Raw genomic sequence first — 72089 nt, 5'->3', positions numbered from 1 at the left:
AATTCTGACTGACAGGTACATTTACATTTGGAAAAAAAAATCAGTATACTCACCTAATAAATATGGTTTTGTTATTTGAAAATAAATTAGTGTCTTTTTATTTATTTTCTACAAACTTTTGATTAATATATGTACTATGCCTTTAGTACCTACTTTAACCATTGAATAGCACTGGTGGGTGGTTGGTTGGGAGAATGCATGTTTATTATTATTATTTGTTTTTTTTAAATATCAATTTTATGACAGTTTGTTTTTTTAATGTATAATTCTTAAAATGTAAGTTTTATGTTTATATTTAAAAAAGTGTATTTACAACTGCTAAAATGTCTAATAATAAAAATATTTAAGCCAAAATAAGTCTTTATTAAAGTTGTAAATATTGTACTTTTTGTGCTCGGATGCTCTTGAAATGCCTTTAAAAAGCATGCCAATAATGAACTTTCACTCTGTCGTGGTTATAATTTGGTGGTTTTGATCAATAACAATCCCAACTCAATATTGCATATCCTGCGATGTGACTATTGCGGACAAACACATTGCGATATCAATGCTAAAACGATATATTGTGCAGCCCTGTTTCTCACACATTTTCTGATGCAGTAAGCTTGCTTGGTAATTTACCTGGTACAGTATACATTTGCATTTGATTTCTATTTAACAGCCACAGTAAAGTCTAAAGACTTTTAATAGAAGCAAGCTAAAATGGCTTGTTTTGCAGTTCAGTTTAATATAAGATAGGCTTTAGAGTAGATGATAGATTATGCTGTTTTCAAATGTGGCATTCACCTTCTCGGGCAACTTACCAGACATTCTTGAATTGCATTGCCAGATTCACCTTATTTGTTTCAGATAAAATGATCTGCATTTATTCATGGATGTAACCACAAGAAATCAACATTAACATTATACCAGACGTGACGTAAACAGTCTATTGGATTTTTCTGACAGGGTGCCCTATGTAACATTTTTAGTTTGTTTAGTTTTGTTTTGTGGAATCTTGTGCAGTAGTTATTATAAGTGACTACCATAGGAAATATATATTTTTTGAAGTGCATGACCAATAAGCATAAATGGCAATATGAATGTTAGTAAGCAGATGCTTGTTTGTTGAAAAAATTACAATTAATACCAATTTTGGCTCACTTGAGCAGGCATGTTCCTGTGTAGCTGATGTTTTCAGGGAAATTTCTCAAATCTCTTTGTTTGCCTGAAAGATCTTTGTTTGAACCTGGCACTTCCCCCTTACAGCCTCAACACCCAAACCAAAATAGAATTGAGACACTTTCACATGTTTATGTGATGTGGGGTAGGGGGAAGTGAAAGGGTGGAAGTGGCAGATATGGGGTTGGGCCATAACCCTTGTGTTGTCCTAGTATTCTGGAAAACCTTTGGGTCTTGAAGGACCTTGACTAAACCTCTAACATAAAGCATCTAATTTTAATTTTAATCCTCAAATCTATTTTGTGTGAAGAAACAATCTCATCTTCATCACAAAGTCTGTGAATGTTTAGGTTTTACCTCATAAGTATGCAGTATTTCATCAGTGTTTAATCAGTGGGCAACTCTATAGTTCTTGACTACAGTACAAGGGTATATTTTCTGATGCTAAAAGTACCTGCATGTTTAAAATGTTTTAACAGAATAGTATTCATAAAAGTTACTTTAAAAAGCAGATTTTAGGGTGTGTGTATTGTAGTGTGCATGTGTGTGACTGTAGGTTTTGTGGTGTCAATATGGTTTTATAGCTGGCGGGTCAAAATTGAACTGAATTAAAACTAGAAAAAATATATAATTTTTTATATATAAAAATATGGTCATTTTAGGAAGTTTCCACATTTTAAAAAAATATATATATATATTCAGCAAACAGTGCTCATTTTGACCTGTACTGTAAGTCAATAGGAGGGTCACAGGGTATATTTGCTGTATTGGTATTTTAAAGGACGGCTTTGTGTTACATCCTTAAGCCAATATCCAATGTTATCTCACAGCAATTTGTAACTTTTTGATTTAGGGGCTACTTTGTATGAATTTATACAATCTCATTTGTACAATTTAGTATGATTTGCTCAATCCCCAATGACGTTTGGGTTTAAGAATGGGGTTGGGTTTCACGCCTCTTTTTAAAAACGTACATTTTCATATGACTAAACTTGTATGAATTAGCCACTAAATTGATAAAATGTAAAATACTTACATTACCTTTTGAGATTAGGCTGCAATTTCCTTTTCATCATTTAACTTTCATGAGAGTGCTTATAAGTGACCAGAACCGGCCAAGTCAAAAATGGGGCCCAAACTCTTGTGGTTTTACACTTAGTCCAAACCTCTACTACATAATGCCATTTCTACTCTCAGGTAAAATTCTGTTTAGAGCAGAGGTGGCCAAACTAAAGTTGGCCCATGCTAACATTTGGTTTGACCTGCCATCCCACCTGAAAAGAAAGGGAGAATGACAGGGAGTGGGATGGGGCAAATGCCTGTGAGAGAGTTCACCATTTTGAACTTAACATAACCTTTTGTTCCTTTGTTTAATTGAGGAGCTACAAAAAAAGCAAACAAGAATTAAATGTTTCATTTGAACGTTGTAGATGAATCAGACTTTTAAAATGTAAATACTTTCACTTGACATATAGGGGACAATGCACAAGAGCAAATTAAGCCAAAGGCAGGAGCTGCTCAACTAGTGTATTCAGCATTGAACTCCATTGTGTTATAAATGGGATTGTTTATGTTTTTATTATAATAAGTTCATTATAAAAAGTAAAAAATTATACGGCATCATTAATTAATATGGTTTAAAGCAGGGGTCACCAATCTATGTCCTGGAGGGCCAGTGTCTCTGCAGGGTTTAGCTCCAACTTGCCTCAACACACCTGCTTGGATGTTTCAAGTATACATAGTAAGACCTTGATTAGCTTGTTCAGGTGTGTTTGATTAGGGTTGGAGCTAAAATCTGCTGGACACCGGCCCTCCAGGAACAAGTTTGGTGACCACTGGTTTAAAGCAATGTTTTGTAGCTATTTTTTTAATCTTAGCAAATAATTTAGGAAATTGCCTGTGGCAAATTTAATGTAATACAAGTTGGTATAATCAACTTCAGCTCACATACCTCAATCAAGTTTGGTTTTTTCCCTTTATAAAAAAACGTTTGGGCACCCCTGGTTTAGAGCTTGCCTCATTGCAGACTTGGCAGAAGTTCGAGGGTCCACATTGGCCCCAAAGGGAGAACTTGTAAGCGCGTTTCTGAGAGCCAAATGATGAAATGAACAGCCTACGGCAGGTGGGGGCGAGGAGGGAATGGTGCTGTCTCTGGCATGGTTAAATCCCACCAGCTCCAAAACACTTGTCTTAAAGTCTGAAAGACACTGATTAGCTGGTTCAACTGTGCCTGATTTGTCCCTAGCCCAAGGCAGCCATTGTAAGTTTGGAATTGGGCTACCATTTTGCAGAAATGTCATCAGAGGGATGCTTTTTCAAAGCTGAGGACATCTTCATAAATAGGTTTTAAATTATTTTACCTTATTAAAAAACATTTTGAATAAGTTCAGTTTAGTTATTATAAATAGCGTTCTATAAAAATGGTATGGTATGCCCTCATTTAGAATGCTGTGTGTTTGTGTGTGTGTGCGCAAAAGCGAGAGCGAGATCAAGAGGGTGAGAATATTTGAGCATTTGCATTTCTGTCTGTGACAAGAACATAGGATTACACACGACAGCACAGCTGCTCTCCGGGTTTTCCAAGCTCAATTAAATTGAGACGGATCCCCATTAAATTGGATTTTGCGCGGTCATTAGCATACAATCACTCATTTGCTTAATGAACAGACTACACATTCAAGCGTCTTAATGATGCAAAGGTCGCACATATATTTCAATTCAATATGATACCAGTGCATTTTCATGCTTTATCTTATATCATGTAACCCTCCTGTGACTACAGTACCTGACATTGCCATTCATCACACGCTACATAACAAAACCACTAGTGAGTTTAAAGGTGAGCCATGTCTCTTCTGCTCTACAAATGGCACCACAGGGACTTGTAAAATTAATGAATGTTTTCGAACAGGTTTCCCTAATACAGCCCAGATTTTCATCAGGTAGTACAATCTAACATTGCTTACTCCAGTCATCAAATTGAGCCAAATGGTTCAGTCTATGTGGCTTCTAATGACAAAGAAGATCAGAAACAATGTTATTCATACACATTTTACAATGTATTTGATCTATAATAATCACCAATAGCAGATAACAGAACAGAAGTCTTTTAGAAGTTAGAGTCAGGTAAAAAGTAACTATTATGCCACTTTTTACAAAATATAAGTATCTTGTGTCCCCAGAATGTGACTGTAAAGTATTAGCACAACATATACTGCAGATCATTCTTTATACTCTGTTGAAAATGCTATTTTTGGGTTAGAGTAAAAATTCCATCTGTTTTTGTTTTTTGAATGCCCCTTTAAATACAGTTGAACTGTTATTTCCACCCCGTGCTCAAAGTAGATAGTGTTTGGGCATGCTGGATTGGATTTGGAAGAATTTCTAATGTTAGATGTCTGGATAGGCACTGCAAAATGACAGACAGTGACTGCAGCAGAGAGTCAGAAATAGTTTCTGAAAGTTTTTTTTTGATAACTGTATAGTTGTTTTTCAGCCTTTTGTAACAATGAATGAGCCACGCACAAGTTTAACATGAAGTTAAACACTATTTTAAGCAAGTAAGTAATGTGTATTGTATATAGAGCATTTGGGTGTAAACCCAAAGAGCTTCACAATCATGAGTGGGTTCTCGTCATTCCACCACCAGTGTCCAGAATCTACTTGGATTATGCGACGGCAGCCACAGGACAACAGCGCCAATGCGCTCACCACACACAAGATATAGATAAAGTGGAGAGATAGTAATAGAGCCAATTTGGTGGATGGGGATGATTGGGAGGCCATGATGGGTAAGGGCCGGTGGAGGGAATTTGGCCAGGACACTTATTATGGGAAGTGCCATGGGATTTTTAATGACCACAGGGAGTCAAGACCTCAGTTGTACGTATCATCTGAAAGATTAAAAACAAAAAATCTAGTACATATGCCTGTGGCAAGATGCCCACCAAACAAGAAAATATATGAAAATATATGGAGATGGATTTTAGCTACTGTATAAAATAAACACGATTTACCATCCACAAACCAGGATTCCCAGGGTAGGATGGAAGTGTTCTTATTGGGTACTTACAGTATACAGCTGTGGTGAATGTATTTTATACTACTTTTATCATATTTCCTTTAAAAATAAAAATAAAAAGTTTCGCATTTTATTTTCTACTAATTTTGGCATATTGAAATTACAATAAACACACAACAACACTTTTCTGTAAGACAATGTTACCTTTATCCACATTTGCTGTGAAAATGGCACATTTATTTACACACATTTTTTTTTCAAAATGCTATAAAAATACAAAGTTTGTAAACTCACTTATTCTTGCGGTGAATCTGGGTGACAGATACTTGCAGTAGATCCATCCTATAATCTGTTTCTTTGCAAATTCTGCCTGACTGAGGACATATGCCTCTGTCAGCCAGTAGGAGTGGGCAGAGACAATTGCACTGTGACATCACATTGCGGATGGTCTCAAGATCACCTGTTTTTGGATCCTGATTTACTTTTATTAAAATAAAAAATATGTAGAGGGATTTTTTTAATCATTCTAGCATGGCTATGTACACACAATTTCAACACACACTTCTGACCAAATCCCTTCTGAAATTTTGCATAATAGGTGCCCTTTAAGTCTTTCTCACTATAGTCAGTGTAAAGTCCCAGATAGTTCAATGTCTTGAAAATAAATGTTCATCATCTATTGACCAAAAATCAATTCACCATTGCCTTCAGTATTTAAATAATTATTCACAAAGTGGTTGTTATATAGAAATGTATCTTTGTAGCAATAATTTGTAAAAGATGGCTGTTCATAAATTAAAATTTTAGTTTGAGCATCCATTTGTGCTTTAAAAACCATGACAATAATGTAAAGAAAGCACTTGTACTAAAAATGAAAGAAAGTATCACAATGAAGTTTTATCATTAACTGTTTGTAACTTTTTGATTTAATTAGTCAGCATTTCAAAACTAAATGTTGTCAAAATCCTTGGAATCAATCTAAATATGTTACAATCAAATACTAGAAAAAAAGAGAGATTTAATCAGTTAAAAGATATGAATATGGTATAAATATATCTAGCTGTAAGAAAAGACACAAAATTGACGCTGCTCCATACTTCACACTATAGATAAATTAATTTATTAGATGCATTTAAAACACACTGGATTTATTGATGATATTACATAAATCTTTATTTGTTTCATGTATGTTTAACTAACTAATATCAATCACATAAAGTTTATTAGTTACATTATTTTAAAAGTATGTAATCCAAATGGATGGAGATTTTATATGCAACTGGAATAAATACATCTTATTTGTTATGCCTAAATATATATATATATATATATATATATATATATATATATATATATATATATATATATATATATATATATATATATATATATATATTTTTTTTTTTTTTAATTTATTTTATTATTTTTTTTCTTGAGTGCGTTTACTTATTTTCTTCCCCCAAAAATGGGTTCTTGGGATGAAGCTTCCTGGTAGTGCCTTTATTTATTTATTTTTTGGTCACATTTGGTCAAGGGCAGGGTATGTGATGACAGGCAATTACTGCCGCTTTTTCATCTAATAGGAGGGCAAGGGCAGCAGGCGATGTGGCTGGAGGCAGGTTTGCTTAGAAAAGAGGAAAGGAGGAAAAAGACAGACAGCGCAGAGAGACCCCTTAAAACCCTGTCCTGCTGTGACTGAATGCTTTGCTCTCGTATCAATCAGTCAAGCATGGCACCATGTTGTGTCCCTATAATGACTTTTTGGCAGTAACCATGGTGGATGCACAACAGTGACAGTGAAGTTCTCACAGGCCCAAAAGAAGAGTTATAAACAGTTAAGACTACTCATTAATCTTTATTTGTCACCTGCTGGAAGGCTATGGGCATAGCTTTGTTGGTTTTTTGTGCGTTTGTATTTCTGGAATGCCAATGTGTCATGTAAACAGTTCGTACACTAAATGCCATAAAATGAATTTTTCACTTTTTTTACTGAGGTGTTTTTAAGAAATATATACATGGTTTAAAATTTGGATGGTTTTTTAATTCATTCATTTTCTTGTCGGCATAGTCCCTTTATTAAACCGGGGTCGCCACAGCGGAATAAACTTATGCAGCACATTTTTATGTAGCGGATGGCCTTCCAGCCGCAACCCATTTCTGGGAAAGGGATGTTTTTTTATTTAATTAAATGATTAAATTAAACAGTTAAATTGAAATAATTATACTGTATACATAGTGTAGTAAGTACATTATTCCAAGTAAAATGTCTACTTTTGTGTAAATAAGATGTCTAAACATAGATTAATATTGGGAAAGGTCTGCTAGCCAGGAATTCATAAATGCCCAGAACATAATAATGATATGTTGTTGCACTGCCTATGAAGCTATCTCTGCCATTAGATTTTTTTCTGTACTGTTCTCATTAAACTATATCAAAGAAGAAGTCATCAAACTGAATTGTGTTATTTTTCTAATATGGCTAAAGACCAGTGGTTTGAATGATTTTATCAGAGTATAGATTAGGGCAGTGGTCCCCAACCTCCGGGCTGTGGACCGGTCTCGGTGCTTGGATCAGTTGGTAACAGGCCGCAGAAGAAATCATAAATTATTTTCGTTTTATTTATTGTTTTAGCCTTAACAATCTTTTATTTTGAAAAAAAAAAAATATTTTGAAATATTACCGTGTTCTCTAAATTACATCTCGGTCACTTTAGGGCCAAAATTTAACCAACAAGTTAGCAAAATGAGTAAGACATCTTTGGAAAGTTTCTTTGCAAAGGAGAAAATGCACAGTGAAGGACCCACAAACTGCTAAGGAATGGATTCGCAATCCTTTTGTCAATAAATCAGGTGAATCCACCATGTCTGTTCAAGAAGAAGATCAACTGCTGGAGATTGCAAATGATGGAGGCCATTGAAATGTCCCATATTTTTCACACTCAAGTTAGTTATTTCTAATGGAGGTGTGTGGCTTGTGCATATAGGGAACGAAGAGCAAAATTAGTGCAACACGCTTGTGACTACCAGGTGTCCTCAGTCTCTTCTTCAAAAGAGCACAACGCGAGTCATGTGACAAGAACTGACTGATCAGCTTTATATTTTGTATGGAATACACATTTCGATAGACTCAGCGATGACAAACAGCTGTGTTTTTTGATTTTCTCCATAAGTAAAACTTTTATCAGAGTTGCAGCAATGTTTTGTCAGCTTGTCATCCTCTGAGAAAATGGTTATAGTTTGCCTAGCAATCTACATATACGCACCCCTTGGGCTGCGGTACAATTGTCAAGCGTTTCATAAAAATGTTGGAAACCACTGGTGTAGGGGAATCGCCAGTTATAACCCAAAAATGACCAGTCTCTCAGATGAATAAGAGCGGGAGTCAGAGATTCAAATAAATAAAGTTTACTGAAGATAGTTTGCAGTTTCTTCAGCAGAAGCCAGCTACAGCACTCTCTTAGAGCTCGTAGGGCATTCTGCTTACAATCTCAAAACAACAACAATTATATTCTCACATAATGTCGTTGCCTGCGTCATACATATTAATGTTTTAACCTGATACACAGATAGACATTCATGTGCATGTGCGTAATTCCAAACAATATCTTCCAGTGATTACTTATCATTATACACTGCCTTGCGTGTAGTCGTGCATTTATACTTCTGTGTACTGTTTATGTTGCTCTGCAATAACACTTCTAGTGTATAAAGCTAGTTGGCAGTAGGTTTAAATGTTCCGCTCCTCGAGTTTCTTTACAGATGTTTTATTTTTCTTTTAAACGCTACCTTACTGTATAAGTAGCTAAAACTCACTCATTCAGACAGGAATCGGTGGACAACTTTAATAATAAGGTAAACACAAATCAAAAGTTTTCATCTGGAGCTCCTTTACGGGCCTCGACACTTGTAAACAGTCGCTCCATCGGGCTCACGGCTCTCAACACTGCCCACACTCGTCACAGCTACCCAAGCTTACCAATCACAGAGCTTGCGTGCGTTGTTGTGACGTGTAGTTACATCATTTGAGAGGTGCGCCTCAGCGTTGGCATCAACCATTGCAAGGGCTATGTAACTGCTCATAGGCTGCGCCGGACCATACAAGTGCACTTGACACAGAAGTGTAAATCAGCCTTTAGCCATCACATATAAAAGCCAGACAGCCACTAGGGTATTCAGAGCTGACCCCAGGCCTGTAATACTGATCCACAAATTATGGAATTTAATAGATTTAACAGATAAAATGGCAAATATCTCAGGAAAGAGTTTCCAGTTCTTCAAGAACTCAGGTCCACTCAAGACCTCTCCATGACCTCTGACCTGGCTTGGTAGATCTTGTGGAAACAAATCATTTGGTATACAGAAAAAGCAATGACACACATATTATTCCAGTTTTTACTCTGAAGAGAGATGACACTGAGCTAATCATAATCTAGGCCATTAAGCATTCAACTTTTATTAATAATCATAAAGACATGAGAAATTATACGTGTCACTCCATCCTGAAACAGAAAACCCACGCTTTCAGTCAAGATTCAAATGACATTACGTAAACATAAGATATTACAAACATATAAAATACATTATGAAATATTACATGAACATGATGATGTTTATTATTAATATTACTTTTTTTTACTCCAGCAATTAAATAGTTTTGGTGTAATGACCCTAATTTCTGGCAAGCATTAAAAAAATAAAAATTGGCACGTGTAAGTTTTGTTAAAATCATCCAATAAGATGATGACTTTAAAAGGTTTTCAGGTTGTGCCTTTTGCATCTGTGATTGTGACGTCAGAACACAAATCTAACAGTCTAATAATCTAACAGTTACTTATTTACTGTAGCCAAACGAATGTCTAAAGAGGACCATCAATACAAAGTGTTCTGCATACTGTAGTTACTATAGGTTGAGTAGATAACAAAGATTTAACTGAAGTGAATCCTGGATTTCAGCACTTTCTTTCAAACTGAAGTGCACAGCTGTATATATAAAAACGGCAATTTCAGAAGCATGTACCCACATTACCTTCATTTTCAGATATTATCTTTCCAATTATCTTTTATTCTGCATGAAGGACTAGTCAGAGCTAAATGCTTTTTGACCAACAGTGTTGATGGCTGTGCTGAGCAGGTGGGTCATTTGAGCCACTAAAAGCTTCTTGAGTCCCTGTTGAAAGACGAAGAAAACTGCCATTGCCACAACGGACATGCTGAGGACAGAGAACAAGCAGTCCCTGAACTGTATATTTAGAGTCTTGCGTAACATGCTTTTAACAAAAAAACACACTGGATACATTTTTAATGCCGATAGGCAAGGGAGAAAAAAAATGAACAGAGTTAAGTATTTAATCTTCACTGCTGCTGCCGGATGTTGTTTTGTTTGTCAGAAACATGCACAATTACTATGGCTTTGGATGGACTTTATGGTGAAGTAAAGGGAAATTTAAAGGTGATGTATCAGATGAAAGGCAGATTTGACCTGTTTTAGTTCTTTAATTATGTGTACTCACTGTAGCAGCACCTTAGATATTTAATAATAAAAATTCCTTACATTTTTTTTGTGCTTTTCTGGACACTCAAAACACTTTATATGCATAAAAAGCATCCACCTGAATGACCCAACGGCAACCATATTGCTCCAGACCACTCACCACACACCAGCTGATTGTTGGAGAGGGGACAGAACGATGAAGTCAGAGACAGAGGCCAGTGGGCAAATTTGGCCAGGATGTCAGGGTTAAATCCCTTGTTCTTTTTCAAAGGACATCCTGGGAGTCAGGACCTCAGTTTAACTTCTCATCTGAAAGACAGTGCTCACTATATAGAGTCCCCTTCAGTAAACTGGGGCATTAGGACGCACACAGACGGCAGGTTGAGCACCCCCTGCTGGTCTCTCTAACACCACTTCTGGCAGTAACCTAGCTTTCCCATGTGGTCTCTCATCCAGGTACTAACCGTCTGCAGCTTTGCTTAACTTCAGTGAGTGACCATGTGAGAGTTGCAGAGAGCTAGAATGTCTGTGTTAGTAAAAAACAAACATTATATTTGTGTACAGTTTTGTTGTTGGATGAACCAATGAACATTGGGGACCCAGTATACTTTAAAAGGAATTGAAGAACAATCTGAAATTATGTAATTTTAAATTAAATCTGGACATTTAATAAATTGTCGAAACAGCTCACCAAAGCAAACTTTTGGAGAAGTTCATTTTGGCTCTGAAACATCTTTGATCTGCCATTGGTCTGTGGTGATTATGCCATCAGTGTTTGGAACTTCTTTGACAGGAGATTTCTCATAGTACACCATCACTAAGCCATTTTGAACTCTTTTTGTTTGCCCTCAAACAAACAAAGGAAATAAACTTCTTACATGGGTCTTAAGATTCTTTATAGACTCAAGACATCCAAACTACTGAGGACATTGTACTTAAATTTAGTTTATGAAGAAAATAAGTCAAAGAATGTTGTTAAATGTTATGTAGTTGCACAAATTATATTTTACAATGGACTACATTACCAACTATAGGGCGATTTCAGTGCTGCTTCAGATAAATTTGTAAATATCATCACTTCAACGTCATATAGATCTGTCACTGTATTTTGTGAATGTTTCCAAATTTTGGTTCTGAACGTGCTTGTTAATATTCTTTGTGGCTAATATGGCCACAAATAATAAGTTACTATTTTCTTGGGCTGTATTTACAGAGGCCAGAGTTGTATTTACAGAGACCATATTGTCAATTTAATTCAAGAAAACATACACTGACAGAGTAATTTATAAATGCTGTAGTCAAATTACATATTTTATTTATTTTTTATTATTATTCTTGATTTTTTTCAATATAAGATACTTATACTAATAGTGTAATGTTTATTTGAAGAGTTTGGTTGCAAAACGCAATAAACGCAATTTTTTGACATTTGGATTTTATTATTGTAAATCACTGTTCGGATGCACCTTAATCTATGTGTAAATTGCTGCCATTAATAACATTTAAGAATGTACATTTTAGGCCTAGTACAAAATGTATTTTTTCACAAAACGCGATATCCGCCAGACCAGTTTCCTTACAAAGTGCCATATAACAGTTATAAAACGTTAAGGATGCTGTGCAAGCTCAGGATCCCCTGGGAAGAGAGTCATAGCTGGTGAAGTGCTCCGAGTTTGCTCAGTAATGAGAGAAATGTTGGTCTGTGTCATGCTGACAAACTATTAGATGAAGATGTAGCCTTTAACTTCACAAAAATGTATGAAAAGCTACAAAAGTGGGCCAAGATTAAATTATCCTGCGTCTGTCAGTCTCCGCTGATGTCAAGAAGAAGGCCAGGGGTTACAGTGAAACACTGCCTTTTTTCCAGCGCTCCTCCCCATCACTAAATACCTGTCTGCAAGGCTACATTTCTAAGTGTCCTTTGTTAGTTTTCTTTAAAAAAATTTCTGTGCATACCGAATGAGAGGATGATCACTTGCGCCAAAAGTTGTTGTAATGCACGCGACTGTTTAAAACGCGTGCACGCACCCTTTTTCTTGTGTGAAATTGTGACTGGAGCAGCAAAAGATTCAAAGTAGGTCGGCACACTGCCACTTTAGCTCTCAAAAAATTTTATTAGTCAAAATCACAAAAACACTACGTTTCGACCGACATGGTCTTCATCAGGTGATGAAGACCATGTCGGTCGAAACGTAGTGTTTTTGTGATTTTGACTAATAAAATTTTTTGAGAGCTAAAGTGGCAGTGTGCCGACCTACTTTGAATCTTTTGCTGCTTATGTTTGTTTTTTGATCGTGCACCTGCCTTCAAGTTTTTTCTGGATGTGCGCACATTTCTGTTTTTTGCAAAATTGTGACTGGAAACATAACTATAGCCACAGTGGCTGGTCAGGCCCTGATGATGTTGATTATTATTATCATTATAACTGTGTAATAATTCATTAAATATGACGGGGCCAGGCGATCTTGTGTCAATAACAGACACAGGATCTTGTGTCAATAAGGTGCAAAAGAGGCAAGAACTGTGACACCGCGGCTTCGCCCGCTCTGATCATACAGGTTTGGTTTTTAGCAGCAGGGTGGAAGGAGCCTCCACTCTTTCTGTAACAAGCCACAAGTCGTTTATCTAACTAACTTAATTTTACTTATTAAACAAAACATTGATTCACTAGCTTTTCTTAATGGTATTACAGTAGTAGAATATAGCCTAAGGTGGATATATAGCGTTTTGAAAAAAAAAAAAAAAAAAAGTATGTTATGTCATGCACTATCTGGCCAAATCTAACTCAGAATCTTGTTGTTATTAATCAGTTTTTGTAAATAAAACTGATGTTTGACAATGTTAAGATAAATGTTTGACAATGTTAAGATAAATATGTTGCATATTTATCTGCAAGATGTTTGACAATGTTAAGATAAATATGTTGCATTTTGGCATGGTTTTTGACTTATTTATGAACTATTTATGCACATAAAGCTAAATAAAAAATATCCTTGATTTGAAAATATTGTGTTCCTGGCATTCACTGAGCTCAAGTAATTGTTTAATGTTTAAAAGTTCTGAATGAACTTGACTGCTGATGTCTTAAGTAATAATGTCAAATAACAAACATTTTTCAAAATGGATATATCTCGTTTTGCAACGAAACTCTTCATTTGCACATTAGAACAAAGCAGTAGCATTCTAGTAGATGAAATTAAATCAACTTTACTCCACAACAACTTTAAATGTATCTGCCAACTATTCAGAATCATTCTGGTGAATCTAGAAGTTGTAACCACTTCCTTTCTACATAATATGTCACAAATAAAAAAAAGATCATCACCTTAGAATTTAAAGGTTCTATCTGACAACTTTTTGAAAGTTGTTTACATTTTAATACTTTTTTTTTTATAAACAAATGTTACACACATACTGTTTGCTATGGAATGGAAAAACTTTAAAGCTCATTATCTCAAAATCATTTAGAACGCAGATAGAACCTTATAATTCCAAAGTGACGAGATGTTGAATTTTGATTACTTTCCAATGTAACCTGAAAACAACAAAGTATTAACATCTAATAATGTTACAGCTTGACGTTGTGTGTCTATTACCAATTTGACGTCTATCAGAGGTTGGATTTTGGTTGCCGTACCCGACAAATAAACGTCAGTATTTGACGTCAATATGATGTTGGTTTCGGGGAAAAGGAAATTAGATAAATATTTATTAGAAAATAATGTTTAGACTAATAACAGATTAAGCAACTTTTTCTTTTGTATGATACCATATATTAACCAAACATACTTCTTTCTTTCTGTGTTGCATACGTCTTGGAAGGAACTGCCGACAAGAGATAAATAGCAGAATAATATTACATATAGTGCGGGGGGCCTTGCTCCAGACTTCTGTCTAACAAGTCACAAGGAGCTGGATGCTTGTAGAAGTTATGAAATATACTGAAGATGCACCTTACTTTTCAGTTCTGGTATGCAGAAAAGGGTTGCAGAAAGAGGAAGTATGTGTGGGTGCAACAGCCAAAGGGCTGCAGAAAGACTGATGAGTGATGAATTATTCAAGACTCCACCTGTTAATATCAGTTGTGTATATATGCTGAAGTCAGGGAAATATAAGTTAGTTGCGAACCTCCTGAATGTAGTTCTTGTATTGCATTGGGGTAACGTAACCCAGCGCTCTGTCCTCGAATTTATTTGTATCAAATAAATTATTAATATTTTTGACATGAAAGAAAAACCCTCTCCTGACCTTTTTTATTGAACTTGCATGGAATTGGCTAGAAATTCCACATGGTTAAACTAATGACTTACATTGGATTTTGGCTACTTTCCAACACAACCTAAAATCAACAAAATACCAATGTAATTTCACATCGCTATTGGACGTCAGCACAACATTGTCCCTATACGCTTGTGACCTAAATCTAACCTTATAATAACATCTAATGGCGTTGTGTATCTGCTGGGTATATACAGAAACAATAAACTGTATTGTCAAACAGACTAGTGTATCACACGAATATCTTGATGCAAGGAAAAATAATAAGTGAGTCATATTAAAAACTAATACAGGGGGTCTTTAAATCTTCCATGTTTATTTTTTTATGATTATATATTTTTATTTTGTTTTGTCCAAAGTTAACAATACAGAACAAGATCAACTAAGAACAGAACAGATCAAAACTAAGCTACAAACAAACTAACTAAGTAAAACATGCACCGTATATAAAATAAATAAGTAAAATAAATAAATAAAAACGGAGGAGATACAGTATAAACCGGTGGGAAAAAAACTATTTTGTCAAATTAAATCATGTGGTACTGTTTTAATATAATTCAAAAATGGATTCAAAATCTTTTTTTAAATATTTCACATATTTTCCTCTCAAAGTATATGTGATCTTCTCCAGTGGTATACAGTTGCAAACTTCTGAAATCCACAGTCCAATTGGTACATCAATGTCTGTTTTCCATTTTAAAGCAATGCATTTTTTTAGCTAATGTCAGCAACATTTCACTAAGTTTAATATCATAATTATACTGGAGGTTAGAATTTGTATAATTGCCCAATAAACATATCTCTGGATCTAATGGAAAATCAATTCCATGAATCTGTGATATGATATTGCATACTTGTACCCACAACTTTAGGTACTTTAGGGCACAGCCATGTAGAATGCAAAAATGTACCTTCTTCTAAACCACATCTAAAGCAAAGAGGAGAAATACTGTTTTAAAGCTTGTGTAATGTGGATGGAGTATAATAAAGCTGGTGTAAGAAATTAAACTGGATTAGTCTAAATCTGGAATTCAAAGTTGAGGTAACCCCATCTCTACATAGCTGCCCCCACAGGTTATTTTCTAGTGTTATCCCCAAATCCTGTTCCCATCTAGTTTTAGCCTTATCTGGGTAAGCAATCCCTTAATTGCAAATAACTTTAGACTTCCTTATTGATCATGTTATATTTATTTTTTTAATTGTTCAAATGACATTATATCTTACATGTTAAGGGGACTTGCACAAAATGCCGCAGACCTATTTTTGTTAACACACATGGGGAAGAATATGACATATGTGTAAATAAAAGATCTGACTGAAACTTCACAGACACAGTCCCTTTACCCAGCAAACACAGAATATTTTCCAAATCTTCCCATATGGCTTCCATTTGGTTATTGTTATTTTATTCATTTATTTACCAAACAAGAACACTCTGTGAGCAATAGTTGTTTACAATTTGCAAAGTAAAATGGATTTTTGGTTTAAAGTGCTGCATGGCAATTCAGTCTATCCTCAAGGAAAATAGAAAATATTGAGAAGGAACAGAAGGTAACTCAATGAGAAAGTAAAGCCTTGAGTGTGTGAGATGAAAACCTCCGGATGCTTCTATCAAATTCCACATGGTCCATTTTCATCCTTAATGATATTGACTTTGTAAACAAAGCAAAGCGTTTTGATGTAATCAGATGGCATCCTATAATTGTGAGCCAAACCGATGTTGACTTCAAAATCAGATGTCTCTGACTGTAAAGCAAGGAGCTTAAGAGTGTCCTTGTTTGAGTGTGTAACAGAAAGATATTTATGCAAAACTGACTGCGGATTTGCTTGAGCTTATCAGTGAGATACTGTTAAATGTCCCGGGAGATGAGGACCATGCAGGGAAAATTAAATGATGCTTTTAGAGGCAGTTTTAGAGCTGATGCATATGATTAGCCTTGGCTGTCACCCTGGCTACAGACACAGGCAACAAAATCAATGTGTTTTTCACTTGTAGCTATGTTGTCTAATAACAAAAGATTCATTAAAATGATTAACTTTACTTAAGTATGCAGATGCATTTGAGAACTCAAGCACTTGGTGTCTGAATAAGGTAACCTTCACCCATAAATATAAGGTTGTGTGTTAATCAAATACTATTAAAGTCAAGCAACACGCATACAAATGATACCATAAACATTATTCTTCAAATTAGGAAAAGATAGGTTTGCAAATGGAATAAAAGATATTAGGGTATTCAGAAAGCAAAAATAAAAACAAATAATCAGAAACCATTGCTACTTCACAAGTCATTTTTAGAGCTAGTATTTGAAGATTCTCTAGCGTAATGTCTAAAGTGATGACAAGACAGGTGATTTTGCTCACATTTTAAGATTATAAGGCTGAACGGCATGAAATGCCATCAGTCTACAGACATTTCCCAGTATTTATCTGTTGCAATAGGGATATCACTATAGTTAAGCCTTATGACAATAATTAACCCTTAAAATAATTCATTAACCAAAGCAGCGCAAACACTGTCAGATTTATTGTTGTGTTTGCAATAAGGATAAATGCTAAACATAAATATAAATATTTTAAAAATATTTGAAATAGGTACTATTCTTATAAATATACTGCATAGTTGCAATCTAAACAACTACATTCTCGCATAAAAAAGTCTCAAAAGTACATTGTGTTGTCCAACAGCTTCTATAGTTGTCAAACTGTAGTGAGTTTATTGATCTGCTGTCACTCGATATGGGCGGAGTAATACACAAGAGTGAAGAGGCATGTACGAATTAGTGGTGAGACGTTATTGGCGTTAATGTGCTGCGTTATAGCGAGACTCTTATTGCGTGATAAATAAAATTGTTTTGGGAGCTGGGTCTATTCTACGCAAGCTATGATGACTTTCACCATGGTATTTTAGAGCGGATGTATACCTGACCGGTGAGCCATCTGACAAAAAAGTGTCCATCTGAAACAAATCAGCAGGATGCCTGACTTTAACTGCAGTCTGGCAGTTTCACTCTAACTAAATAAGGAGTAAGGACTGGTGAGAGTGTTATAGAATTTATTAACACACGCCAAATGAAAGGAAAAAAAAAAACTTCCACATTTCGCGATGTGTGTGTGTGTTTGAGTGTGTGCGGTCCTTTACTGACAGCCGCCTGTGTGGATCTTGTCGGAAAATATGATGAAAAGTCCTACATATTGGTAATAGTTTGATTGCAGTGTTTACTTCAGTAATGCCACTAATATATGCATACTCCACATGTCTTCATTCCATTTCTGTTTAGTTCAGTTATGACTTTAGCCGCATTAAGGTAATCAAAAATTGCTGTTTAGACTCTAAATTAGAGTATTGTTTTAATCATATTAAAATCATATTAAAGTATTGTTTAACATTCTCAATGTTCTCTGTGTGTGTAGGTGTGTGTGTAGGCTACGTAAGTCTCTGTATCAGGCAAATTCTGAATTCATAATTTATTCTTTTTAACTCGGATCATATTTGAAAAATGTGTTTATATTTGAGACTTTAGAATTCTTAGTTTATATTTCAGAACTCTGTTTCTACTTTAGAATTGCGATTTAGTTTTTTGAACAATATAAGTTGTATTTTAGAATTTTTTAGTATGCAAATGCTTCTGACTGACTTTTTCAAAGCGCCTGATGTCTAAATAAATCATCTTTCACCTATGAGCAGAGGCTGATTTATCCAATAAGCGAGTTAAGTGGTCGATTAGAGCACCAGGAAAACTGGGGGCCCCCAATAGATCCAATAAATATCTAGAAGTAAAAAATATACCTATTATTATATCTATGATATATATATATATATATATATATATATATATATATATATATATATATATATAATATCCGGGAGTTTTCTGGGAGACAGAACAAAATGGGAGATGGGTCTGAAATACGGGAATGTTGGCAGGTATGCTAATCATGTAAAATGTAGAGATTGCATTCATTTAAAATGTTGAAAACAAGATTGAGTAATATGAAGAAAAAAAAAACAGCAATAAAAAAATAAAAGCAGAAAGAGTGCATTTCAGGACTTGGGCTCTATATGGCTGGAATTGCTTAGGGCCCCAAAATCACTAAATCTGCCCCTGCCTAGAAGTAACTTTTTTTTTTATCTCAACACTGTCATGTTGCAAGCATATTGTTAATAAAGAACTAATATTAAAGTCAGACATCAACCTGGGTTGTTAAGTTTGACTTGTTATTTGTTAGTTTTATAGTTACTAATAGGCTGTGTCTGTGTAAACAACATTTTTTTTTCATTGTTTTGAAAACAAAGTCCTTTTAAAAAAAGGAGTATTTTGGTATTTTAGAGTACTTAGATGAATTCCATTTTTTTTTATTCAGCTTTGATAAATTTTTTAAAAACGAATCTTGTGTTTTAGACTTCTCGTTTTATATTTTATAATTTTTCATATAATTCAAATATGATATTTCAGAACTTTCAGTTAAAATGTAAATGTTTTATTTCAGAATTATGGTATAATATTTTAGAATTCAAATTTTTTTGGAACTCTACTTGTTTCCAGAATTCATTTTTTTTTTTATATTTTATGATTTAGAGCTACATTGAAATACCATTTGGGAAATTGATTCTGCATTTTTTTTTTTTTTTAATGCACAGCTATTCTTTCTTGAATTGATTCTGAGTTTAGTTTTTACCAGCAGATGGAGCTCTATGCTTTACAAACTTCCATTCTCTGCTTGCTTCCAATTCCTTACAAGTACCACTTAAACTAAGCCCGCGCTATATTGGTAAAATAAAAATAGTGTTTCATTTTTATCTTGAGAAGAAATTAATAGTTTTTTCCCCTTAAAACAAGCTAAATTATTTGCCAATGTGGTGAGTAAAATAATCTTGCTTTCACTTTGAAATGTAGATATTTGGACTAGAAACGAGACAAAAATGTTAAGTAAGAAAAACTTTCTTGTTGCATAAACCAAATTCTGTATAAATAATTAAATAAAATAAATCTTTGTTACACCTCAAAACATCATAATTGTTCTGTGCTCAAATTATTTAAATTCTCTTAAAATCTTCAGTCACAGGCCTCACAAGCACATGCAAACCCAACAAATCACATGAGTTCTGTGGCTCCTGATCAACTATATTTCAGACTCAACAACTATCTTTCGATGTGACTATTGTAGATGCGCACATTGCAAGGTTAATGCTGAAACGATAAATTGGGCAGCTCTAACTTGAACATAAACAGTCATTAATACATTTAAGAAAGAATTAAGCAAAATACAAGTTCATAGTAAGCTGCGTTTACATAAATCTCATGACATAAAAGCCAAATTACAGGACTCAGCTGAGTCAAAGCCCCTTTAAGACAAGTCATTTCACTCGGCGGCCATCTTTGAAATGCCTCTCAGGCAGTATGCTCAGGCATTCTGTCTGAAAAGGGAAACATCAAATTCTATAATATCGTTTACCAAGCTTACGATAAAATTTCATATTTGGAATCACCAGTAAAATTAAATAACAACTGTGTCTTTAGTTTTGTTTCTAAACATAGAATCACATAAAATCTGCAGAGACTCATGTCTGATCTAAGCTCCTCCCCCAGAGAATCATCAGTTATTTATGGCTGGCTCCTTTACTAGAAGGCGGGGCTTCATTTTGTCATATTGACCATTACACTTTTCCCCATTCAAAATATGAGTGACATGTCTTGTGTTTTCTATAATATTTGGCTGAACGCATAAGCACTATTCCTCGTGAGCATAGTGGCTATAATGGCTATAAACTTGCATAGATTAGAGCGCCATCTGCTGTTAAAAACCAAGCTCAGAGTCTATTCAAGAGACAATCGCCATGCATTTTGAACATCTCAGAATTGAAAGCTCAAGCAATTTTTAACCACAGCTCTATTTACATTAGCATACCTCGACAATCACAATAGAACAAATGTGCAAATTATTATTACTATTCATATGTAGCAATATTAATATTTTATGTGTGTGTAAACCCACCACTTGCAAACCACTGCAGGAAACCACAGTACCCAAGGCCAAATGTCTACAGACACATTTTGATGATTAGCCTGCAGGTAGTTTTTGGCCATGATGAGAATCCAGCTGGTATGAATGTACATTCTGTGAATAACACAGTGTGAATGCTCGTGGTCTCTGGCTGTGGAAGCTTCAATCAAGGCTGTCTGGGGTCATGCTGTGGATATACTTGCAGAGGTTGGGTTAAGTGATTGTGTTGCAGGCAGAGCCGTGCTGAACTTATTAGCTCTCTGCTTGCTTTCCCTCACTTTGACTACAATCTGCAGCGATTTGTCAGTCACGACAGGATCTAATCTGTAGGGATGGAATGGTCCCAGAAGACTGGTGGGACAATGATTGACTATGTGTATAAATCAGTCTTAAAATGAATAGGGGAAAGGCTACAATGACCAAGGTATCATGAATGCTGTTTGTTAATAATAAGTAATCGGCAGGGTTATTTGTAGTCACACTCTATTTGTGTTACTACTTATGTTTCGTCGTCTTGCTGTTTGTTGACATGGATTCTATGATGTTCCTCTTTTGGTTTTCATAGTTACTCATTTGTTAATTGATCACCTGTTCCTTAGTTTTGCCCTCTGTGAATTTACAGCCCCAGTTTCGATAGGGTAATTGTCTATTACTCTGTTTTTATTCAGATAAAGCAGCATTCTGTAGTTCTTCTTTGGGTTTGAGTTTTGTTTGATTTACTAACTCTTCTCTGCCATCGATGAGAGATCTGCCCTCATTAATTTGGACAACGTTATATATATGTATGTGTATGTGTGTATGTGTATGTGTGTGTGTGTGTGTGTGTGTGTGTGTGTGTGTGCGCACCTCTGGACATTAAAGGGCATCTATAATGAAAATCATCTTTTGTAAGCTGCTTGAACAGAACTGTGTGCAGGTATAGTGTGTTTACAGTCATTTTAGAGTGATATAAAGACAAGTTTCTTTTTAAATTTTCCTGATGTTAAAATAGGACCCAAGGCCCACCATGTTGTGATGTATAGAGTGCTGTTTTCTCCACCCACTGAATTGGCACCATGTTTCTTTAATTATATAATATACACATGTCCACACAACATTTTTTTTGCAAATAAACTTTTATTTATATATATATATATATATATATATATATATATATATATATATATATATATATATATATATATATATATTTACAACTTTTTACAAGTTTTATCAGTTTTCTAAGTTCAGAACATATTTAAACGTGTATTAGCATGTTTATGATAAAGACAGTAAAATTGCTATGCAATTCTTAACCGCTATAACCACTACAGGCAAATGGTGTCAGTAAATGCTAATACGTGTGTGTGTGTGTGTGTGTGTGTGTGTGTGTGTGTGTGTGTGTGTGTGTGTGTGAGACTTATCATTTCAGAATGGCTTGAATAAACTCCACCACATGAATGAGCTGTATTTTAGCTTCACCCGCGGCTGTCTCTATCACTAACTGCTGTTTATCTGGTGTAACCAGATACTTTGGGAACACTTGGGAACATTGGGCAGGGAAAAGCAGCTCATTTGCATTTGGAAAAGCAGCTCATTTGCATTTAAAGCCACAGGCTACAAAAACAGTAGTCACACTATAGTATTGTACTCAGACACCAAAATGTACATAGAGACTATAATTATTTTATATTTTGAGCTAAAACTTTACAGACACTTTCTCGAGACACAAAAGGCTTATCTTACATTTTGTAAAGGGAGTAAAATAGGTGATCTTTAAAAAAGAAATGCATAAACAATAGATAGACAGACAGACAGACAGAAAGCAAGAAAGAAAGAACGAAAGAACTCACCTCAATTCTTGGGGTCACCCAACACTTTTCTAAGGTCTATGCTATAGAAATATTTGCAGCATATTTCTATATTTGCCTGTGTTGTACTGTAAGAATTGTTACTTTTATTCCAAGGAACCAAAAAGAAGAAATATAAACCTTTTATGGAGGCATCAGTATTACAATTAAACATGTGTTTCTTTAACCATGTTAACAACCCACTGAGATCAAGATCTCATTTACAAGGGTGAACTGGAGGTCTGCAGCACACAATATAATAAAATAAATAAATAAATAAAGATACAGTTTGGTTATTAAGTCATACCACAATACAATATGTTAAAAACACATACATTGAGAAATGGACTGTTGTTGTTTGGTATAAAGGATAGAGTGAAATCATTTAATCTGGATGAGCTCAGACATTTTCAGTTCAGACTGAAAAGTATTCCAGGATGAGGGGGTGACATAACTAAAAGCTTACTTCCCTATTTCAGTTTAATCCGAAAAATGATAAATTTCACTTGAATGTAGGGCATAGTAACTTTTTGACCTATGAAGAAGGGAACATATAGGTACTGTATAAAGGCGCCAGACCAAGAAGAGCCTTGTAGATTGGAGTCATCCAGTGTTGTGGCTTCTTACATTCAGAAAAGGCCACTTAGCATTGTCATACAGTTCACAATGATGAGTTACTCTATGACAGCCTGCAACAAATCTCAGAGCGCTATGATTTACAGAATTTAAAAGCTGAAGAAATTTGGTCGAGAACATCACCATAGTCAAGCAATGCTAAAAATGTGGCAGACACTAGGGGCTCTATTTTAACGATCCAGGTGCAAAGGCCAAAGCGAAGGGCGCAGACGCATTAAGAGCATGTCAGAATCCACTTTTGCTATTTTAAAGACGGAAAAATCCTCTTTGCGCCGCAGCGCATGGTCTAACAGGGTTGAGCTTATTCTCTTAATGAGTTATAGGTGTGTTTTGAGAATAAATCAATCAGAGTCTCATCTCCCATTACCTTTAAGAGTCAGTTGTGTCCCTCCATGGCAATAAAAATAATGCATTTTATTTAAAGGCGCCCAGACTCTTAACCTGAAGGGAGGAGGTAATGACAGAATCCTCTGTGGGAATGAAAATGCTATGTGATTTATTTAAAGTGGATCGTGTACCTATGAGTAGAAGTTCAGTTTTGTTGTAATTTAATTTCAGGAAGTTTGAGGTGAACCAGGATTTGATGTCTGCAAAGCAATTAGTAAGGGATGAAGGTGGGAGTTTGTGGTTGGGTTTGGTTGATAGGTGGAGCTGGGTGTCATCTGCGTAGCAATGAAATTGCATTTGGTGTTTGCGGAAATTATAACCAAGTGGAAGAAGATAGATGATAAATAGCAGGGGACCCAAAACTGAACCCTGGGGCACACCGGTTGTAACGGGGACTGATGACGAGGTGAAAGACTTTAATTGAATGAACTGAGTGTGACCTGAGAGGTATGAATAAAAAACCTGCTGAGAGGTGTGTTACCAATGCCAATTGAAGCGAGCCTGTCCAGAAGAATGTTATGTGACATTGTGTCGAAAGCCGCACTTACATCAAGCAGAAGAAGAATGGATAGTGAACCAGAGTCAGCTGCTAGGAGGAGGTCATTAGTGATTTTGAGGAAAGCTGTTTCAGTGCTATGGAGTGGGTGAAAATCATACTGGAATTGTTCGTATAAGTTATTACAGGAAAGATGCGTGTGAAGTTAAGCAGAGAGTTTTTTCAAGAATTTTGGAGATGTATGGTAGGCTGGAAATAGGACGAAAGTTATTTAGGGATAATTGGGATCTAAACCTGTTTTTTTTTTTTTTTAACTGGAGTAACAATACCAGTGGTGAGAGAGGCGTGAATAATGTCAGAGAGGAGACAGGGAAGGGAGTATGGCCTTTACAAGAGTAATAGGTAGGGGGTCTAACATGCAGGTAAATGGTTTGGATTTAAGAATAAGACTATATTTCAGTTACTGAGGGTAGAACAAGTTCTGAGAATGAATCTGAAGGGGTGAATATGACTTGGACAGATGAATTCAAAACAGAAGTGGACAGAATTTGCTGATAAATGTGTTCAATTTTTAAAGAGAAAAAATGAAGCTAAGTTGTTACAGAAATCCCCAGTATAAAGGTTTGGAGGAAGTGAGATGGAGGGTTTTGTTATGTTAGTAAAGAGAGAAAATAGAGCTTTAGAATTTCCTTCATTGGAACTGAATAAACTGGAATAGTATGTGGGTTTAGCCGCTCAAGTACAGTCTTTATAGTGATGAACGTGATTTGCATACATGTCCTTGTGTACAGTGAGATTGGTTTTCCTGTAGAGTCTTTTAAGCTGACGTCCTTTTGATTGTAATTGTCTAAGAGCAGGAGTGAACCAAGGTGCAAACAGAGTAAATGAAACAGTCCTGGTTTTTAGTCGAGCATGATTATTTAGGAGGTTATAAAGGTTATTGTTGTAGTGAGAGAGCAGTTCATCTGGTGTATAGAGAGAGTCAGTACTGGGAAGGCTGTTGATATCAGAAGATAAAGTGTCCAAGTTGATGTCCTTAATTTTTCGGAATGATATTGTGCGTGAAAGGATTACATTTGGAAAGTGGGAGATTAACACTGACTGAAAGTAGCATATGATCAGAGAAAGGGAAGGAGTCAGCTTTACAGTTATCAGGTATAACACCAGAACAGCAGATCAAGTCCAGAATATGACCTTTATCATGTGTGGAAAAGTCTACGTATTGTTGAAGTCCAAAACTATCTAAACAGGAAGTGAAATCTTTGGTGAGAGAGTGTTGTTGTTATTGTCCATATGAATATTAAAATCTCCAAGAAGTATCATGTTGAGCGAGAGTGTAGAAAGATGAGTCATGAATGCTGCGACATCAGCAATAAATTCGCTCTTTGTCTTTGGTGGGTGGTACAAAACAGCAATGATTGTGGGTATCGGTCCAGAAAGCTGACATACAGTTACCTCAAATGATTGACAGGTAGGAACACTTACTGATGCGATCCTCTATTTCTCATGGTGAATTATCGCGAGACCGCCTCCTCTGCCACAGATACGCGGTCGAGAAATATAAACAAACCCCGGTGGAGTAGCATCATTTAGGGAACTAAAGTCATTTGGCTGCTGCCAAGTTTCAGTTAGGCATAAAAAGTCAAACTTACGGTTAGAGAGGAGGTCCTGCACAAGACACCCCTTACTCGAAAGCGAGTGGATGTTAAAAAGACCTAAGTTTACATTAGTGCTGGGTTTGACAGCAGTTTTAGCCGACCTGCTCAGGCGGTTCAACACACTGTGATCAGCACGGCAGCGGATATTCCTCTTTGGACATCGAGAAATTGACCAAAATGACTTTATGGAGTTGGTTTTGTCATATTGAAAGTTTCGACGAGAGCCATGGTGGATGTTTTTCCTTCAAGACAAGTGCAGGATGTCCTGGTGCTGAAGCAGATAAGATGAAGGTGGATTGTGTAAATATTGCCGGAATTCAGAAGTTCGGCTGCAGTATACTGGAGCTGCACTGTCGATGGATGATAGACACACAGGACAGTCCAGGCAAGGACAAACCACACACTGTTAATCCACATAGTTGTCATTCGAGATTGTCATCGCAGGTCTACCCTACAGCTAATTTTGCAGATTTCGCTCAGGTGAAATCTTGAGATATGTAATCTTAAAAGAATATACTTTAAGAAATTGACTTAAGACCAGGCACGTGCACACATAGGGCTCAACCTGTGCAGTGCACATGCCCTTTTTAGTCTTGGATAGAAAGTGCCCTTCCAAAATGATTAAAAGTGCCCCCGCGACGCGGCACACCCTCGGTCCCGCCCTTCAGTAGGCGCGCGACAACACTGCTCTTGAGTACGCGCGCGACAACACTGCTCTTGAGTATGTGCGTGACAACACAGCTGATCAGAACGCTCGCGACAACACCGCTCTTCAGTACGCGCGCAACAACAACCCCCCCACCCCTTCTCACCCCCCGCTCTTCAAAAAATTTATCCTGCACATGCCCTTTGGACGGTCTCTGCACGGGCCTGCTTAAGACAGTTAAAATATATAAAACAACATAAAATAACCGGAGAGCAGTGGCAGCATAGACTCGCCACTGTTCACTCTACCGGAAGCCCGAGTGATTTCAGATTTTAAGATTAATAAAACTGATAGAAACCAGTATATTTATTCTCATGGCGGACTTTGTAAGTGGAGAAACTGAACGCTTTACAATATTAACGAAGTGTGTTCAAAAACTGAGTTATATCAAAATACACATGCTGTGCCCCATATGGCCTAAAACCTGACAGGTGGGCAAATCTAAGCTTGTTTTTAATAAAACAAATATAAATATGCATATAATAAATAATACTGCTAATAATAACATTATACAAAAGCAAATGGTCATGAATAAACTAAAAAAGCCCCCCGAAATGAAGGCATGAAGGCAGTGATTTTTATTTTTACATTGGCTAGAAAATAATAATTTTCGTAACATTTTAATCCCTTAATTAGTTTTCATTTATAAAGATATTTGCGTATTTCAGTGAATCCTGTTTGTATTAAGCAATGTTTAAGCGAGGTGCACAATTAACATGCTCTGCACTAGACCTTCACTAAGCTAGTCTATTGAACAGTGTATTTTACTTCCTGAAAATACCAATGCACCAGCTGTGCACCTTAACACACCTAAAACTAAATTTTGCTAAGAGTGCTTTGAAGGAAAGCTTGTGTTCAAATAAAAAAGCCTAAATACTTATAGTTGGACACTAAATTTATTTGTTCACCTTGGGCAGTGGTTATTAATGGTAGCTACTGCAAAGGGTGGATCGATTTGTAAAAATCTTTCATTTAGATTTATCTACATTTAAAACCAATTTTAGATCCTGGCGACGAAGGATTGTGACCTGAACAATTGAAGGAGAGCCTGCAATAAATCACTGTATCATCGGCATACTAATTATAAAAATTGAAATCTAAGGTAATATCTTTCATTCATAGCATTCCGTTAAAAAAAATAAAATAATAAATCCATTGAACAAATATGCAATTTAAAGAGAAAGTTCAAAATTGAAATATGGTTATTACTGAATCATTTTTAATGAGTTAATCAGTTAACTTAATCAGTAAACATCCCAAACGTATTAAATTCATATATTGTTATGTATATGAAAAAAAAAAAAACTATATTGCATTCACTTCTTTACAGTACTTCTCTTAAACTGTGTATGATTGTATTGGTGAATTACCTGAATGGATGCCGGAGCCATCATTCATCATTCAACCCAAAGCACAGTGACAAGGAAATAACCTTGCACTGGCTAGCTTGAACTACTGTTAAGATCAGAGGTTTATAAGATCGCTGAAAATGAGCCTTCGCGGCTTTGAATAAAATTTTGCAGTAAAACTGTGTCAAAGCACAGTAGCATCTAAGCTTAAATAAAGATATGAATTTTAATCCTTATAGTTGTATGCTTTTTTTGTTTTCCTTCAGCTATAGCAGAATCTTCAAGATTAAACAAGTCTCAGTGTTTTCATGTTTGCAATTACATCCACTGAGGTAAATGTGCAATCTAAACCCAGACACCTGCGTCTGCAAGCTTTCCATCTGCTCTCCAGTCTTCATCACAACAAGACCAAACTGCTGATGGCAACTTTGACAGCGGGCGATGAGGCGTTTTTTTGTGAAAGTAACAGGATTGCTGCTGTTTCAAACACATCAAGCAAAACTGAGATGAAATAATGATGATAAATTAACAAACACTGGTCTTGGGGCTCACGCTGGCGTAATGCACTTTTGGCTGTTTTTCAGGCCTGTGCTATCAGGCTCTTGGACACATGTGGAGCTGTAAATGCAGCAGGCAGATGCCAGGATCAAAGTAGTTGTCACGTCAGTGTTCACTGTCCTACTGAGAGTCATCAGTCCAGTGCTTTAGGCACTTTTGAAGCGGTTTAGAGCAGCCATTTTCAAAACTTTTGATGCCCCCATGCTAAAAATGCAAAAGGCATCTACATAGCTACCTCAAATTATACTGTGAACATAATTTGTATAAATGTATAAAAAAAAAAAAAAAACGAAATCTGTAAATTACTGCTGTAGTTTATGATTTATGGTAAAATACAGTAGACAACATATGAAGTGGATCATCACCTTTCATTAAAATTGTATTGAACATCAACCATTCTAGTCCTAAGGCAATTTTGAATAACATTTTTGATTCGCTTCAAATGTTGACTACTGTATAATTTAATATCTAGTAAAATATGATGTACTGAGATCATGACAAAGACCAAAGAAGTTAGTTATTAGATTATAGGTATTAAAATGTATACCAAAAATTGGTTAAATGTTCTGTTTAAACATTAATGTATTTCATTCAACAGAAATTTGAAAAAGAAATATTAAAAAATTCACAGAGGGCTAATAGTTTGTGCCATCTTGTATTTTATACTTATTTTGAACAATTTATTGTCTAAGAGTTTTTTTTAATTATTATTATTATACAAGACAAGTATTAGCCACAATGAGAGTACATAATACAGCGCTCAGCATATATGAGTACACCCCTCACAAATCTCTCTTTTAAATTCATATTTTTAATAGGAAACTGTACAATATTATATTTATGCATATACATTCGATTAGTCAGTACTGAAGCCAAATATGGAGCTTATCTAACAAAATAACTTACAATAACAGTCAAAAAACTAGTACACCCAAATGTACATGTTATAGAAAAATATTAAATACAAATTTAAAAAAAGAGAAAAAAGCAAAGAACTGAAAAATTTTGTTAAAATTTTGTAGGTTGTAATTAGGGACCGAGCACCGAAACGGTGCGTAGGCCCTATTGGAATTGCTCTGTTTATTAGGGACCGAGCACCGAAACGGTGCGTAGGCCCTATTGGAATTGCTCCGTTTATTATTATTATTATTATTATTATTCTTCTCTCCAATGAATCGCGATTTAGAGGGGCTAAACATGCCCGAAAACTCACGCAACTTTGCACACACCTCAGAAGTGGCGAAAATTTACGTTTATTATGGGCTTCAGAAGTGGGCGTGGCAAATTGACTCGACAGCGCCACCTAGAAAAATTAAACGGACGAGCCCCCGATCCACGAATCACGCACATGCACGAAAATTGGCACACACCTCAAACACGCCAAAACATACGAAAAAGTCTCTTGGAGCCATATCTCAAACCCAACAGGAAGTCGGATATTTTTAACTTCCTGCGGCGAAAAAGTGGCATTTTTGCCATTTCCAGGCGTTGTATTTTGACGAACTCCTCTTAGGGATTTTATCCGATCGACACCAAAATTGGGTTTTGTCATCTAAAGGCCTTGGCGATGTTAAATTGCGAAGCTTTTGATTTTTCGTCGATGGGCGTGTCCGTGGCGGCCTCGCAAACTTTGACGATTCGCCACAAAACAGGAAGTCGTTTTAACTGAGGCATGCATTATCCGATCTGCTTCAAATTTCACACGCTTGATAAGAGTCCAGACCTGAACACGTTTACATGCCAATATCCAGATACAGTTATAGCGCCACCTGCTGGCCACAGGAAATGACATGTTTTACAGGGTAACAAACTCCTCCCACAAATTTTATCGTATCAGCACCAAAATTGGGTTGTGTTATCTGAAAACTCTAGCGATGATATATTGTGAAGATCTAGAGTTTTCGGAGAGGGGCGTGTCCGTGGGGGCATGACAAACCTCAACGCTTCGCCATGGAACAGGAAGTCCTTATAACTCAACCACACAATGTCCGATCTGCCTGAAACTTCACATGGTTGATTAAAGTCCTCTCCTGAACACATCCACATAACAATATTGAAGTGGGCGTGGCAAATAGACTCGACAGCGCCACCTACAAAAATTTAACGGACGAGCCCCTGATATACGAATCACGCACATGCACGAAAATTGGCACACACCTCAAACATGCCAAAACATACGAAAAAGTCTCTTGGAGCCATATCTCAAACTTAACATGAAGTCGGATATTTTTGACTTCCTGCTGTAAAAAAGTGGCTATTTGCCATTTCCAGGTGTTGTATTTTAACGAACTCCTCCTAGGGATTTGATCCAATCAACACCAAAATTGGGTTTTGTCATCTAAAGGCCTTGGCGATGTTAAATTGCGAAGCTTTAGAGTTTTTGTCGATGGGCGTGTCCGTTGCAGCCTCGCAAACTTTGACAATTCGCCACAAAACAGGAAGTCATTATAACTCAGGCATGCATTATCAGATCTGCCTCAAAAATCATACGTTTTTTGACATAAACCTGACATGAACACGTTAACATGCCAATATCCAGTTACAGTTATAGCGCCACCTGCTGGCCACAGGAAATGACATTATTTACAGAGTAATAAACTCCTTCACCAAATTTTATCGTATTAGCACCAAAATTGGGTGGTGTCATCTGAAAGCTCTAGCGATGATATATTGTAAAGATCTAGAGTTTTTGCAGAGGGGCGTGTCCGTGGTGGCATGACAAACCTCAACGCTTCGCCATGGAACAGGAAGTCCTTATAACTCAACCACACAATGTCCGATCTGCCTGAAACTTCACATGGTTGATAAGATTCCTCTCCTGAACACATCCACATAACAATATTGAGACAGTCATAGCGCCACATGCTGGCAGAAGGCAGTTTGGCTTAAAACTCAGCCACACAATGTCTGATCTACCTGAAACTTCACATGGTTGATTAAAATCCTCTCCTGAAGACATCAACATAACAATATTGAGTCACAGTCATAGCGCCACCTGCTGGCAGAAGGAAGTTTGGCTTATAACTCAGCCAAACAACGACCGATCTGCCTGAAAATTCGCATGGTTGATAAGACTCTTCTACTGAAGGCATGTACATAACAATCTTGAGTCACAGTTATACCGCCACTTCCTGACCGGAGGAAGTTCGGCATAAATCTGTGATTTTCTCTGGTTCTTTATATATATCGGCTTAAATTAATATTGTTCGCTGTTCTCTGTCATCCTGAGGCCACCGGGCGGCGGTGAGCCCGGGTGCGAGGTCCCTATCATCGCTGCTTGCAGCTTTAATTAGGGACCGAGCACCGAACGGTGCAAGGCCCTATTGGAATTGCTCCGTTTATTATTATTCTTCTTCTTCCGCGGAATGAATCGCGGTTTTGAGGGGCTAAACATGCTCGAAAACTCACGCAACTTTGCACACGCCTCAGAAGTGGCGAAAATTTACGTTTGTTATAGGCTTCAGAAGTGGGCGTGGCAAAATGACTCGACAGCGCCACCTAGAAAAATTAAACGGACGAGCCCCCGATCTACGAATCACGCACATGCATAAAAATTGGCACACACCTCAAACATGCCAAAACATACGAAAAAGTCTCTTGGAGCCATATCTCAAACCCAACAGGAAGTCGGATATTTTTAACTTCCTGCGACGAAAAAGTGGCGTTTTTGCCATTTCCAGGCGTTGTATTTTAACGAACTCCTCCTAGGGATTTTATCCGATCGACACCAAAATTGGGTTTTGTCATCTAAAGGCCTTGGCGATGTTAAATTGCGAAGCTTTAGAGTTTTCATCGATGGGCGTGTCCGTGGCGGCCTCGCAAACTTTGACGATTCGCCACAAAACAGGAAGTCGTTATAACTCAGGCATGCATTATCCGATCTGCCTCGAAATTCACACGCTTGATAAGCGTCCTGACCTGAACACGTTTACATGCCAATATCTAGATACAGTTACAGCGCCACCTGCTGGCCACAGGAAATGACATGATTTACGGAGTTATAAACTCCTCCCACAAATTTTATCGTATCAGCACCAAAATTGGGGGGTGTCATCTGAAAGCTCTACCGATGATATATTGTGAAGATCTAGAGTTTTCGCAGAGGGGCGTGTCCGTGGCGGTATGACAAACCTCAACGCTTCGCCATGGAACAGGAAGTCCTTATAACTCAACCACAAAATGTCCGATCTGCCTGAAACTTTACATGGTTGATAAACGTCATCTCTTGAACACATCCACATAACAATATTGAAGTGGGCGTGGCAAAATGACTCGACAGCGCCACCTAGAAGAATTAAACGGACGAGCCCCCGATCTACGAATCACGCACATGCACAAAAATTGGCACACACCTCAAACACGCCAAAACATACGAAAAAGTCTCTTGGAGCCATATCTCAAATCCAACAGGAAGTCGGATATTTTTAACTTCCTGTGGCGAAAAAGTGGCACTTTTGCCATTTTCAGGCGTTGTATTTTAACAAACTCCTCCTAGGGATTTTATCTGATCAACACCAAAATTGGGTTTTGTCATCTTAAAGCCTTGGTGATGTGAAATTGCGAAGCTTTAGAGTTTTCATCGATGGGCGTGTCCGTGGCGGCCTCGCAAACTTTAATGATTTGCCACAAAACAGGAAGTCTTTATAACTCTGGCATGCAATATTCGATCTGCCTCAAAATTCACACATTTAATAACAGTCCTGACCTGAACAGGTTTACGTGCTGATATCCAGATACAGTTATAGCGCCACATGCTGGCCACAGGAAATGACATGTTTGACACTGTAACAAACTCCTCCCACAAACTTTCCCGTATCAGCACTAAAATAGAGTGGTGTCATCTGAAAGCTCTAGCGATGATATATTTTAAAGATCTAGAGTTTTTGCAGAGGGGCGTGTCTGTGGTGGCATGACAAACCTCAACGCTTCGCCATGGAACAGGAATTTCTTATAACTCAACCACACAATGTCTGATCTACCTGAAACTTCACATGATTGATAAAAGTCCTCTCTTGAACACATCTACATAATAATATTGAGTCAGAGTCATAGCGCCACCTGCTGGCAGAAGGAATTTTGGCTTGTAACTCGGCCACACAATGTCAGATCTGCCTAAAATGTCACATGGTTGATGAAAGTCCGCTCCTGAACACATCCACATAACAATATTGAGTCAGTCATAACGCCACCTGCTGGCAGAAGGTAGTTTGGCTTATAACTCAGCCACACAATGTCCCATGTGCCTGATACTTCACATGGTTGATAAGATTCCTCTCCGGAAGACATCTACATGCCAATCTTAAGTCACAGTTATAGCGCCACCTGCTGACAGGAGGAAGTTTGGCATAAATCTGTGACTTTCTTAGATTTTTTTTAATATATTGGCTTAAATTATTATTGTTCGCAGTTCTCTGTCATCGTAAGGTCACCGGGCGGCGGTGAGCCTGGGTGCGAGGTCCCTATCATCGCTGCTTGCAGCTTTAATTATTCTTCTTCTTCTTCTTCTTCTTCTTCTTCTTCTTCTTCCGCGGAATGAATCGCGGTTTTGAGGGGCTAAACATGCCCGAAAACTCACGAAACTTTGCACACGCCTCAGAAGTGGCGAAAATTTACGTTTGTTAAGGGCTTCGGAAGTGGGCGTGGCAAAATGACTCGACAGCGCCACCTAGAAAAATTAATCGGACGAGCCCCCGATATACGAATCACGCACATGCACGAAAATTGGCACACACCTCAAACACACCAAAACATACGAAAAAGTCTCTTGGAGCCATATCTCAAACTCAACAGGAAGTCGGATATTTTTAACTTCCTGCGGCGAAAAAGTGCCGTTTTTGCCATTTCCAGGCGTTGTATTTTAACGAACTCCTCCTAGGGATTTTATCCGATCGACACCAAAATTGGGTTTTGTCATCTAAAGGCCTTGGCGATGTTAAATTGCGAAGCTTTAGAGTTTTCGTCGATGGGCGTGTCCGTGGCGGCCTCGCAAACTTTGCAATTCGCCACAAAACAGGAAGTCGTTATAACTCAGGCATGCATTATCCGATCTGCCTCAAAATTCACACGCTCGATAAGCGTCCTGACCTGAACACGTTTACATGCCAATATCTAGATACAGTTACAGCGCCACCTGCTGGCCACAGGAAATGACATAATTTACGGAGTAATAAACTCCTCCCACAAATTTTATCGTATCAGCTCCAAAATTGGGTGGTGTTATCTGAAAGCTCTAGCGATGATATATTGTGAAGATCTAGAGTTTTCGCAGAGGGGCGTGTCCGTGGCGGTATGACAAACCTCAACGCTTCGCCATGGAACAGGAAGTCCTTATAACTCAACCACACAATGTCCGATCTGCCTGAAACTTCACATGGTTGATAAACGTCATCTCTTGAACACATCCACATAACAATATTAAAGTGGGCGTGGCAAAATGACTCGACAGCGCCACCTAGAAAAATTAAACGGACGAGCCCCCGAGCTACGAATCACGCACATGCACGAAAATTGGCACACACCTCAAACATGCCAAAACATACGAAAAAGTCTCTTGGAGCCATATCTCAAACCCAACAGGAAGTCAGATATTATTAACTTCCTGCGGCGAAAAAGTGGCATTTTTGCCATTTCCAGGCGTTGTATTTTAACGAACTCCTCCTAGGGATTTTATCCAATCAACACCAAAATTGGGTTTTGTCATCTTAAAGCCTTGGTGATAATAAATTGCGAAGCTTTAGAGTTTTCATCGATGGGCGTGTCCATGGCGGCCTCGTAAACTTTGATGATTCCCCACCCAACAGGAAATCGTTATAACTCAGTCATGCAATATTCGATCTGCCTCAAAATTCACACATTTAATAACAGTCCTGACCTAACCAGGTTTACGTGCCGATATCCAATTACAGTTATAGCGCCACCTGCTGGCCACAGGAAATGACATGTTTGACACTATAACAAACTCCTACCACAAACTTTCCCGTATCAGCACCAAAATAGAGTGGTGTCATCTGAAAGCTCTAGCGATGATATATTGTGAAGATCTAGAGTTTTTGCAGAGGGGCGTGTCTGTGGTGGCATGACAAACCTCAACGCTTCGCCATGGAACAGGAAGTCCTTATAACTCAACCACACAATGTCCGATCTACCTGAAACTTCACATGATTGATAAAAGTCCTCTCCTGAACACATCCACATAACAATATTGAGTCAGTCATAGCGCCACCTGCTGGCAGAGGGTAGTTTGGCTTGTAACTCGGCCACACAATGTCCGATCTGCCTGAAACTTCACATGGTTGATGAAAGTCCTCTCCTGAGCACATCTACATGATAATATTGAGTCAAAGTCATAGCGCCACCTGCTGGCAGAAGGAAGTTTGGCTTGTAAGTCGGCCACACAATGTCAGATCTGCCTAAAATGTCACATGGTTGATGAAAGTCCTATCCTGAGCACATCTACATAATAATATTGTGTCTTTAATAGCGCCACCTGCTGGCAGAATGTAGTTTGTCTTATAACACAATCTCCACACAATCTCTTATCTGCCTGAAACTTCACATGGTTGATAAAAGTCTACTCCTGAAGACATCCACATAACAATATTGAGTCAGTCATAACGCCACCTGCTGGCAGAAGGTAGTTTGGCTTATAACTCAGCCACACAATGTCCCATGTGCCTGAAACTTCACATGGTTGATTAAATTCCTCTCCTGAAGACATCTACATGCCAATCTTGAGTCACAGTTATAGCGCCACCTGCTGACAGGAGGAAGTTTGGCATAAATCTGTGATTTTCTTAGTTTTTTTAAAATATATTGGCTTATATTATTATTGTTCGCTGTTCTCTGTCATCGTAAGGTCACCGGGCGGCGGTGAGCCCGGGTGCGAGGTCCCTATCATCGCTGCTTGCAGCTTTAATTTGTAATTGTAATTCTAAAGATGTTTGGTGACTACAATATTATTTTAATAAATAAATAAATACATCCGTTTAATAAATCTGTACACCAAAATGCATTGCCTATATTCACTAATAAATGGATACAAATATTCATTTTCCAAAATGATATGTTCTCAATTATTCTGAGCACTGAATTTTACTAGTTATTTTGCCAGGCTCATTAGTTTACTAGCCAGGTAAGGTTGATTAGGCAAGTCATTGCACAGTAGTTTGTTTTTTAGCCAGTTGTGAAATAAAAATTTAAATGTGTGAAATAAAAATAAAAATGTGATTAAATCACACTGAACTGAGCTAAACTGAACTGAACTGAACTTAAACACTAAAAACCTGAACCACACTGTTCCAGTTACTGAACCACACTGTTCCAGTTACTATGACCATTTATGTGAAGCTGCTTTGACACAATCTACATTGTAAAAGCGCTATACAAATAAAGCTGAATTGAATTGAAATTGAATTAAAAATCATAAGGGTCTAATAATAGTGACCTTGGCAGTTTAAAATGTCTTTCAACTAATTTCAGTCAAACTAAAGGGAAGAACTTTCTCCAGAAGATAAATCTAATAGGAAATATTGTGAATAATGGTCTTTCTCTGTGAAAATCACTTGGGGAAATATAAAAAATTAAAAGAAATAAACATTACTTAAGTGGTGCCTCAAGATCTCATGAAACAATATGAAAGCGTGAATAAATGTAAAACACTTGAGCAACTGCAAATGTTATTCAGTAGAATTTCTTTATGGTGCAAACTATATTCTTTTGGAACAATTTTATTATTTATTTATTATTATTTTTTTTGTGTGTGTGTACACTATTTTGTTGCTCATTATAGTTCTGTATTTACACATTTTTCTTACTTAGTTTTATTTACTTGTTTTCTTTTTTTACTTGTTTTAAATTACTTCATTTATACTCTATGATAATAATCTATTACAAAGACATTGTTCTTCTAAACCACTAAGACCTTCTCCGACTTTGACACTCTTTGATCCAAAAGCAAGATTGATGACTAAGGGTGCTTTCACATCTCTGGATCAGTTCATTTGGTCCGGACCTAAGGCAACAAATGACATTGCAGCATTTTTCTGTTGTTTTTTGGTCCTTTTCACACCAAACTAATTGCTTTGGTCCGAACCAGTTGAAAAGAAAGAAAGATGCAGTCATGTGACAAAATGCACATCACTCATTGGATAGATGTTATTGAACGTATTTCCTAAACTGCTTTTTTTGATTCGTCAAAATTAAAGTGTGGGAAAATGCCAATGAAACTCTCGCAAGTAAACAAACCGGCAGACACAGAATTTCGCTTTTTACTATGGAGAGACGACTGCGCCGCCTGATTGTATTCCTGGTCATAGTATACTATATAGTTTGTATACATCACTTTAAAAGCATGATTTATACTTCTGCGTCAAGTGACCGGCGTAACCCACGGCGCATGCAACACGCGTGGCTGTGCATTTATACTTCTGCGCGCTGTCTCTGTTGGTCTGCATTAACACTTCCGAAATGTTAAATGGCAGTGTGGTGTTAATGTTCCTCTGTGTCGAGTTTCTTCGCTGCTGTTTTGCTTTTCCTGAACACTTCCGGGATGTACAAGTGGCTCAAACTTGCTCATTTTGAGACAGGAACCGGCGGACGTGCAACAACTTTAACTATGAGGTAAACACAAAACAAAATTTTCCATCCGGAGCCCCTTTACGGGACTCCACACTTGTAAACAATCGCTCCATCAGGCTCGCACCATTCACGCGATTCTCGGTCCCGCCCAGACTCGTCAGCGCTACCAAGCCGACCAATCACAGAGGTTGCGCTACGCGTCGTTGCGATGTATAGTTACTTTTTTTGAGAGGTGCACAGTCTGCTTTAGTCTGCTTTTGGTGCACACTCGAGTGCAATTACTATATTCACACCTGCCCAAACTAACAGCACCAAGAGGGAAAATGAACTCTTGTGTGATTCAACCAAACTAAATAATGCAGGTGTGAAAACACCCTAAAGGTGATGTGCCTTCTCAGTGGTGGCTCTACAATTCTGAAATAGCCTTCCTCTTAACATTAGGTCCTGTGACAAATTTTCGTTAAAGTGTCAAATCAGGCTTTTCAGTTGTGTATAGCTAGTGCAGTATACCTGTGTTTTGAATTGCATATGTTTTAATTCTGTTTGCTTGTCACAGTGAAATTGTAAAGCACTTGGATCAACTTGTGTTATTTCTAAACATGCTCTAAAAAAATGTATTGTATAGTTTTTTTGTGTGTTTTTAATGCTTTTTGTCCAAACATTTCCACCGGAACTTTTTGGAAAATCCAGTTTGATCTCACGAAGAAACGTAAATATTTTACATTTGGTCAGTTTGTTAGTTGCTAATTCATATAAAACAATTCATATGAGTTCAGTTTTTTTAAAGGTAGGTATGACCCAACCCCACCCCTAAACCTAACTGTCATTGGGGAATAAGCAAGTCATAAATTCTACCAATGAGATTTATGCGATTTCATACAAATTAGCCACTAAATCAAAAAGTTACGAATCGCTGTGGGATAGTGTTAGTGAAATCTCTAATTTTGATCATGAACCTGTTTTGACCACTGCCATCCTAAAGGGATAGTTCACCCAAAAATGAACATTTACATACACTTGCTCACTTTCAAGTGGATCCAAGACTTTATGAGCTTTTTTTCATGTTGAGTACAATAGAAGATATTTTGAAGAATGTTAGAAACCCTTAACCATTGACATTCATAGTAGAAAAAAATAAGGATGGTTTCTACATTTTTCAAAATAACTTATTATGTGACAGAAGTGAAGGGCGAGTAATGATGACAGTTTTCAGTTTTGGGTAAACTATCCTTTTAAATTGTCCACTCATCCTGACAGCTCATGTTTTACAGACACAGTGAGAAGCCTTTCAAGATCACGGTCATACACAAGAGCCATTGAATCTGACATTAGCATAACTCTTGTGCTTCCTCTGGTGGTTATACGCCATTGAAGTACTGCGGAATTCAGTTCAGAAAAAGTTCAAGTTCGATTGACAAAATAACCAGTGATGCAATATAATAATAATCAGTTGGCAATATAATACACTATTTCATATTCACATCACAATAGTACCCAGTTGCAGTCATTTCTATCAATGGCAATAAAGATCCATTAGTTTTGATTGTCTTTGTTTTCCGAGAGCGATACAATCAAGGACGTTTCCATGATGGAAGACTTTGTTTCCTTGGTGATGATAAAGCCTTGGAGTCTGAATAAGTGTGTGTGTGTGTGTGTGTGTGTGTGTGTAATCAGTGATTGCTGTCATTAGCCCAGTCACAGCTGCCTGTTGGGATTCCCTGGCAAACATGGAAGTGATTCAGACAGTCTTTAGCTCGGAAATCATCACACTCAGGAATGTCCTTTAACTCAGTTGAGCTCGCATGCCTTTGTTTTTGGACCCAGAATTCACATTTGCCATCATGTGAACAAAAGCAAAAATGTGTTCATTATTTTTATTATTAAAATTTATTCAGAAGCTGTAAAAAAAAATAAAAAAAAATGATCAAACTCAAATGACAAACAATATATAATTTAGTATTGTGCATGAGTGTACGCATTTGTGAGTGCATTGCCGACTGATAAATTTTTTAATTAGAGGCAATGCAAGTATGACATTTTAAGAATAGAAGTACACATAATCTACAATAAACAAAAATATATTCACAGTGTTTGCTCAAAACAACAACAACAACAACAACAACAACAACAACAACAACAACAACAACAACAACAACATAACTTTGGTATGAATTTCAGTCTCAAGTCTTTTTTGAGTACAAGTTTCATACACCTAAGGAGTGTCAGTGCACAGCGCATTTTAGATATTCCCAGAGTTGTTTAAAGGGTCACGAAACACCAAAACACATTTTTTGAGCTGTTGACAGTGGTATATGTGTCCCACACTGCTAAAAACACTATTAGGACACCTATATTTTACTAAAAAGTGTAAATTGGTTGTTTTTGCGTTATTTCAAGCAAATTCGTGCTTCCTGTTTGAAACGAATTTTTGAAGCTGCGTCACGGTCATGACATAATAGCGTTGTATTCCAGCGTGCAGACTGGGCGTCTGAGCCAGAGTGAGTCTTATTACGTCTTACAGTGTGATGCATTAATGCATGAGTAAGGCTTGGTTCAAACCAATCAGCGCTCTATTGTGCAACTTCATTAATATTCATTAGTGTCACTGTGTTAACGCCACAGAGACGCCACGTTGTGTTGGCAAAACAAGCGTGAAGTGTTGCTTTTATAGTTTGCTGCCATCAAGTTTCGTTTTCATTTTCTCTCTGTGAGAGCACAGCTGGATCACGTGTGGATTAACAGTGTACGCGACGCTCGACAACAATAACTTACGTGTCTAAGGAGGAACATTGTTTACCTGAGAGCTGTTCTCATCTGCAAACGCTGAAATCCGGATTCGCTTGTGACGTTAGTCTCCTCTTCATAAAGACGCAGCTCTAGTTGCTGGTGATTGTCCTGTCTCTACAGATTTGGTAAGTGATCGGCCAGTGCTCTTTGTTTATTCAGTTTGTTCGTATCGAATTAAGTTAACTATTGCACTGAGTGCAAACATAGCACCGCATTTTGTGACCGGAATAACACACGCGGCTTTCTGACGCTACCTGCCGAGTGCATCTAAGTTTCTGGGAAATGCAGAGTTTTTTTTCTCTTATTCGCCGTGCAGTATCAAACATTGCATGAAAAATACACGCTTAGAGCAGATCCTCGAATCAAATATCGCGTTTGTCGCGAGGGGCATGAATGAATTCCCTGAATGAAAGAGCCAAACTGCAGTTAAAGTCCAACATTTAATAATTTGGCAAATAATTCGACTACAGATGTCCATGTAGGTTAAACACCATCACTTTCTCATGTGTGTGTATTTTGACTGAAACTCGCGCGTGCCCAAATATACACTCCCACACCATCCCACTTTAGTTCCTCCAACACTCCTCCCTAAACAGAGCTGGACACGCCCACTTTTCTGACTTTTTCCAAAGTAGAGGTGTGAAAACACACTGCTGAAACGAGGGGGTTTCATGGCCCTTTAAGTCTGGGCTCTGGCTGGGCCACTCAAGGACATTCACAGTGTTGTTTTAGAGCAGAGGTGTCCAAACTCAGTCCTGAAGGGCCGGTGTCCTGCTGAGTTTAGCTCCAACTTGCTTCAAATCAAATCAAATAACTTTTATTGTCACATCATCAGCAGCATGTTTGCTATTATGAGTGAAAAGCTTAGGTGCTGCCTCCAGACAGTAAAAAATACAGATTAAAATACAGTGCAAATACAACGACAGTGCAAATACAACTACAGTGCAAAATACAACAGCATACTCTCAAAAAACAAAACAAAACAAAAAAACAGGACAATGTAAGATTGACAGTGATATAAAAAGGTGTCCACATAGTTGTTGTAGGCAGTATTGTTTCAAGTATGGATTGGTTAAAGTGCAGTGCATGCTACATATTGATGGTGTGCAGTGAGGGCTGTGGAAGAGTTTGTGTGGGGTGTGTTAAGTGTTCATCAGCCTGATAGTCAGGGGGAAGAAGCTTTTCTTCAGACGGCCAGTGCGTGATCGGATGCTGCGGAACCGTCTGCCTGAGGGTAGCAGAGAGAAAAGTCTATGGCTTGGGTGGCTAGAGTCGCTGATAATTCTCTTGGCTTTCCTCATGCACCGGCTGTTGTAGATGTTCTGGAGGGAGGGAAGCTCACCTCCTACTACGCATCCAACACACCTGCCAGGAAGTTTCTAGCATATCTAGTAAGAGCTTGATTAGCTGGTTCATGTGTGTTTGATTAGGGTTCCAGCTAAACACTCCAGATCACCGGCCCTCCAGGACTGAATTTGGACATCCCTGTTTTAAAGCATAAGTCTCAAACTGGATTCCTAGAGGGCCGCAGCGCTGCACAGTTTCTCCCCAACACTAATCAAACACAGCTGATTCAACTAATCAAGAGTACTAGAGGCTATTAAGCAGGTGTGAGTTGGAGGTGGTTAAAGCTAAACTATGTAATGCTGCGGCCCTTCAGGAACTGAGTTTGAGACCATTGTTTTAGAGCTTATAAAAGATTAATTGTCAATCCAATTTGTGGTCCAAAGCACTCTGGATCAGGTTTTCATCAACGATGTCTCTGTACTTTACTAGTCTCCCAGTTTTTGCCACTGAAAAATATTCTTCCAGCATGATGCTGAACTTGCTTCACTATAAGGATGTTATTGGTCAGGTTAGGAGCAATGCCTGGTTTCCTACAGACAAAGAGTTCAATCTTTGTATTATCAGAGCAAAGAATTTTGGTTTTTCATGGTCAGAGAGTTCTTCAGGTGCTTTTTGGCAAACTCTTTTTGTTTCACCCAGCAAGAAGATTTTTTTTGGTCTCCTTCTTGACTAAAGAGGGTCACACACCAGAAGCGCCGCTCGGCGACGCACCACGTAGCGCCACGCAATGTCATGCACTTTAGAATTCTAAACATAGGGTACACACACCGGTGCCGCATGTCGGCGATGCCCAGCCACGACTCAGGACACTGTTAATATTTTTGCCGTGCCACAGAGTGCCATCTGATTAGTTTAATTTTAAATATCATGCTAATGTGCGCGTCTGGTGTGTGATACTTTTTAAACTGTCATATGTGCGCATCCGGTGTGTGACGCCCTTAAGACTTGGCTAACGGTGATTTTTGGAAACGCAACCCAGTCTAGGTTAATTAGGCAAGTCACTGGACAACAGGGATTTGTGTCGTAGCCAGTTGTGAAATAAAAATCATAAAGGTCTAATAATATTGACCTCGGTAGTTTAAAATGTCTTTCAACTAGATCATTCCAGCCAAACTAAAGGAAAGAACTTTCTACATTGTTACCACAGGCTGCAAAAACATATTATTACTGCTCATAATCTCCATCTATAAGCCACTGTGCGCTGCATAAACACTTTGGATTTAATGTGTTTGGATGCAAATGTAGATTAGACATTAATTGACATTAGCAATGGATTGATAATATCATGTTTGTATTTGGCATGATCATTCATTGGTTTGTTTGGTCTGACTAAATTTGAGTCCTAATGATTCCAAACTTCTTACATTTACAAATGATGGAGGCCACCGTGCTCATTGGGACCTTCCATTATGCAAAATCTTTTTTTCTGAACACTAATGCCGAGTTCAGACTGCATGATTTTCAAAGTAGTCGTGTCACAGATGTTTTCACACCGCATGACTATCTGGGCTATCGTTTCGTCGCTGCTTTGTTTACACTACAAGATGGTTCCACGACATGGACATTCACATTGCATGACTTTACTATAGGGAGAATCGCCAACAACTTCGTCCAAACTACGTCTCACAGCCAAAAACATGTAGTATATCTTTTGTTATTAACTACATAATGAGAAAGAAGCCTTTAATGGGGTAGAACATGTACATGTTTGCTCACCTGGGTTTAAAGGGAATTAGCCATTTTTCCTCAACGTTTATAATAAACTAATTTCTTTCTGTATGAAATGTTAAACAGACACGGTTGCTCCTGAGTCCTGTCAAACCTCCACTAGTTTTTCCTCCATTTCGTGGGTCCAAATAAACCAAAAAAGAGCTTTTAACTTCCCTCCAGCCTCCCGCTGGCCTGCAGCAGGTATACACACACACACACACACACACACACACACACACACACACACAAGTGAAAGCTGCTCTCTCATTTGCTGTAGGCGATCGCTGATGTTATTTTCAGTCAAAACTCAATTCACATGGCATGATTTGAATCGCCGACAGCTCAAGATATTTAGCATGCCAAATATCTCACAGGCATCGGCGACTCATCGGCGATTCTCTCAGATCGCGTCTTTGATAGTTCATACTGTGTGATTGTCACTCACGTGCACGAGCAGCGATTTGCCTGTGATTTCAAGCATTTGTCGGCGATTTCTCCAAACCTGTCGGCGAGCCAAAATCGGAGCTAAAATCACGCAGTCTGAACTAGGCATTACCCAGATCTGTGCCTCAATACAATCCTTTCTCAGATGTCTAGATGTCTAATTCCTTAGGCTTAATAGCTTGGTTTGTGCTCTGATATTAACTGTTAACTGTGGGACCTTTTATACAGATGGATGAATGCGTTTTCAAATCATGTCCAATCAGCTAAATTTTCTGATTTGTTTACCCTAACCCTTAGACAATTCAAGTTTCAGCTGACTTTTTCTTCAGGAGAACATTTAAAAAAGTTTTTTTTTATTTTATTTTTTATCAGAAATTGTGGGGGTTAGTGGTTCAAAAAGGCCAGTCAACAGCTAGAGACACAAAATTAATTTATAGTGACTCCCGATAGAACTGCACATTGCAGTCTTACGGAGCAAAATGATCAGTCTGTGCAAGGAACCAGTATTTGAAACATTATTACCTTTGATCCACAGCCTCAGCAAGTGGCTTTTATGTGCAACTGGGAAGATGGACATCTTACAGATTGCCAACATTGTTATTTTGTGAATGGAGGCTTTTGCTCCAGACTGAGGTGAATGTGCTTGGAACCATACCGAGGCTGTGAATTAAACCTAGAGTTAAAAATACTATAAAAATTATTTTAAAATAAATAATAAAATAAAAATGTAATCTTAAAGAACATAAATTTTGGATGATTTATGTAAATTAACTCAAAATCGATTTTATTTTACTACTATGTGATACCATTTAAATATATTATATACTATATATTTTGATACAGTAGCTTCAATTTAATAAACTCTAAAAATAAAGGAGGCACTGGCAAAAAAGTAAATGAAAAAAAATAATAAGACTGTTGAGCCATGTGTTTTTTAAGCAATTTAAAAAAGGTTTACAGTTACATTATCGGCTGGGAAAATATGCTAATGTGACTAGAAACACCTGTGAAAGAAATTAAATAAAAATGAGTCATGCAAGACTTTCATTTCACGGTTTTAAAGTGCTGTAAAATGAAAAGAGATTGACTTGCTTACTTTTTAGGTGTTTTCATTAAATTGAATGGCTTCTTTTCACAGTGTGAATCAGCAGGATACTGGCCTAAATCTGCCATGCATGTGTTGCCAAATTGACTCAATTGCGAGATCAACTTCTTCGAAATGCTGTTTTATTAACAGCTTTAAAGATGTAATGAAACATTTTCAATTGTCTGCATTCTTTGCAATTTTGTGGCAAAAAAAAAGTCCTGAATTGTTGTGTTGCTCTGTGTATAGAGCATGCTGAACTGAAGAGTCTGCTTGAATGCAATTACTCGACTGAGATGTTTTTAGCTACTCTCGTATTGTAAGAGGATAATGAGCAGAGATGGCAGCAGAAGCTTACTGTAATGAGAGCAACTGTTTGGGATGCAGTTGCCGGGTTAAAGATCACCAATCAGGGTCACAAAGTTTACCTCTCCCATTAGCAAGCTCCATTATCAGTACACTGGCAGAAGTAGCCAGTGAATTGTCTGCCAGAAAATTGTCTTTTTAAGACTGAACACAGATTGATCTGTAAAGTTAAGAAAACAGAAGTGTCTTCAGAGAAATGAGGAGATCTGGGGCCTCAGTTATAGAGTGTGTGTACGCTCAGATTTCATCTTAGAGTGTGTGCACCCCCTGTTTCAGCAGGCTTTTTTCACACCTCTACTTTGGAAAAAGTCAGGAAAGTGGGCATGTCCAGCTCTGTTTGGGGGGGGTGTCGGAGGAGGGAAAGAGGGTACTAAGGTCTGTAAAAATTTGCATAAAAATGGGAGTGTCGGATTTTCACAGATACGAAACAAACACACAGATGCAGAGGAGAAAGACATTGACTGTGTTTACAAGGACATCAGTAATCAAATTTTTTGCCTAAAAATTATTTGCCTAATTATTAAATGGTGGACTTAACCTGCAGTTTGGCTCTTTCATTCAGGAATTTCATTCGTGATAAACGAGATATTTAATTCGAGGAATTGCTAGAAGTGTGTATTTTTCATGCAATGTTTGTTGCCGCATGGCAAATGAGAGAAAAAAAAAAACCTCTGCATTTCTCAGTAACTTAGATGCTCTTGGTAGGTAGCGTCAGAAAGCCGTGTGTGTTATTCCTGTCACAAAATCCTCCACGACGGTAAGTTTAATTGTGGTGCTTACATGTTTACACTCGGAGAGCCTCATTTACTGCAGATTTTTCAGTCCATAATATTGTAGTGATATTAACGTATGGTAAACTTCATTAACTTAGAAAACATTTGACTAAGGTCCGTCTTTAAACACTGAAAGAGTACTGCTGATGATACGAACTAACTTTGCCTCTGAATAAACAAACAAAGACCACTGATTGCTCACTTACCAAATCTGGAGAGACAGGACAATCGACACCAACTGGAGCTGCGTCTTTATTAAAAAGAGACGAGCGGCAAATCCGGATTTCACCATTTCCAGATGAGAAAAGCTCTCAGGTAAAAATGTTCCTTAGACACATATTTGTGTCGCGCGTCGCGTGCACTGTAATTCACACGTAGGTCCAGCTGCACTCTCATGGAGGGAAAATGAAAACGAAACCTTCACTGCAGCAAATTATAAAAGCAACACTGATGACCCGTACCTCCAAGCAATTCTTGTTCTCCCACTTGGCAACACAACGTGGCGTCTTTCTGCTGTCTGAACACTGTAACAGTTAAAAACATCTTCGCGAATTTCAAAGCTATGATGCATATTAATGAAGTTGCACCGCATACACAATAGAGCACGCTGATTGGTTGAACAAAGTTTTACTCATGAATGATTGTAGCACTCTCAGAGACGTAATAAGGTACTCCTAGGTACAGACGTGCAGTCTACACGCTAAGATCTCATGGCCATGACGCAGCTTTAAAAATTAGTTTCAAACCGGAAGTACGAATTTGCTTGAAATACCGCAAAAACAACCAATTTTCACTTTTTAGTGTAATATATGTGTCCTAATGGTATTTTAGCAGTGTGGGACATATATATGACTGTCAACAGCTCAAAAAAATGTGTTTTGTGACTCTTTACATTCATGGCAACGTTCACATTTCTAAAAACATACCACATCAAGGTCTGAGCAAGCGTACACACTTTTTCTGGAGGTAAATCTGTAGTACTGCAGTTATTTGCACATCTAATAAGTGTTCATTGGTATATATATATATGAATTGCTCAGGTGTTCTTTTTTTAATTCACAGACTTCAACAGAGTGTACAAATCTTTATGGTTCTGTGGATCTCGCCTATAAAATCTGGTCTTTATTTTGTATTGTCTATTGGATCCAAGTCAGGTGATTGGCTGGGTCATTCTACAGCTTGATTTTCTTTCTCTAAAAGCATTTAAAATATTTTTGGCTGTGTTTTAGATCATTGTCTTGCTGAATTGAAAAAATTCAGCTTCTGTCTGGGCTTTTGCTACCTTTCTACATCTCCCTTTCTTCATGTGTTCAATACTTTTTCCCTTTGTCATTTCATTGTATTACAAATTACTCGATTTGTAAATTAATTAGATTTGTTTTCTTTGCATATATGGGTGTCTTTGGCTGTTACTGACATCTTGTGAAATTTTCAAATCAGGGGCACTTTTAGAAAAGTGTCTTTAAAGATTTTTTGTTTTTGCAGTAAAACTGACCTTCTGTAGGCTACACAGTTAATTCCAAGTTGTTGTTTTTTATTTTATTTTACAAGAGAATTTGGGATTTGATTTACCACTCTGTAAAAGAATAACAAAAGTAACAACCAACTTGTCATTCAGCCAATCAGAATGTACATAGATGAAAATCCAAGTAAACGTAACATTTTAAACAGTAACACTGTAAAGATTCCACACTTTAACTACCATCTATCTAAACATATATTTAATCTTACATAAATAAGCTGTTCCTGGGAAAATGCAGTTAATGTGTCATCAGTTATATCTGTACAAAATATATTTTGTACCAGTAGATTAAAAGCACATTTTAGCAGAATTAGTAAATATAAAGACATGCCAAATCACATGCAGGTTTTTTTTTTTTTTTTAGAACCGCAACCATAATCACGTAATAATATATTTTGTGATATGAAACATCCAGGTCGGCATGGTGGCTCAGTGCGTAGCACATTCGCAAGAACCGCAAGAAGGTCGCTGGTTCAAGTGGAGTTTGCATGTTCTTCCCCTGTGCGTGTGCGTGGGTTTCCTCCGGGTGCTTTGGTTTAAACTAAATTGGCCGTTGTGCATGAGTGTGAATGAGTGTGTATGGATGTTTCCCAGAACTAGGTTGCGGTTGGAAGGGCATGCGCTGTGAAGCATGGGTTTTGTGTACACGTTCATTGTCTCTGAGTTGCACTTTCGCGCTATTGCTAAATGATATTAGAACAAATTAAGAATTTCTGTGCAACATTGTATAAATGAGGCCTCGGATTTTGATTGTCTTCCACAGTGGCCAGAGTAATAATGCAATTTCTCTTTGATTTGGTCCAACTATTGTCTCAGTCTTTTACACCTGATTAAACAAACTGTAAGATTAGCTAGCTGTTATTTTTTCCTTCTTTCTAAATGAGTTGAGTGTTCCCCTGTGACATTGTGCTCTAATCTGCAAAAGCACCTCGGCAGCAGCTCTAATCCTCCTTTAAGATTCCACCCATTAGAAGAAACTTTAACCCACATCACGCCCTGGGACAAGATTTTGTTTGTTTGATCTTTTTTTTTTGATGCCTTGAGATATCAGGACTGTGAATTATGATTTGTGGACAGTGTAGTGGGGAAGGCAATCATTTATATCATTTACCATTTCCTCATTAATGCTACAAAATAACAATATTCTGGCCAGTAATTAAAGAGGAGGGAAAAGTGCCAGTGTTCAAAATTAAGACAGAAAATACATAAAACGCAATTTGAGTAATTGTATTTGATTAATAGCAACACACTTCATTAATTTAGTGTGGCTGTCTTCACAAATGGTATTTTCAGTCTTTTACATGCCATAGACCTTCATTCTGTGCAAGGGAGCCGGGATTTAAAAGGTATCTAAATGTCTTGTGTAAAAGTCCAATTAAATACTGTGAAATATATTATAAATGGCTCTTGAATATTATTAGGAAATTATTTTGCTTATGCTGATTGTCTATTTTTAATTGTTATCAAGATACAATCATTAGGTGATTACAAGTCTTTAGAAGTGAATTATTAAATCTAGAGGTATCCGTAATTGTGGACCATGCCGTATGCTGAACAGATTCTGTGGCGGTCATGGAATGGAGAGCATGAGACTGATTCCTCAGACCACAGTGACAGAAGGGGTGACCTACACCTGTAGCTTCTCCACGATGGACGTCCAATGTTTTCCAGCGTCCAACTCCTAGACTGCAGCTCTGCACAAGAAGTTTAGCCAGAAGAGAAATAGTCGTGCCCAACTGAGCCTAGTTTCTCTCAAGGCTTTTTCCTTCACTTTTGTAAATAGGTGAAGTTTGTTCCTCGCCACTGGCTTGCTTGGCGTGGGACTTGTAGAGCTGCCATCGATGGATTTGCTCTTTAGTGTTTGGACTTTCAGCGGTGAACTAAACTGAGCTTCAACTCTGAAAACTGGATTGACTTTGTGTATGTACTGTAAGTAGTTTACATCTAGTAGTTTTAGTTAGTTTAGGTTAGTTTTATTTCCATGAGAGATAAGAATTTTATGGTTTCTAAGTGTTAGTTCTGTAAAATAGTTCAATCTCTGTGGTTTTAAACCTTTATGAGTTTCTTGATTCTGTTGAATACAAAAGAAGATATTTTGAAGAAAATTGAAAACCTGTAATCATAGTAGGAAAAAGAAATAGTTGCAACATGAAAACATAGCTCTATATACATTTCTGGAGATTGCGAATTATGTAGCCAGGGGAACGTATGGCTGCATTTCGTCTTTAAAATGAATGCTACGGAGAGATATGATGCCGTTCCTTTTCACATTTATCAGCTGACCAATTACCTCCATGTTTATCCAGTGGCTCGTTGCACTTGTCAGCATATTTGAAATGCAGAACAGAGTTGACTGTGACGACAGGGTTACAGGTTTATAGCATTCTTCAAAATAACTTATTTTGTATTCAACAGAATACAGTCAAATAGGCCTTAATAAAAGAAAAGTATGAGTAAATGATTACAGAATTATTTTTTTTTATATGAACTATCACTTTAATATTCTCATGTGATATGTAATGTATGAGACTAGATGTCATGACAGGAGGTAGCTGATAACATTGTGCTTTATCGGTCTTATATGTTATATCATATGCAGTTGAACACAGCTCTTGACCCACATAACACACTTTAAGTATGTGAACCAAAGACATGAGAGCTGCTTGTGGACTTTTAACCATATCCCTCAGTAGTCCTCCAGGATGAAATTGGAGCCACAGTGGTTTGATTTCACTGAACTGTGAAATAGGATATGGGCGAGCAGCAAACTGTAGCAAAGAGAGTGATTAGACTTTATTTTGATTTCTAGTCCATAGGCACAGCACACCTGGAGCACAGCTTCAGAAGCGGCTACATTTTCTGATATAAAAAACATATTTCTTAGGTTGAGGAGCTTTGTTTTGATGGGATGGATTGGCCGTCGACGTCACTGCAGGTCACGATTCTGATAGATCAGGAATTTATTACTGTACAGTTTTATAGAGGATTTCATTGTTAACTCAGAGCTGCGTGGCTTGTAGCTTGATGACTTTTGTTGCTGTTACTTTTACTGACAGATGATCTCTGTTTTATGCAAAGAAATCAAACAAGGTCATGCAGGCATGATGCATAATTAAGATGTGTCAATCTGCATCATCAAGTCAGTCATAAAATGTTAATACATGAATGCAGGTTGGAACCTATGACAGGTTTAGAATGGAAACTAAACAGTTGACAAGGTGATTTTAGTTTGTCGCTAAAGTTGTACTGGCACGCTGTTTTTCTACATTTATTTTTAATAGGCTTTTATATATGTTTTCAAGTGAGTAGTAGACTAGGTGTTACTATTGATCTAATAATAGATGCTGATTTGTGTTCACTTAGTGCCCAGAATACAGTGCACCAATTACAGATCTCACTTTTAAAATAATATTTTCTATTGGCTTTATTTTTGTCAAATATGTTGGGCTTAGCCCTTAGAATCTTTTTGGCTTGAGACTTGAGATTTTTTCTTATTCTATTATTGTACTTTTTAAGTATAATTATGAACCCACTTGTTTGTAGAGCAAGTAGTTTGACCGTTTTTTGTCGTATTTTATTCCTAGTCATTAGTTCAACAAGCAGCTGAATCGGAAGTACTAAAACAATCACAAAAACAAGAGCAGTTCCGCATAGCAGAATAAGGTAAACAGATTATTTACATTAATATATTAATTTATATGCATTAGATAATCCAAAACCAAAATGGCTAATTTAACAAAATACAACACCCAAATTATGTGTTAAGGTAAAAAAACTGTATTAAATTTGGATAAAGAGAAAAAATAAAGAGAAACATACAAGTTTAAATAAATGTATTAATTGACTCTGTATTTCTAATGATGTTTGGTGACCAAACTATAATTTTAATTAATATAACTTTAATAAAACTGTTTTGTTTAAATTTCCCAAATTTAACCACACCCTAGTAGCAAAGAATTCTGGCTCAGATTTGGCAAAAAGCTAGCACAGCAGGCATTCATCCGGCACTGGCATACAGCATGTGGGCCAAACATGGCCCGGGTTTGGCAGAGGTTTTTAAGGCGGCACACAAGATTTGGGCCAGATGTAAAACGTAGTATTTGGCCCAGATTTAAAAATTTGATAAGTGGGCCATGTGAGTTTGGCCAGTCTTGACCCACATTTAAAATACACTAAAATCATTTTTGAGTAAAGAAAAAAACTTCTACCAATCAGGTCACTTTGAGAAAAAGCATGCCCATAGTGTGCCTAAAGCGCATCACTCCATGGGTTTATCAATTTCATTGCAATCATGACACATCAACCTATCTGGCCCAGTTCAGGCCCAGTTATGAGTTATTAACTTGGCTGAGACTTGGCCCAGATATGGTCTGTGTTTGGCCCTTGTCTGGAAGCCAGATTTGGTCCAGTCATGTACCGTAATTCACTGCGGCATGTGTGCCAAGCAAAACCTGATTGTGTGGGCCAGAGCTGGGCCAGAGAAATTTTGCTATGTGGGCAGGGAAATTATAATAATTTTCATTTTTACAAAGAAAGTGTCATTTATGCTGTGCACTGTATATTAGGTTCCAAACATTGTTTAAACCTAGTCTAAATTGGAGAACTAGCACAACTAGAAAAACAAACACACACACACACACACACACACACAAACACACACACACACACACACACACACACACACACATGCACACACAAAGAAATATTGATTTCAAAATATAGAAATTAAGTTTTGTTTTATATATTTTTCACTATTAAAATGATCTGTAGCAAATGTTTCGTTTATTGACTTATGTCCAACAAACATCCACCTATGCTCCTGCTAGAAACATCTGTGGTACATCCTACAGTTTAAATACTAAAAACTTAAATACTTAAAGACTATTTGCTTGTTTATGGAAATGTATTTCTTTCAGGAGAAGTTAAGTGCAGAAAAAAGCTAGCCATTTACAGTTTGGTCTGTAAGCAATATGATAGAACTCTTGTAATGTAAGCTTATCCGATGGTGAGTTTATTAAATATTAAAATGTTAAAGATAAAATAACTTTCCAAATTGATGATACAAGTTTGTTTACTTGATACAAATGTTTAAGGATGAATAAGTGGTTATGGGTATGTTGATAATGCAAAAACAGCAACAAATGCAACTGCCCCAAACTCTCTTCACGGTGTCACATAGGCATACATGGCTAATATTGGCTAAAAATGCCAGTATAAGACATGACTCACCTCAAAGCAGCTATTAGATAATGACCGCCGCAGAAACGGACCTTAACAGAGAGAAAAAAAAGTGTTTTAAAAAAAAAAGAGATTCTTGTTTATAGATTCAAACCTTTATGATTTTACTTTTTAGATTGAGATTTGAGTGCTGTGTTGCTGCATAAATTAGGGACTAAGCTAAAGGATAGTGAGTGATGTATTTACTTTTTTCTTTATTCACCTTTAAAGTATATATCATTGTATCAGTTGACAATAGTATAACCGCCAAGATTTTTTGGTGATTTCACCAAGTAGGACATGTTCCATTAACATCTATGTTGATCCTGGATTAACATTCCAATGAGCCAATCAGAATTAAGGGATATGTTTATAGTTTAAGTTTAGGCTTACGGTTATGTTTATGCTCTTCTACATGATTATTATCCAACTATAATTGTCCTCTGATTTTGGGAATAATTTACAGTTGTGGTTGGGTGTGGGTATATGGAATAGGTATAGATTACATTTTCAAACAAAAATGTTGTTCCAGGATTAACACAAATGTTAAACTAGGATCACATTCATTACAATGCAAAGAGCTGTGAGATTCTGCAAACCACTCCAATAATGTATAATTGATCCTTCACTCAAGGAATATTGGATACATTCTCTGTGCCAGATCCTGTATAAAAATATATATATATTTTTTCTTTTATTCAAAACCTTGTACCAATAAAACAAGTTATCAGCAAATAGTCCTATTATAGTATCAAAATTCCACAGAGCTCATAGAAGTGCTTATTTAACATTAATAATGAGCCTGTTGCCAGAATGTCAGAATGAACATCATGCAAATATAGTTTCAGAAGTTATACGTGAAATAAGTATTGCTGACTGAGACAATAAAGAGGACATTTCACACTTGGGTTCCATATCTTAATCGGTACAAAGATGCTGTGACTTCAAGTCTGCTAGCGACTGAGAAAAGTGGATGAAATCCACATGCAGCCAGAAATTTTTTCCCCCGTCTCCATTGCTGAGGTTTTTAATAGCTTTTTTTCAGGATCTGTTCAAAATCTCAAGTTGGAGAGCAACTGGGACTAGGATCCTCTAGCATTGACCTCAAAGGAGACTGAAAATTTAGGGGTGAAAATGTACACTGCTCTTTCACTATACACCAAACTTTTTATAATGTACCTTTGTTTCCTTCTGTGTTCTAATCTTTTATGATCTGTGAGCCCTGATGTGAAGAGAATCCCATTTTATATTTTAGTATCGAGCATTACAATGATCTTGGTGTTTTCCACAAGGACATTTGGTAACAGCTAATAGGGGTTTATTAAGCTAGTAGTGCTAGTTAATGGCTTGTTAATATCATGAATTGTGACTTGAACTTGTCTGGTTTCCAGAAATTCAAATTCCAAACTCAAGAGAACAATTTTTGGACAATTAGTTTTTTTTTTTGTTTTTTTTTCAGCCAGAGCAGCAGAAAGATGGAATAAAACGCCAGAGCATATTAAAGAAAGTACCACTTTTAATATTTTTAAATCAGAATCAGAAAGAGCTTTATATATATTTTAAAAATAAAACTAAGTAGGGAATGCAAATATACAAATTGACAAGTGTATGTACAGGTATATTACTATGTACAATGTTATATGTGCAGCTGTTATGTGTAAATTGGCATGTAAAGGGTGCTGTTAAATTAGTGTATATGTGTATAAAGTGTATAGCAAATAGGGATGTTTGTTCCACAATTATTATTATCAAGTGTTCATCAGATGGATTGCCTGAGGGAAGAAACGGTTTCTGTGTCGGGCTGTTCTGGTGCGCAGTGCTCGACCAAAAGGTAAAAGTTCAAAGAGGCAGTGTGTGGCTGTGAGGGGTCCAGAGTGATTTTGGCAGCCCTTCTGCTCGCTCAGGAGAAGTACAGTTCTTGGAGAGTAGAAAGGGTTGTATCAATGTTTCGCTCAGCAGTCCGAACTATTCAACATAGTCTTCGGAGGTCAGATTTGGTAGCTGAGCTAAACCAGACAGTTATTGACATGCAGAGAACTGATTCAGTGATAAAAGTGTAGAACTGTTTCAGGGTCAATGATGTGACCCCTCATTTTTTTGTGTCCATGTGATTAAAATTATTTAGAGAAGGTTTTAGTTTCAAAATAAATAAGCAAATTACTCGCATACATTCTCTATTTTAAAGGACTAAGTCTACAATCTGCAGACCATTGGTTCTTTTCTTTATTGACATTGGGCTGACCCAATCACAAACTTCCATGTTGGGCTCTGTGTAACGTAGGTGTGTATTTGTCAAAATAGCCGAGAGTCCCGCCTGTTTCTTACGCGCGGGTCCGCGCTGCGGGAGAGCAGGCTTTTGCGTCTGTACTCTGCAGCGGGGCACAGATCAATATATTTCTATCTATTCTATCTAGTTACCTAGCTGTCCATATAAATATACTTTTTTGACTTTTAATCTGCACCACGGCCCGCAGCAACTTCCTCCTGCTGTTTCCTTAACCTGCAAGTCTTTATTTTACAAATTATAAAGAATGTCTGCTTCTCAAGCTCTATGAAGGGTGTCAGTCATGTATTTTAAGATGCAGTTGGTCAGAAGACAATCGCCTGAGATATCATGACATTGTGTTTTTGATCGTCAACATGATGTAGGATTATAGTGACGATAATATTTAAACAATATGGTTATAATGATATTTATACATGACCAAACTAGTGTGCAACTTCAGCAATATTTTTTTTACATTTAGTTTTGTAGTTCGGGTCCAAACAAATATTTGTTGCATTTTTCAATTGTTTAAGTTCATTTGATTGACAATGTAAAAGCTGTTAGCTACTTTTGATGTTTCATTGTTGAGTTATACATTTATTTAAGGGTCTCTGACACATTGCTTTTATTATTTATCTTTATTTTATTAATCAACATTAACTGTGTGCGTCAGCAGGCAGTTTTTGTTATGTTCATTATTTATTAGGCTCCCTCAAAACACACAGGCATCCACATTTCCAGTCTGGATTATAATTTAATTATAATAATAAATAAAATAAAAAAGTTTTTAATTTGTCAACTCATGTTATTTCCTATAAATGGCTTTTGTGCTTTTATTGAAAGGCAGTTGGTAAACATATTCAAGGGTGTGGGGTGTTGGGGAGCATTTTGATTGATGTAGTGAGCTGCTCTGGCCCAAAATGCCAGGGTCGATTTTTTATTTATTTATTTTTTGTCCCAGTCCAGCCCTGCAATGAGTGCATTTGTTTGTATTTAAGACTTTATTATTATTATAATTTTCCATAGCTGTAATTCCTGTATTTTGGCATTTTTTTGCAGTCCAAAATAGAAATCAATGTTTTCTTTATTGGCATTAATTGTTTTGAAATTCTAATGGCATTAACATGCCTGTGTTTTTATTTCTGTAATAAATATGGCTGTCAAGCCAGGATCTTGATGGTTTATTGTGGGTATGTTGTTTACATAAAGAAATCTGTGTTACAAGTAAAACAAAAATTCTAATAATGAGTTATATTTTGAATTTAAATAGTATTTGTCTTGCGTTTACATTAATTTTACATTTGATAGCAAAATTACAAGTTTCAGTCTTTCAAATGTGATTAATCGCGATAATTTTTTAAAAAAAGTGCGATTAATTAGTAAAAAGTTTTTTATCGATTGATATATATATATACATATGATTATCCGTATTCAAACTAAATCCAGACATCTGGTAATCCACTTCACATTTCCCTGACTCAAATTTAGATTGCACGATAATATAAATCAAAGGTAAATGCAAAATGATTGATAATAGACTTTCTGCCTTCTTAACGTAGCTCAGAATACAAGAGGAGTGTTTAGAATTGATAATGGATGTAGCTTTCTCCAGATAAGAAATATCTCTTTGGCACTGCAGGGCTTGATAGCTTCCAAGGCTGCATTTTCCTCAGTAAATTTAACTTTGCTCGCTATGTGGGCAGGGAGGTGACTTTGCCCTGAAGTGGTTAGACAGGGACTGATCACTGGGCAGTCATGTGAGTGAATGCCATCTGCTGTTAATGGGCCATACACATACAAATTTACCTTGGCTGATTCAAGAGTAGAGTGTTATTTACACAGAGAGATGTTCTAGGTAGGCAAATTTTTGAATGTGGAATTTTGCCAACAGTTCCTTAAAGTCTCAATGATGTTTGATGCTGATTATACACTGTTTTTACACTGACCATATAAAGATACTCTGATGTCATCAACAGCATGGATTGCATGGTAATCTACTACTGCAGGGATTCTCAACCGGTGGGCCATGGCCCACTAGTGGGCCTCAGCGATCCTGCTTGTGGACTGCGAGAAAATTAACTCTTGATAGTAAGGGTGTTATGAGATCTCACGAGATTAAATTGAGACAAGATTTCTTGTCGAGATAAAGTTGTCTCGTGAGTTGAGATGTTAGCATGATGGAGCATGAGGGTGAAATTAGCATTGAAGATTGGAAGCAGGATTGGATTTTAACAACAAATCAAGTGCTTTGCATACCCCTGGTATGGATGGCCTATGTGCTGCACATGTCACTCGGTTGGGGCGGGCGAGTGTGACGTAACCGATTTTTTTTTTTCTCACCGGAGTGAGATATGCAGAAAGCCGTATTATTATAAGTTATAAGTTATATATAATAAGTTATTATATATATCTGTACAGTATTATAAGTGTTGTACAGATATGTAACAACCGCAATTAAACTATTAATTACCACAGTGTAGGACTTCTATTTTGCGACAGGACAGTCCACGTAGCTGTTTGACACTATATTCTCTGCACATACACATATCTCATAAGTGCGCACACATACTGAACTTCTGGAGTCTCAACACACCCGCCTACATCATTACCAAACACGTTTATGCTGTACGGAAAAGCGGACGTTTTCTTTTAAGGGTTCAAGTGACCAAACAAGGATGTATTTAAGCATGTACACAAGAGAGGAAGAGCGCAGCATCCACCATGTAACCATGTAATCATACATCACATGCACAAATCAAGCCATGGACATTAAATTAAGATGCCTACTTGATTAAAAAAGCCTAGATAAAAAGAATATGGCCAAAATGAGAGCGTTTCCGTCATAAACCATAGGAAAACAACTTGTCAAAAAGAAAATACAAAAATGAAACTGCGAACAGAATAAATACAGGAATGGAGAAAAGAGCGCTCTTTTATTGTCAGCTGTCAGCGCCCGCTTTTTTTCCTGGTCATTGCGCGTTTTGCCGTGTGCAGTGAAAACGCAGACAATCAGATACCAGTCACCTTTAAAAAATGATAAATGTAAGCAGATCATCAAAAAATTGGATACTGTCACGAAATCCGAATTTACCATCAAGATCTCTAATGTAAATACTGTGAAATTCTGTAGGGGAAAAGCCATTCAGTAGAGTTTGCTATTTTCCATTTATATATGAACAAACATTTTGCAGTGTTTGCATGTTCATTGCATATAATTCAATATAAACTAATATAAAACTATTGCATACATAAAATTATGGCAATAATTATGGAAAGTGCACACATAAAAAATGGAAGTAAGTTCAATACAAGTAAAAAAACACCTAAATTGTTTGCCATTTTTGTGATTTTTTTATAAAAAAATATATTTTTTTATAAAAATCTATTGTTCATTTATGTATTACACGAATATTTGAAGACTATTCCATTCATATGTTTTATCATTAAGGATTTCTTAAAAATAGTGTAAAATCTCATCTTGTCTCATTCTCGTGAACCCAATCTTGTGTCTTGTTTTCAGAAACAATGTAATTTTCATTGTGCAAGATTTGTACGTCCCTCCTTACATTGCATGAACACAGCACCACAAACCTCACTCAAGAAAGCAGAAATTTGGCCCGAATCAGAATTCAGCTCAAATTTGCAGTGTATAAAATTATTTTGCTCATGCAGATCTGGGGCCTCATGTATCAATGCTGTGTACGCACAAAAACCTTACGTACGCCAGATTTCATGCTCACGTTTAGATTTTCTAACCATTAAATTAATGTAAGAATGTACATTGGTCAACGACAACTTCATGCCTGGCGTACGTGCATTTCTTGTGTGTGTTTGTTCTATTTCCATTGGCGACTCCGAGAGGCAATTGTGTTAAATTGCACAATACATAGTATCTTTAAGCTGTGCAATAGCAGCTGTATGGGAGGGGATCATCCGCATGTCTAGCAGGTATATAAGGTTACCGTACCATGCAGTTGACCAGCCAAACATTAAAGCGCAATTTGCAGCGATCGCCGGTTTTCCAACGCACATTGCTATAAAGGTGCCATCTGAAGATGAATTTGTATACATAAATCGGAAACATTTCCATTCAATAAATGTGCTAATACTATGTGATGCTCAAATGCGCTTAATATAATACACACACTTATTAATGATTGCTAATTGTCTTTCTTGTGATGAAGTGTAGGCAAAATCTGATGTGTAATGGGGGAAAAAGGAGTTCATCAGACACTGAATTCGAACCAGGTTCATAATCAATCGGGTCAAAACATGTTGCCATGCGCTTTACAGCCACTCATGCTGCTGTTTGCCCCTCTTTTTAGTTATATTGTTTCTTTTAATCAAACGTTGATGGGGGGGAATCACTCAACTAGCTGACGGTTTGCCGCCATTTTCCTCTTAACCTGCACCTTTACATCAGACCATTTCTTTTTTAATTCACTCACAGTGCGATGTTTAGACCCCACTGTGTTAAACGCGTTTTTTTTTTTTTTTGTTATTAATTCCAGAAGACAAACTTGCAAATAACACCTCTGATTGTAGCACCTCCAATTCAAATTCTGTGAAGTTCCTCTTTTTGCTTGCTTTTGCAATTATTTTTTCGTTTGGTTTTGCCAAAGTAGAGTCATTACCATATTTATACAGTGGAGGAGGCAGAGAGGGGTTTTGCGCTCGTGCACGTGCGCTCATTTTCATGTTAATTCTTTCTCGTGATAAATAGTTGGCAAAATCTGATATGTAGCGGGGGAAAAAACAAGAAAGAGTTCATCAGACGCCGGATTCGAGCCGAGTTCATGCTCGAATGTATCAATTCATGATCACAAGCGTTTTACGAGCGCGCCACTGAGACTGTTTAGCGTACTTCAACATTTTACACATATAAACCACACTATTTCTTTTTTTTTTTTATGCACTCACTGCGATATGTTCAGACCCAACTGTGTTGACCGCATCAGATAAACTCTCCCACTCTATTTTTTTCTTTTGTTGTTAATTCCGGAGAACAAACCTGCAAATAACACCGCTTTTCTCCGGTCTACCTCTGAAAGCAGCACCTCCAATTCACATTCTGTTCAAAGTTTCTCTTTTGCTTGCTTTTGCCATTGCTTTTTCGTTGAGTTTTTCCATTAGCATAGTCATTAGCATATTCATACGGGGGAGGAGGCAGGGAGGGGTTTTGTGCTCGTGCATGTTGCGCTAAGTTTCACGTTCATTCAGATGTACAAAAGAATATGCGTGAGATTCGGCGTATGCAGTGTTTCATACATCTGAAATTTTTTCTGCGTACGCAATGTTTTAGTAAGATTTCCACGCAAGTCTTCGTACATGAGGCCCCTGGTGTTTTGGGTTGTCCAAAACTGCTCTTTATAAAAATCAACAACACCAACTGCATTTTATTTGTACAGCCAACTTATATATTTTGTGAAATGATGATGTTAGCACTGTGTATCTAAAATTGATGTGTATCACTTTTTATTATGCGCTTCAGCATACACACTAAAAATCATGTACACTAAAAATATGATCAGATATTTTTAATTGTAACATTTGGTCTCCAGATCTTCATAAGACATATATGAAATCTGTCATTTTAATGGCAGTTTTAAAATCTTTGCATGTAAAGCAATAGTCACCAAAGAATATAGTGGGTGTGGCCAACAAAGGATTTTCCATCAAGAATGATTCATTCATTAATTCATTTTCTTGTCAGCTTAGTCCCTTTATTAATCCTGGGTGGCCACAGCGGAATAAACCGCCAACTTATCCAGCAAGTTTTTACGCAGCAGATGCCCTTCCAGCCACAACCCATCTCTGGGAAACATCCACACACACACTCATACACTAAGGACAATTTAGCCTACCCAATTCACCTGGACCGAATGTCTTTGGCTCGAACCAGCGACCCAGCGACCTTCTTCAAGTAAACTTAAACTGCTTTAAATGTGTTATATGTATACAATTTAACTTGTGATTTGTTTTTCACGCTTAATTGATAGGACAGTTGAGAGTATAGACAGGAAAGCAAGGAGAGAGGGGAAAGATCAGCATAGGACCTTGAGGTGGGAATTGAACTCGGGTCACCACAAACACTGGAGTGCCATGTGTCAGTGCACTAACCACTAAACAATAATAGTGCCTACTAAACTTTAAACTCAACATGTTTTTAATAGGTCTGTGTAACTTCCTTGCACCTAATTAAATCAAATGTTTGTGTTGTGTTTATCTGATTTAATTCATTCATACTCAATGTCAGCAAAACACTTCAATTCAACAACTTCTGCTCTAACCTGTTGCTACTGACGGCGCTAGTGGTTACAACAGTCTTTCTTCTTGTTTTACACTTCAACAACTAAATAAAGGCTTAAGTATATTTAACTGAATGTATTGTAATTACATTACAACATTGATGCAGTAAAAACAACCTTGTGAAATTGAAAATACTCACATTAAGCTTTCAACAGAAGTTTATTGTCGGCTCAAGTAAAGCTTTAGCTGTGCATAGAGCCCAATATACCCAGCTTGCTCTCGCACCCTATTTAAAGAAATCATAACCACTGTCTAGGAGAGCCAATCTCCAGGTACAAATAAGCATCTTTTTCATGTAATCACTACATCAGTTTTGTTCAAGCTCACGCACAAGTGCACCAGTAGCTTGTTTGAAGGAACCAGTGCAAAAATTCAATTTTCAACATGCAAAAGCACCTCCAAGCACATACTTGTTTTTGTCTCTAAGTTATTTGTGCCAAGAAGTTGTCCATATTTATGTGGAACACCACAACTGCAGAATGGGGTATGTGCACACAGACTTTTAAATTTAGTCAGCCAGCCCTATGGCTTCCAGTTAATTGTCATCCCATACAAATTGGCCGCGTCTGATTTCTTTAAAAAAAACAGCGATCTTCACTGCCTGGCTAAGATATGATATTAAGTGGGTTTCAGACCAAACAAGTAGCACTGCATTAAATTATATCTTTCAATCCCATGTCTTTAAAATATGGAAATAAATTTTACCCCAGTATTTTCAATGGAATTTATGCGATAGTCTGCCGCTAATGACAGCGTTTGCGTTTAAACAGTCGTTCGTCCCTTTATATGCTTTAACAACCAAATAGATGTGTAAGTCTATTTAATTGATTATATTTGGATTAAATCACAACATCGATGCTGTAAATGGAACATTAAAAAATTGAAAATAGTCACATAAAGCTCCAACTGGAAGTTTATCATTGGCTGAAAAACACAAGAGCTGCGTCCCAAATCGCATAATAGCGCCACCCAATGGTGAATGCGGTTATACTCACGGCAGGTATTATTTGATAGTTTGGTCATTTATTTGACTGATTTGGCAACCGTCAAATGTCATCAGGGAAACAGTTTGAATTTCCGCTTAGTAAAAAAACATTAGTGCTCCATTTGGGACAACACTACAAACATATACTATGCTGTTGAGTGTGTAAGTGCGTAAGTACATAGTGCATGAGTGCATAGTGTATAGTGTGCCATTTGGGATGCAGCTTAGCTATGCATATTAAGCTTAGCATGCGCAGTGACTTCTTCTTTTATTGATGGATATGTGAAGCAGCTTATTAGTGCATACCGCCACCTACTGTGATGGAGGCACACAGTAGGATATAGCTGGAGGAATATAGCTCAGAGGAATATCACTGGCATTGCTATTTAGGGGGTCATGGGCTGAAAAGTCTGGGAACCCCTGATTTAGGGAGATGAAGCATCTTTTGGGTTAAAAACGTTTGAATTTTCTTGCCCTTTTTCTTCAAAACTTTTTCTCACAAGAATTTACAGGCATAGATGTTTGATCTGGGAGGAAAAAAATGACAGCAGAACAGGAATGAATGCATCAGTGCAAAAAAAAAAAAGCATGGTCAGATTATTTATTATTACTATTTAATGTATTTTTTTAATAATGTGATTATTTTTTAAGTTTAGAATTTTAACAAGAATTTTCATTTGCAATCTTTTATTTTTTATTACAATGTTCATTGTTTTTGCTCTCAAAATCTGGCTGAATAAGAAAGACACAAATCTAACTTCAGATACTCTAGCTAGGCCATTACTGCTCAAACTTATATTAACTTCAATCGGCAGGTAAAACCGAGTGTCAGCTCAACACTGATTGCACAAAATAGCTTGACTGATGGCTTGTATCTAAACTAATTCTGTTTGATTGGTGGTTCAATACCACCAAAATAGGTCTTCAGAGTTTAACAGGACCTATAGCAAGAAATGTTAGCATAGATTGTTTTCTGTAGAAGAAGCTGACAGTTTAAATAGCCTGACTCAACTTTACACTGTATGCTGTACTGCATACAGTAAGATCTTCTGTATTGTCTATTTTAGGATTAGGAGATCTGTATTATCATATTATTCTGTTCTAGTGGAGGAGCTGCTGGCTCTTCACAGCTTCATGGGTGTCAGTTCTGTCTTCTGTAAAAAGTGAGACAAGGGAAAGTAATGAGTTCACATTGTCTGATCTCTCAGTTGGTGGTATTATGGGCACACAGGGAGTTGAACCTCTGCTTTTAATCTTTTGAAGTGCCTCTTTTGGTGCACCCCGAGAAGTCTTTCATCATGTGTTTTCGGTTATTGTTTGAGGCTGATGTTTGTATTGTGAATGGAATGAAGTGCTCCAGATCTCAACTCTTAGTTTGTCAGTATTCAAATATGATGTCGCAGCAGGTTTAATGTCCAGTGTGAGAGACACAGTGATTATTACATTGATCTGGATGATCTGAAATTTGAATATGTGCTTATTTAAATTATAAAAATGTTTTTTAAGAACAAAAACTTTTTAATTTTTAACAGTTAATGCCTTTCTCAAAACAATTAGTCATTTGTGCACATTGTAGTAGCAGATTCTTCCAACAAATTGCAAATGCTTTTGGACATGCATCAATTGCTTTCATACAACTCTCTGCTGTTTTATAACATTATCATTTGCTTATGTCATGTTAGTCAAATTGAACTAAACTTGTGCTGAATAGTCATTCCATATACAAATAATAGTCCTCATTTCATTTCTTGAGTCATTACATACAAAAATGTTCAACTAGTTGTCAAAATCTGTTGAGCTAATTTAATAAAAAATTGTAATCTTTTTTTTATGAAAATGTCTTCTAAATTGGATTGATTTAATTCTAAAAAATGATTTACAGACCTGTGTATGTTGTAGGTTCAGCACCAATATGTTTTGCAATATTGTTAACAGTTGTGCACAGCTCTACCCAAAGGGAGTTTATGCTTGTTGTAAATAAGGGTGTATTTATTCTTTTGCACAATGCTGTGAATAAATTACAATTGCAAAGAGCAAATGCAGTAAAAATGTGAAACATACATATTCAGTGTCTTGTACTCAGATACCTTACTAAATACAGTGATGTCTAACTTTACTGTACTTTTCAAATGACTGTGCAAATAGTATCTAGTGCTGTCTTGAGCATTTTCAGGAAGTGTCACCAAAATCTGACTTTTTTTTTTTTTTTTTTGCATTGGCAAAATGTACAGAGTAAACTGTCATAATAAAAAAAAACATGATAAAGCCATATGACTATCTTGTTCATAAACAATGGTGTCAGGACTTTTCATCTTGATGACACTGACACTTTCATTGACATGAATATTTGCTTTTGAGGAATCAGCTATCCATTTTGATCAAGTGTTGCACTTTTCCAGGTTATCAACTAGGTTTTGCAGTTTGTAATTGTTTTGAGAAAGGCATTAAATGTTGTGCAAATGTAAATAGTGTTTTGAGAAATGCACCAAAGCATCTGAGAAAAACTGTAATTATGTTAATGCAAATTTTTTTCTGGTTCTTGAATCTGATTGGCTGACAGCTGTGTGATATTCTGCAAATAACAGCACTCGTCTAGCCTCTTCACCCTTCAGCATCACTCTGCCCACATACAGCGACAAACAGAAGACTCTACAGCAGGGGTGGCCAACCCTGTTCTTGGAGAGCCACCTTCTTGCAAATTAGAGTTGGTACCCATATCTGTAGTGTATTGACTTTATATAATTTGAAATAAAAGAAGCTCCTTTAAGAGAGCAAAGATGGGGAGGGGCGTGTGAGGGAAACACACTCAAAGAAGGGGAAGTTTAGTGAGTTCACTGGAGATGCTGGCCATAGTCGTATGTTCTGTTCTGTGCTGCATATACTCAGCAAAGAGTCTCCAAATATCTCTGCCTCCTGTCATTCAAGTATCTTACAATATTAAACACACCTGAACCAATTAATTAGAACCTGAACACCACGTTATAATTACAGGCAGGTGTGTTTGATACGGGTTGCAATGGAAATCTGCAGGAAGGTGGCTCTCCAGGAACAGGGTTGGCCACCCCTGCTCTACAGTTTGACAAATATTGCAGCTGTTGGACAACATAACGTACTTTTGAGGCTTTTTTAGTTAAGCAGTTCATTTGTAAGGATATTGCCTATTTTAAATATTTATAGTTTCAGAGAGACATCGTGTTGGCGGCCATTAGCCTGAGCAGAGCAAAGACGGTTGACATTGTCCATCCACAAGATGGCGACAGAGACAGCATAAGCCCTAAGAAGAAAAAAACAGCCTAATTTAAGACCATAGAATACCTTAAAGGGACTTTGCTACAGCTGATCTAACCAATATTAAACTGGTAAGTGATGTTCTAAGTCGATCTCTCTCTCTTTTGAATGTTGTACTGCTGTATATATACCATAATTGTAGTGTATTGAGTGTAAGATGGGACTCATGAGATGGGAGAGTGAGATGGGATGTATTTTGTGTTGGCCACTCTTTGTTTAACCTTCAGTAACCTTTTGGTTGGCCATCTGCTTGTTTCTAATGAGTCTCCTGTTTTCATCACTGCGGACTAATTTAGTAAACAGAAAGAAAGAAGAAATGCTCAAGTGTGTTCAGCGTTTTTCCTTATCGCAAACACAACAGTATTTGTGCTGCTTTAGCTTTTTTGGGATTAAATATTGTGATATTCCAATTGCAAAAGAGAAAATACTGGGAAATCTCTGTAGACTGATGGCATTTCATGCCATCCAGCCTTATAATCTAAAAATGTGAGAAAAATTACCTGTTTTGTAATCACTTTTCACATTACGCTAGAGAATCATTCAAATACTAGCTCTAAAGTCACGTTGGTGAAGCAGCAGCGTTTTCTACAGTTCTGACATCAGCTGCAGATGTGTAGTTGTTGTAGTTCCTCATACATTTTTAGACTTTACGTGTTTTATTTTTTTTTATATGCACAATTATGCAGTCGAACTATTGTATAAATGCAATATCACTTGAGTAGCAGTGTGATGGCTATATTGTCACTGGTGAGAAACTAAGGACACAACGCACACCTCCCACTAGTGCCAATATACAGCCATATTTCACTGCTACCCGTGTCATATTGCTCATTTAGTTCTAAAATTCTTAAGCTCATCATATGCTCCTATAAAACACACTTGAATAATAAACATGAATAAATTTATGGTCATTACAAACTTCTACATGTATTTTAAAGATTGTTTGGTCTGAAAAACATCTGGGGCCTCATGTATCAATGCTGCGTACGCACAGAAACTTTATGCCAGGTTTCATACTCACGGTTAGATTTACTAATGATGAAATTAACAAGAGAGTGTACATTGGTCTGCGCCAACTTCATGTCTGGCGTACGTGTATTTCTTGTGTGTGTTTGTTTTATTTCCATTGGTGACTCCTAGTGGCAATTATTTTAAATTGCACACTACAAAGTAGTGAAAAACATTGCTCTTCATTTATAATTAATAAAATGGGTTAATTGACATAATATCTTTTTTTATTTATTTATTTTTTTTTACTAATTTTGTGATTTAGAACATATAAAAGCATTTGCAAATGTATACAACCCTTAGTCTATGGCAATGGCAGTGTTCGCCTTATTAGAGGACATTGTCAATGGTTGAATCCGAAGGGAACACATTTTTTAGGGATCACAAGGATTTTCTGGCCCACTATGAGCCGTTTCAGATTTCCAAGAGCTATCCTCTTTGAGCTCTGTGCTGAGTTGGGTCCAAATTTGGAAAGAGAGACAGTGAGGATGCTCCAAGGTGGCAGGGTGCACGATGGGTGGCTTCTTGGTGAGTAATGTAATTGAAAATATTATTTCACCAAGTTTTTTATTTTATTTTATTGAGCGTAATTATTTAACTGCATATCAGGAGATCACAGTTATCCATTAAAGACGTGACTGTTAACCCCCCTCAACAACCCACAAACTGACTAAGAGTGCAGATACAATGATGCCCATTCTCGCACTCTGTCAGTTGTAGAGCAGGCGATTGGGCAGTTGAAATGCCGGTGGCGCTGCCTTGATAAGAGCAGAGGGGTGCTGCTATACCACCCTAACAGAGGGGGTTCCTCTAATACATCGATGTCTTCCACAGACACAGATAATACTCCGGACAGTAAAGTGTCACCCACAATTGAGGCAACTCCTCAAAGGGTGTTAGTTCAGCATCTTCTGTTCCCCCGCCTGTTCGGTCCACACCTTGGACGGTGTGCCGCTGTTCTCCTTTTAACCTGCACCTTCACATCAGACCATTTCTTTTTTTAATTCATTCACAGTGAGATGTTCAGACCCCACTGCATTAACTGCATCAGCTAAACTCTCTCACTCTATTTTTTTTTCTTTTGTCATTAATTCTGGAGGACAAACTTGCAAACAAATCATTTGAGTCATTGCCATATTTATACGGGGGAGGAGGCAAGGATGGTAATTCGGATAATTTGCATGTACAAAGAGAATATGCGTGTAATTCCACGTAAGCAGTGTTTCATACATCTGATTTCTTTTCTGCGTTCGCACATTTACAGCTTTGCCCCTTACGCAGTATTTAAGTATTAAGTCTTTGTACATGAGGCCCCAAGTGTGTTCACATGTCTGATGAATGAACAGTCTAAATTTTAAAGATCTGAAAGTTTCTAATTCTAAATGTCTGTTTAATGTCTGAATATTAACATTAACTAGACATTTTGCATAGATATTTATTTAGTCTAGTTTCCATAATATGACAAAAAAAATTGTCAACGAAATTAACACTGACTGAAAGTATAATTTTTAGTCTTAAAAAAAATAAATAGCACACTTTTTGCAAGGTTAAGGTCAACATTTATTGTTGTTGCATTTATTATTGAGTTGCATTAACATTTCAATGAACATCTGCTTTAGTGCTCTGTAGAAGAAACCATACAGGCTTGAGCAGTGTGAACGAAAGAACAAAGAAGGTTAAAAAAAAACTAAAGAAAAGAAAACACTGTTGCCCTTCAAACCTTCTGTTACAGTTCTAAAGTGTTACAGGCTTGCCAAATTCATACATTCCTTTCATGCCAACAGTCATGCCAACAGAATAAAAGATTCAACCCATTTTGTATTACATAAACATAGCCATTATGACAAACATCCGACCGCTACTTATTATCTTGGCAGTGTAGAACATTTGTGGGAAGCTGTATTCCCATCACTGAAGTGGTCACCACAGGTGCCAGCCCCGAAAATCAGCCCACTCACCCAGCATGCCAATTCTGCCCTCGTTAACAAACATATTACAGGAGGAGGTCTCATTATGGCACCTCTGACTGTGCAGCTGAGCTGATCTTTGAAATCTGGGCGAGCTGCCGAAGGAAACCCTGGTGGCGTTTCCAGCATCTACACATTACTCACAACTTAATCAGCGTAAAGACACCTATATGGGGTCCCTAGAGAAATAGCAGAGAGAAAAACTTCCGCTGTCATAAATCACTGACCTCTATAAATTATGAATAGATGGTAAATCCACTATTAGAATAGTGTTTATTTCCTAAAGAAGAATGCAGTATGCTGAACTTCTCTTTTCCTCTGTTAAGTGATGAAGCAGTATGTTAGAACACTTTGAGATGTCAAGTGACATGAGTTATTCTTTTGTAGTCAACATGAATCTGGTGCATGAATGTACAGTAGATATATTTAAGATCCAAGGGAATACTGCGTCAGTCATAAACTAAAACAGTACTTTGTTTTTATTTAGTGAGGGGAATAAAACTTGAGGCAAATATTTTAGCATCTTTGAGGCCAGTCTTGGGGGCTTTTGCACCTTTTTTCAAAAATTATCCATGATTTTATTATAGCAAAAGTGTAATCATGTTTTGTATAACCAAACCTTTACTACAAACACCATGGTCAAAACTGTAATAATAATACTAGTAAATTTGGAGTAGCTAAAGTACACCTAAAGTTTAGACTTAAGTAACCATTTTATTTGCCCACATTCGTACAACCCTACTAAAACCATGGTTAAAACTGTGATTAATGTTGTGAATTTGGTGTATCCATTCCAGTTCTTATTATTATTCCTCCGGCTTTCTTTTCCTCTTCTTCCACTCTGGGAGTCTATGGCAGCCCTATAAACCGTTTGCAGCATTTGCGCAAAATTTGGCACACTGATATAAGACAGTCTGATCTTCAGCCACTACAAATATGTACTCTCTAACTCAAACTCTCTAGCGGCACCACTTGCCAAATTTTCACTTATGTTTATCTTTATAAATTTGGAACCAAATGGGCTACAATCAAAATTCCTCTGATTACATTGGCTCAAGCCGATTCAAACGCACCCTATACTGTCAATTTCTGTCAAAAGTTTTTTTTACCCGTTTTCGATTTTTTTTTTATAACTTGTTTGAACAAACTCGTCCTAGGTCGTTTGTCAGATTTTCACCAAAATTAAATAACAAGATCTAAAGACCATGCTGACCCAAAATTTGGTGTATGTTATCACAACCATGGTCTAAAGTTAGCTGCAGCATTTTGGCGCACTGCCCCCTAGTGGTCAGGAGATGCAAAAAAATTAAAATTTTTTTTTTGCTTATAACTTCTCAACCCTAAAAATTACATTTGGCAGAGCATGCCGAGTTGAATAATATCCATCGGCCATTTTGAATTATGCCAAAAATTGCTATATTTTACAGATACATTGGCAAATTGTTGTGAAAGTCGGTATGTGCCTTCAAGACTGCCCTGAAGTTGCTCAAAAAGTTTTGTTACTGCGCAACCTTTTGGTCGAACATTGTAACGTTTTTTATAAAAATGTATAGTATATACATTTTTTATACATACAATAGTAACTTTTGATTATTTTTGTCTATTGTAATGAAACTTATCTTGATACATTCCTTGGGTTGTCCTGATAATATTAATACCAATTATACCTTAATTAACTGAACTTCCTGTCAACCATCTAGCCTTAAGTCAAAAACCTACTTTTTCTAACTTCTACATCATTTGGCTGATTTGCACCAAATTTGACTCAGATCATTTTCAGACTATGCTGACCAAAAGTTATTAAATTTGTGTCGATAGGTGTTATCGTTTTTGTTAAGTGCACTGAGAAATATAATGGCATGATGCCAAACTTCATCTGTGGCTATATCTCTCCCATAGTTGTAAATAATGACACCAAATTTTAGGTCTGTCATTGTCATCTCACACTGACCACACCATAACAATTTGGTGACAACGCCACTTATGGGTCAAGAGTTATAAGAAATACATTAGCCATTATTAATGAAATTTGGTAATAACTTTTGCCTGCATATGCTTATGTTGATGAAATTGGTCTTAAATTATTACTTGGGTCATGCCAACAACACAGATATCAATTATGCCATAATCTGCCAAACGTTTTGTCCGCCATTTTGATTTTGTTCATTCCATTCATTTTTTAAATTCCTCCTAGATTGTTTGTCCAATCATCACCAAATTTGACTCGGATCATCTTCAGACCATGTAGACCAGGGATGTCGAACTCAACTCCTGGAGGGCCGCAGTCCTGCACAGTTTAGTTCCATCCCTGCTCCAACACACTTACCTGTAGGTTTCAAACAAGCCTGAAGAACTCAGGTGTGTTTAATTAGGGTTAGAACTAAACTGTGCAGGGCTGCGGTCCTCCAGGAATTGAGTTTGACATCCTTGATGTAGACCAAAAGGCATGGAATTAATGTTGATAGACAAAACTGTTGTCATTTAACATATGCACAAACTTGATGTAATGCTGCCAGATGACATTACAGCAGGGGCGTTGCTAGGGTCGAAAGGGATAAGGGGCTTAGCCCCAAAGACCCCCAATCCACCCCAAATTTAAAAAATAATGTTCTAATTCACCCCGCTAAAATACCACCACTTTCAAAAGGTAATTTACTTTTATAATAGATTTATAAATGGTTTAATAATAAATAGGGTTTTTGAGTTGACTTTTAGCAATACATTTTGAAGCTTTGTGACTTGTAACACCAAAAAGGAAGAAAAAAAATTAATTATTCCACTTCTCATTTACTAGTCTGTTGTGAGCCATATCATACCTCTTGAGCCTCCTATCTCCTCTCCTGATTTGCAGTTTCTGTTTGTTT

General features: G+C 37.0%; 1 long non-coding RNA gene across 1 annotated transcript; it reads left to right on the top strand.

Moving 5' to 3' along the window:
* Nucleotides 1-28474: 28474 nt before the first annotated feature.
* LOC141376081 (uncharacterized) lies at nucleotides 28475-40054 on the top strand. The gene is made up of 3 exons (XR_012385216.1): nucleotides 28475-29601; nucleotides 36486-36777; nucleotides 37003-40054. It is a non-coding gene; the product is annotated as an uncharacterized lncRNA (long non-coding RNA).
* The last annotated feature ends 32035 nt before the right edge of the window (nucleotides 40055-72089 follow it).

This window comes from Danio rerio, chromosome 9 (genome assembly GCF_049306965.1).
Source record: "Danio rerio strain Tuebingen ecotype United States chromosome 9, GRCz12tu, whole genome shotgun sequence".
Lineage (NCBI taxonomy): Eukaryota > Metazoa > Chordata > Actinopteri > Cypriniformes > Danionidae > Danio > Danio rerio.
This window is presented reverse-complemented; position numbering and strand designations above follow the sequence as displayed.